The following is a 62,827-nucleotide window of genomic DNA, read 5'->3' as shown; positions in this document are numbered from 1 at the left end:
ATGTTCCTTTTCTTTTCAAAAAAATTCATGATTTGTAAAATACCCTATCTTTTCTTAAGAAAGATCATTGATGAACGTTTTCTTTCATTACCTAAGTAGTTGAGCAATTCATTCCAAGGAAACGAAGAATTTAAAAAATGATCCTGTCTTTGAAAACTATTCCCAAATTTGCAAAATTGTTCGTATTTCAAATTTTGCTTGGAGTTTCTGAAAATGTCTCCATTTAAAAAAATTATTCACATATGCAAAAAATAATTCACTTTCCATAAGTAAAAGTTGGAGTTTCAAAAAATATTCCCATTTTTAAAAATGTTCCTGTTTTTTAAAACTTGGTCACTTTCAAATTTCAAAAAAGCTCCCATTTTTCAGAAGTTATTGACAGATTCAAAAATGTTCAAGATATCCAAAAAATGTTACATTTTCAAAAACGATCTGTGTTTTCCTAAAAAATGTTCACAAATATGAAAATGTTCACGTTTCAAAAAGTCACCACGTGCCCAAGCCACACTAGGCAAGACTCAAGCTGACTCATGTTCAATATGGTTAGTCTCTTCCCCAGTTTTACACTGCTAGCTAAATCTCCACTTGATCAAAGCTTACTAGAGTAGTTAAGTTTCTTTGATTTTCTCAAAAAATAAAGTGAAGTTCTTTTATTTTACTATTCAATAATATATGCATGGCTTCTAATTTGAAATTTTGAAGGCATGCTAACCATATTACTCCAACTTAAAAGCAAATACGTAGTAACTGGTAAATGATGTGAATGGGCAAGGGCGTGTCGTGAGAAAAGAATCTAAGGAACAGAGCCAAACAAAATTGTTAAGAGAGCCCAAACATGAGTTTAGTTTGTTATGTTATACTAGTTCGGCTAAACCACATATTCATCCACAAAAAAAACTACATATCCAAACAAGGCCTAAGAGACGAGTGTACCGAGAGGGGGAGGTGAAATAAGGAAAAAAGAAGGGGACACGATTTAGACTAGTAAGTACATCACACCAATTATTTTGGAAAAAATCAAATGAGTCTAGCACGTCATTAAAATTGGAACAGGGTAGTAACTGTTTCACGTAATTAGTTCAAATTAATCCTAATGTAATTAAATGATTATTCATGTACTTTCTTGGAGTAGTATGTGGCAAGGAGTTGACTCTACTTTGCGTTAGAAGTTTCATTTTGCTACTACTATACAGAGGAAGGTGGCTTGGCCAACTTTGTAGACCCTAACATGTTGTTGTGTCGTCTTTGTCCACTAGACAGCGCCACTGGTTTTCCGTCAGAAAAAACTAACAAAAGTGGATTTTGAAAGAATAAAGTTATGTGCATCTATCCTATATCTCTTTAAGAAGTTTCCTATGTTCCTCACGGGCGGGACACACGACACTTACAAAGTGGAAAGCATGTCTTTCTATGTCTTCAAATTTGTCTTGCGCAGCAGGGTCCTTTTTAATTCATTCTCTTCCTTTTGGTCGTTGTTTCTTCATTGGGAAATTCGTGGGGCACTTTGGCAGTCCTACATTTGCATCAAGATTCGAAAATAAATGCATGTGTTAGGGTTTAATTACTGTACGGGTCCATGCATGCAGTCTCTTCAGTCCCCCTCCCATGTTTTTTCATTTCACCTTCAAATTCAAATTATTATATCTTTTAAATTAAAATTAAAATTTATGTTTCTTTTGCATATCTTTGTTTCTTGCATCCAACACTTTCGAACAAGGTTACTCTTGAAAACATTTTAACAACTTTTAAAATTTACAAAGGTCAAATATTAAAACTTGATAGTCTTAATATTAAGGTGTTACCAAGTTTTACCAAATTCCATTTGCTTTTAGGTTTAGGGTTTAGTATTTAAATCTCGATGAATTTATCCTCCATTTTTAATCAAGTTTTAATGGTTGAGACTTGACGAGGTTTTCAAAACTTGTCAAAATGTATTCAAGAGTGGCCTTATTTCAAAGCTCTCGTCGCAAGGAACACGAATATGTAACAAAAGAGAAACTGGACTTTCGGTCCAAAAGGTAGAACAAAAAAAATGTTGGCAGGAAAGTTGCCAAATTCATTTATTAAAAAGGGTATTACAAGAACACCACTGAAGTAGGAATGCATCGCATAAAAGCGAGTGCCAAAAAAGAAAGAATGAAAATGGGTTGCTCGGTTTATTGAGGAAAACCGAGAGAAAACCTAAACAGTGCCTATCTAGACAAGGCCTAAAGCACCACAATAAATACAAACACCAAAGGCCAATACCCCATAGTACACCTGCCAGGCACTCGGACGCCATCGTCGCCACTGGAGTGCACATCGAAAACTGTTGTATTAGTCTGGGTGTCCACAAGCATAACTGTGAACATCGACGACATCAGAGAGGAATGATATGTCCCATAGAACAAACCTACGCCGCTTTGATCCCACGAGGTTGACTAACATAACTTGCTTGGCACTCCTTGTATGTAGAGGGTGCTCCTACTACCTATCATAGTCATCCAAGCGATCTGTCCTAACAGATACACAAAGAACAACTCCACTCTCACCAAATCGCTCCCCACTCCTTATCAGCCACAACACTCACAAGACATGACTCCAAAGCAATGCTTCCAAAAAAGTAATGACGCCACAAGCGTCACCATTACACGCGTCTTTCACTGGGAGACAAGAACTCAAGGATGGGAGAGATACCAGATCCCCTGTATGATGCCTTTAACAAGCACGATCACACCCCAAAGGCATCATTTGCCACCAGCCTCGACTGAAGTCGAGCAAAAGTTTTGTTCGGAGGATCGAGCACCTATGTCGGGGACGGTGCCACGAACACACCACTACCATACTGGAGCCAGCAGGCGCCACGTGTTGCGCCGCATAGATCTACATGGACCACCACCGGCGGTGCAAGCCTAGGAGCAACCCAAGGCTTTGACCATACCGGCACCATCATAGGCTACCATCCCATCGTGGAATCACCAGAGAGCCTGTATACATCCTAGTCGCCTACTGAACCTCCACCGGACCTCCGGACGCTAGAGCACCAAATCTAGTCGGAAACCAAGCCAAATCCAGCCAGGCAGGAGGCCACCATCTAGCCCCTTCCGCGAAAGATTGCAACCTCACCAACACTGAACACTGCGGCCCTAGCCCTGCCAGGTCACAACACCCCGTCACGACTACATGCTTTACCAAGCCATAACATGACACCCAACATGGACAGGGAGCACCATCCACTATCGCTGTGAGCAGACGACCTCAGCTGTCATGGCTACTTTGCTAAGCCATAGCGGCACGCCCAACATGGCCAGGGAGCTCCATCCACTATCGCCGCGAGCGGATGAGCTCAGGCGTCCCGCCCTAGCAGCTCCAGCCGATCGCAACCGCACCCAATCATCCCCAACTGCCTTCGACAGATGGGCCCGCCGCCATTGCGGCCAAGTCCGACAACAGTGCGACAAGAGAGTGGAAGTGGGGAAGCTTTTTTGGATCTAGGTTAACGCACGGAACCACCCTAGGGAGTGGCACGTGAACGGCTATCCTATGGCAAAGCTAGATTGAAATTTGAAAGTCATAGAAAAACATGATAGAAGGGGTGGATATTAAGCCATCAACACATGCAGGCGACCAACCCACTTTTTGAATCACCGTGGCTTGAAACAAAATTACTGTGTACAATGGTTGCGGTCCACGTGAACCCAAGTGATCGATGGATCTATATCTTGTCGTCTAGAAATTGGGCACCACCCATCATTTGTGTAGCAATTTTCGGCTTAAAGGGAAGGTATAGTAATGATATGAATAACCCAGTATCGAATATTGCTAAAAATATCAGCCGTTATTTCAAATGTGCATCCAGTGATATAATTTTTGCGGCATATAACTCACATTTTGCTGATGAAACTAATGATCAAAGTTAGACATAAAAAATTAAAATGGCCTTGTATAAAAAACGAAGGGAGTACTATGGTATGAAAACGTCTTACTATATGTTTGTCTGTTCCGCAAGTGCCCTTCTACACCCGAGCTCAAATGAGCTCGGTATGAACAGTAACTCGAAGAACATTATTTTTTTAAAAAATATGATTTTTTATGGCAAACTTTGACAAGTGTTCTGAGAAATTGAATTTTTTTATCATGAAATCACATTTGTGGAAGTCGTGGCAAAAAAAGTCAGTGCTCCGAAATACTTTCGTGATTTTTTTGCCAGAACTTCCATAAATGTGATTTTATGATGAAACTTTGCAAAAACTTGTAACATTTGTCAATAGATATTTATAATATTTTCAAAATATTTTTCGATTTTACTATTCACCCGAGTTTAAATGAGGTCAGGTGCAAAAACTTCATGTCTGTTCGTGCTTTATAGGATGGAATTGTCAGAAAAGTAGTTGTGTTTATCGGTTGCGACATACGGCTAGGCTAAACTAGGGACGCGGAGTTTTGGCTCCCGGGCTCATCTGCACCCACGCTTAGAAAAAAATTCAAAAAAAAATACTAAAAAAATTCAAAAAATTCCAATTTTTTTTTGTGGTGGTAGATAATTTGAAGCGTGAGGTGCGTCCCAAAATTCAACTTATTTGGACATTTGAGTAGCTCTCGGCAAAAAAGACAAATCGGATCAAAACAGTGCGTGAACAGTACACATTTTTACAGACCCTGATCTTTTGGTCGGTTTTTTTGGTTCTAAATGTAATGAAAATCCGGCATGTTTGCACGAATCTCGACCGGTTTATATGAAAATCCGGCGTGCTTGCATGAATTTCGTCCAGTTAGTTGAAAAATTGTTTGAAATGTATACGGACAGCGTTGGATGACCGTCCCCGCATCCGTATCCATAGACTAGTCCCCCTGTCCGCCGATGGATGCGGGAGAAAATTTACAGGTCGCCATTGGAGATGCCCTTAGCTCTTCCCTCAGCAAGCCAGGAAAGTGTGGAGGAAAGTATGAGTTCTCTGTTATTATTTTCCCCCGACGAAGGAGCTTCCTAGTTTAGCGATAATTCATCCTGGAGCCCAGGCTCATCTGCTCCCGCTCAGAAAAAATTCAAAACAAATACTAGAAAAATTCAAAAAATTCCAATTTTTTTGTGTGGTGGTAGATAATTTGAAGCGTGAGGTGCGCCCCAAAATTCAACTTATTTGGACATCTGAGTAGCTCTCGGCAAAAAAGACAAATCTCGTCAAAACAGTGCGTGAACAGTACACATTTTTACAGACCCTGATTTTGTCTTTTTTTCCGAGAGCTGCTCAGATGCTCAAATGAGTTGAATTTTGGGGCGCCCCTTACGCGTCAAACTATCTACCACCACAAAAAAATTTGGAATTTTTTGAATTTTTCTAGTATTTTTTTTTGAATTTTTTGCTGAGCGGGAGCAGATGAGCCCGGGCTCCAGGATGAATTATCGCTAAACTAGGAAGCTCCTTCGTCGGGGGAAAATAATAACAGAGAACTCATACTTTCGTCCACACTTTCCTGGCTTGCTGAGGGAAGAGCTAAGGGCATCTCCAATGGCGACCTGTAAATTTTCTCCCGCATCCATCGGCGGACAGGGGGACTAGTCTATGGATATGGATGCGGGGACGGTCATCCAACGCTGTCCGTATACATTTCAAACAATTTTTCAACTATCTGGACGAAATTCATGCAAACATGCCGGATTTTCATATAAACCGATCGAGATTCATGCAAACATGCCGGATTTTCATTACATTTAGAACCAAAAAATCCTACGGCGGCGGCCGGCCGGTGTCCACTTCCTTTCTATTCCGCATCGGCGACCACGTCCTTCATTTGCCGTCTCCATGAACGGCGATGGTAAGACCCGTGAAGTGAAAGTGCGGTCTCCGACGAGCAAGAGTGGAACACGGAAGACGGACCGACCTACATGGGACACAAGGCCTTGCCTCCTCCCGTGCCCTACTCATCCTCGGAAGAGTTCGCGACCTCTCCGTCGCCGGTGGACGTGAGGTCCGCGATGGAAATGGCGATGCCGGCACTGTCGCCGCCCAACGGGCCGCCCGATAGTTCATCGGCAGTGTGTAGGAGGCGTAACTGGCATTGTTCTCCTCCACGATTGCCTGCAACTGCCTCCACGAAGACCGCTTCCTGGCGAGCGGCGGCTTGAGCATGGATGGCCTCGTAGATTGCATGCTGCTCCGCGACGAAGTTGGGCTTCACTGCAGCCATGGCTGTCATGACATCCTTGCTCGCATGCTCACCGTCGATTTGGCGCTCGGCCAGCCGATGCTGCTCTAGGAGGAACCGGTCGTACCACCGTTCCTCCTGCGCCTGTTGGAACACCGACATAGGCGCCAACGCAGGCTGCTCCTCTGCCATGGCGGCGTTGTAGTGTGACTGCACCTTCTCCATGGTGAAGCCGGCATGCATAGGCACGCACTCCGGTGCGGTGTCATCGGAGCCCGTCTCCATCATGGGGTCATCCTCGTCGTCGGAGACCTTGGACGAGCTGGCCGGCATGCCGACCTTGATCCGTCTAGCATGGCGACTCTGCCAGGCGGCCGTACGGGTGGCCACCTCGTGCTTCATCTCTGTCAAAAGGCTCTCCAGAGCGTTGCCGCCTGCTGTCATGGCGGATGTGGTGCAAGGGAGGAGGATGTGGAGCGGCTTGTGTTGTGGTGTGGAGTAAGTCGGTTGTGGCTTCCTTTAAATAGTAGATTCCTGTGAGGCCAGGCGTCTGGGTGCGTCAATGCGTGACACTGAAGTGAGTTTCTCTGTCGGTGAGCCTGCTTAATGGTGGCATATGGACGGATGGGGCATTGAATGGGTGAGGTAGATATTCGTGCCATCCCGTTCAGTAACGCATCTCCGGTATTGAACAGGTGCAGACACCGGGGACGGGTCGCGTGCGGCGCCCGCGGACACCGCTTCAATGCCGGTGTTAGTTAGTGGTCGCATCTGCTCCATAGCCGGCTCAATTGGGAGCGGCCACTCTACAGCGGCATGAATGCGGATAGCTGGCGTCGGGCGGGAATGCACGTAGGCAAAGGAGGACAGTTTTGGGTGGGCCAAGGTGGTCAGATGCAGGCGTAGCTGCTATCCGGACGCCTGCAAAGCCCCACATGCTTGTCTCCGGTTTATGGGAGAAAGTGCGTTCGGACTGCCTTGCAGACCGATGTAGGACTGCATTGGATTATATAACATGTCTGGACCATGCAGTCCGAACGATTGCGAGTGGTTTGAGGGTCAGCATTGGAAATGCCCTAAGGGCATCTCCAAAGTGGACCTTGAAACCTCCCGCGAGCATCCAGATGATAACCCACAAGTATATATAGGGGATCGCAACAGTTTTTTAGGGTAGAGTATTCAACCCAAATTTATTGATTCGACACAAGGGAGACAAAGAATATTCTCAAGTATTAGAAGCTGAGTTGTCAATTCAACCACACCTGAAAAACTTAATATCTCCAGCTAAATATTTAGTGGAAAAGTAGTATGGAAGTAACGGTAACAGTGGCAAAAGTATCAGTAGCAATTTTGTAGCAATCGTAACAGTAGCAATGGAAAAGTAACAAAGCAAAGATCAATATGAAACGAGCTCGTAGGCAATGGATCAATGATGGATAATTATGCTAGATGGCATTCATCATGCAACAGTTATAACATAGGGTGACACAGAACTATCTCCAATTCATCAATATAACGTAGGCATGTATTCCGAATATAGTCATTTGCTTATGGAAAAGAACTTGCATGACATCTTTTGTCCTACCCTCCTGTGGCAGCGGGTCCTATTGGAAACTAAGGGATATTAAGGCCTCCTTTTAATAGAGAACCGGACCAAAGCATTAGCACTTAGTGAATACATGAACTCCTCAAACTACGATCATCACCGGGTAGTGTCCTGACTATTGTCACTATGGGATTGCCGGGTGATGACCCACAAGTGTAGGGGATCTATCATAGTCCTTTCGATAAGTAAGAGTGTCGAACCCAACAAGGAGCAGAAGAAAATGATAAGCGGTTTTCAGTAAGGTTTTCTCTACAAGCACTGAAATTATAGGTAAAAGATAGTTTTGTGATAAGATAAATTGTAACGAGTAACAAGCAATAAAAGTAAATAAGGTGCAGCAAGGTGGCCCAATCCTTTTTGTAGCAAAGGTCAATCCTGGACAATTTCTTATAATGAGAAAAGCGCTCCCGAGGATACATGGGAATTATCGTCAAGCTAGTTTCATCACGCTCATATGATTCGCGTTCGGTACTTTGATAATTTGATATGTGGGTGGACTGGTGCTTGGGTACTGCCCTTACTTGGACAAGCATCCCACTTATGAATTACCCCTATTGCAAGCATCCTAAACTACAACAAAAGTATTAAGGTAAACCTAACCATAGCATGAAACATATGGATCCAAATCAGCCCCTTACGAAGCAACGCATAAACTAGGGTTTAAGCTTCTGTCACTCTAGCAACCCATCATCTACTTATTACTTCCCAATGCCTTCCTCTAGGCCCAAATAATGGTGAAGTGTCATGTAGTCGACGTTCACATAACACCACTAGAGGAAAGACAACATACATCTCATCAAAATATCGAACGAATACCAAATTCACATGACTACTAATAGCAAGACTTCACCCATGTCCTCAGGAACAAACGTAACTACTCACAAAGCATATTCATGTTCATAATCAGAGGTGTAATAATATGCATTAAGGATCTGAACATATGATCTTCCACCAAGTAAACCAATAAGCATCAACTACAAGGAGTATCAACACTACTAGCAAACCATAGGTACCAATTTGTGGTTTTGGATACAAGATTGGATACAAGAGATGAACTAGGGTTTGAGAGGAGATTGTGCTGGTGAAGATGTTGATGGAGATTGACCCCCTCCCGATGAGAGGATCATTGGTGATGACGATGGTGATGATTTCCCCCTCCCGGAGGGAAGTTTCCCCGGCAAAACAGCTCTGCTGGAGCTCTAGATTGGTTCCGCCAAGGTTCTGCCTCGTGGCGGTGGAGTTTCATCCCGTAAGCTTGCCCACGATTTTTTCCACGGTGAAAGCCTTCATATAGCAGAAGATGGACACCGGAGGGCCACCAGGGGGCCCCGGAGACAGGGGGCGCGCCCAGTAGGGGTGGGCGCGCCCCCACCCTCCTGGCCAAGGTGTGGGCCCCCTGAGGTGTTTCTTCCGCTCAATAATTCTTATTAAATCCAAAATTAAGTTTCGTGGAGTTTCAGGTGTTTTGGAGCAGTGCAGAATAGGTTTCCAATGTTTGCTCCTTTTCCAGCCAGAATTCTAGCTGCCGGCATTCCCCCTCTTCATGGTAAACCTTATAAAATAAGAGAGAATAGCCATAAGTATTGATATATAATGTGTAATAACAGCCCATAATGCAATAAATATTGATATAAAAGAATGATGCAAAATGGGCGTATCAACTCCCCCAAGCTTAGACCTCGCTTGTCCTCAAGCGGAAGCCGAAATCGAAAAATATGTCCACATGTTTAGAGATAGAGGTGTCGATAAAAATAAAATACGGACATGAGGGCATCATGATTATTCTTATAACAACAACATAAATAGATTTTGTCATATGATTTCTTATGCTCAAGTAACAATTAATTCACAATGTCAAGTATGGTTCAGAAACTTCATTGAAAGCTAACAAACTATAATCTCAGTCATTGAAGCAATTGCAATTTATCGTAACATCACAAAGAGTCAAGAATAGAGCTTTTCAGCAAGTCCATATAGTCAACTATCATATAGTCTTCTACAATTGCTAACACTCACGCAATACTTGTGGTTATAGAGTTTCAGTCGGACACTGAGAAAGATAGGGGCTTATTGTGTTGCCTCCCAACGCATTCACCTTTAGGTGATGTCAACAATAATAGTCCATGCTAACGAACATCCAATTGGATATATATATCATGATCTTTCAAACACGAGGAGCTTGCCAAAGGATAAAATGAAAAAGGGAAAGGTGAAGATCACCTTGACTCAAGCATAAAGTAAAAACATAAAGTAAAAGATAGGCCCTTCGCAGAGGGAAGCAGAGGTTGTCATGCGCTTTCAGGGTTGGATACACAAAATTTTAGTACGAAAGAACGTCACTTTATATTGCCACTTGTGTATGGACCTTTATTATGCAGTCCGTCGCTTTTATTGCTTCCATAACAAGATCGTATAAAGCTTATTTTCTCCGCACTAATAAGTCATGCATATTTAGAGAGCAATTTTTATTGCTTGCACTGATGACAACTTACTTGAAGGATCTTACTCAATCCATAGGTAGATATGGTGGACTCTCATGGCAAAACTGGGTTTAAGGATAATTGGAAGCACAAGTAGTATCTCTACTTAGTGCTAGGAATTTGGCTAGCATGAGGGGGAAAGGCAAGCTCAACATGTTTTGGAAGGTCAATGACAATATACTTTAACTGAGATGTGAGAAAACATAAACCATTACGTTGTCTTCCTTGTCCAACGTCGACTCTTTTAGCATGTCATACTTAATGAGTTCTCACAATAATAAAAGATGTCCAAGATAGTATATTTATATGTGAAACCTCTCTTTCCTTATTACTTCCTATTAATTGCAATGATGAACAAAACTATGTTTATCAACTCTCAACAACTTTTATGCCTCATACTTTCTATGTGTGAAGTTATTACTATCCATAAGATCAATATGAACTCTTTTATTCTTTTTATTCTTTCTATTTTTCTCAAGATCATAGAAAGATAGCAAAGCCCTTGACTCAACACTAATCTTTATTATAGATAACTCACGGACTCGATTACATAAAGAGATCACAAAGCAAAACTCAAAACTACTTGATATCAAAACTTCAATCTACTAGATCAAGATACTACTAAAAGGATCGAACTAAATAAAACAGTAAAGATAGGAGTGTGATGGTGATACGATACCGGGGCACCTCCCCCAAGCTTGGCAGTTGCCAAGGGGAGTGCCCATACCCATGTAATTATGTCTCCTTCTTCACGGTGGGTGTTATGATCTTCTTGGAAATGATGCCCCTCAGGATACGATTCTCCTCCTCAAGCTTATTGACTTGTTGCTTGAGGCCCATAATTTCTTTGCAGAGCTTGCCGGTAACGGCTAAAGGTCCCTTTACCCAAGGATTCTGCATAGCTTCTGGAGAACAAGTGACGCTCTTTTTCATATTTTCATAAGAAAGGAATCTAAAGTTGGAAGGGATGACCGAATTTGGAATAGCCAAGCTATGTAGTTCCCCCATCATGAATTCTGCTTGGAGACGAGAGGTGACTTCTTGATCTTTCTCCATGGCATCTATCCTTTTCAAGTCGGCCTCCATCTCATCCTCCGTTGATGGTCCAAAGTGATAAGCATACCTTTTTGCTCCTGGACCTAGTGTCGGGTGAGATACCCGACTCTCCCCGTCTGACTCTTGAGAAGACATCTTGCTCTAAATCTACAACAGGGACAACTTGAAACAAAAACAGAGGATATTTGCGTGATACGGTGGTCAAAACCTTCGGGAGTTTATATAATGAATTTTTACCGACCAAAATACGTAACGTGCAAGAAAACAGAGTCTGGGAGGCACATGAGGTGTCCATGAGACAGGAGCGCGCGCCCAGTAAGGGTGGGTGCGCCCTCCACTCTCGTGGAGGCCTCGTGTCCTTCCCAGACTACTTATTTCTTCCTAAAATTCTTAAATATTCCAAAACTGATAACAATTGCCTTTAGAATTGTTTTGGAGTCAGTTTACTTACCGTACCACATACCTATTCCTTTTCGGAGTCTGGAACATTCTGGAAAGTGTCCCATATATACCACATACCCATACAGTCTCAATGATATTAGTTTCAACATTGATAGGATTACCTGAGATATAATGTTTGATTCTTTGACCATTCACCACCCTCGGACTTGTGCCTTCGAAGTTGTTGATTTTTATGGCACCAGAACGATAGACCTCCTCGATAACGTAAGGACCTTCCCATTTAGAGAGAAGTTCTCCTGCAAAAAAAAATCTTAAACGAGAGTTGAATAATAACACATAATCACCTACGTTAAACTCACGCTTTTGTATCCTTTTGTCATGCCAACGTTTGACTTTTTCTTTGAATAGCTTGGCATTTTCATAGGCTTGGGTTCTCCATTCATCAAGTGAGCTAATATCAAACAACCTATTTTCACCGGCAAGTTTGAAGTCATAGTTGAGCTCTTTAATAGCCCAATATGCTTTATGTTCAAGTTCTAGAGGTAAATGACAAGATTTTCCATAAACCATCTTATATGGAGACATACCCATAGGATTTTTATATGCAGTTCTATAGGCCCATAGTGCATCATCAAGTTTCTTGGACCAATTCTTTCTAGATCTATTAACAGTCTTTTACAAAATTAATATGAGCTCTCTATTGCTCAACTCTACTTGACCACTAGACTGTGGGTGATAAGGAGGTGCGATTCTATGATTAACATCATACTTAGCAAGCATCTTACGGAAAGCACCATGAATAAAATGTGAACCACCATCAGTCATAAGATATCTAGGGACTCCAAACCTCGGAAAAATAACTTCTTTAAGCATTTTAATAGAAGTGTTATGATCAACACTACTAGTTGGAATAGCTTCTACCCACTTAGTAACGTAATCAATAGAAACTAAAATGTGTGTATATCCATTAGAGGCAGGAAAAGGTCCCATATAATCAAAGCCCCAAACATCAAACGGTTCAACAACAAGAGAATAATTCATAGGCATTTCTTGACGTCTACTAATATTACCAATTCTTTGACATTCATCACAAGACAAAACAAACTTACGGGCATCTTTGAAGAGAGTAGGCCAATAAAAACCTGATTGTAATACCTTATGTGCAGTTCTGTCTCCAGCGTGGTGTCCTCCATATGATTCAGAGTGACACTTGCGTAGGATCTGTTCCTGTTCATGCTCAGGTACACAACGTCTAATAAAATCATCTACTCCTTTATAAAGGTGTGGGTCATCCCAGAAGTTATGTCTTAAATCATAAAAGAACTTTTCCTTTTGCTGGTATGTGAAACTAAGTGGTATAAATTTAGCAACAACGTAATTAGCATAATCAGCATAACAAGGAGCATTACGAGAAGCACTAATGACTGCTAATTGTTCATCAGGAAAACTATCATCAATAGGCAGTGGGTCATCAAGAACATTCTCTAACCTAGACAAGTTGTCTGCAACGGGGTTCTCAGCTCCCTTTCTATCAATAATATGCAAATCAAATTCTTGGAGCAAGAGAACCCATCTAATGAGTCTAGGCTTAGCATCTTTCTTTTCCATAAGATATTTAATAGGAGCATGATCAATGTGAATAGTAACTTTGGAATCAACAATATAAGGTCTAAACTTATCACATGCAAACACAACTGCTAAGAATTCTTTTTCAGTAGTAGCATAATTTCTCTGGGCAGTATCAAGAGTCTTACTAGCATACTGGATAACATTCAATTTCTTATCAACTCTTTGCCCTAGAACAACACCTACAGCATAATCACTAGCATCACACATAATTTCAAAAGGTAAATTCCAATTAGGTGGCTGAACAATAGGTGCAGTGATCAAAGCTTTCTTAAGTATTTCAAATGCTTCTACACAATCATCATCAAAGACAAAAGGAATATCTTTTTGCAATAAATTAGTCAGAGGCCTAGAGATTTTAGAAAAGTCCTTAATGAACCTCCTGTAAAAACCGGCATGACCAAGGAAACTTCTTATACCTTTTATGTCCTTGGGACATGGCATCTTTTCAATAGCATCAACTTCAGCTTTATCAACTTCAATACCTCTCTCGGATATCTTGTGCCCCAAGACAATGCCTTATTAACCATAAAGTGGCACTTTTCCCAATTCAAGACAACACTAGTGTCTTCGCATCTCTGCAAAACTCGATCAAGGTTGCTCAAGTAATCATCAAAGGAGGATCCATAAACGGAGAAGTCATCCATGAATACCTCACAAATCTTTTCACAGAAGTCAGAGAATATAGCCATCATGCATCTTTGAAAGTTAGCAGGTGCATTACATAAACCAAAAGGCATACGTCTATAAGCAAAAGTACCGAAAGGGCAAGTAAAATTAGTTTTTGATTGATCTTCCACTGACACAGGTATTTGAGAGAAACCAGAATAACCATCTAGAAAGCAAAAATATATATGTTTGGATAATCTTTCTAGCATTTGATCAATAAAAGGTAAAGGGTAATGATCTTTCTTAGTAGCTTTATTTAATTTACGGAAATCAATTACCATCCTATAACATGTAATAATTCTTTGCGGAATCAATTCATCTTTATCATTAGGAACAACAGTAATACATCCCTTTTTAGGGACACAATGGACAGGGCTTACCCATTCACTATCTGCAACGGGATAAATTATACCTGCCTCAAGGAGCTTTAGTATCTCCTTTCTTACCACTTCTTTCATCTTAGGATTTAATCTTCGTTGATGATCTCTGACTGGTTTGGCATCTTTTTCCAAACTAATTTTGTGTTGGCATAGAGTGGGAGTAATGCCCTTAAGATCATCCAGAGTATATCCAATAGCAGCACGGTGCTTCTTCAGAGTTTTCAATAATCTTTCCTCTTCCTGCTCTGAAAGGTTAGTACTAATAATAACAGGATATATCTTCTTTTCATCAACAAAAGCATATTTAAGATTATTAGGTAATGGTTTAAGCTTAAACACGGAATCACCCTTGGGTGGAGGAGGATCCCCTAGAATTTCAACGGGAAGGTTATGTTTCAGAATAGGTTCCTATTTAAGGAATACTTCATCTATTTCCTTTCTTTCTTTCATAAACATATCATTTTCATGGTCTAGCAAATATTGTTCTAACGGATCAGTAGGAGGTACGACAATAGAAGCAAGACCAATTATTTCATCTTTACTATCTATCACGAGGTTGTCTACAAAATTTAGCAAAATTAAACTCATGAGTCATATCATCCAAGCCAATCGTAACAACATCCTTTTTGCAATCAATCTTAGCTTTAACAGTGTTCAAGAAGGGTCTACCAAATATAATGGGACAAAAGTTATCTTGTGGGGAACAAAGAACAAGAAAATCAGCAGGGTATTTAACTTTCCCACACAAGACTTCAACATCTCTAACAATCCCAATTGGTGAAATAGTATCTCTATTGGCAAGTTTGATAGTAACATCAATACCTTCCAATTCAACGGGTGCAATATCATGCATAATTTATTTATATAAATCATAGGGTATTGCACTAGCACTAGCACCCATATCACATAAACCATGATAACAATGATCTCCTATTTTAACAGAAATAACAGGCATGCCTACAACGGGTCTATGTATCTTAGCATCTGGTTTTGCAATATTAGCAGCTTCATCACAGAAATAAATAACATGCCCATCTATATCATCATCCAAGAGATCTTTAACCATATCAATACTAGGTTCAACTTTAATTTGCTCAGGAGGTGTATAAGTTCTAGTATTACTCTTATGAACAACAATTGAAGTTTTAGCATGATCCTTTATCCTAACAGGAAAAGGTGGTTTCTCAACATAAGTAGTAGGAACAATAGGATCACTATAAGTAATAGTCTTTTCTTCAACTATAATAGGTGCAACTACTTTTACTTCAACGGGAGGATTATATTTAAACCCCTTCTCCTTAGGGAGATCAACATGAGTAGCAAAAGATTCATAGAAAGAAGCTACTATCTCAGAGTCAAGTCCATATTTAGCGCTAAATCCACGAAAAGCATCGGTATCCATAAAAGATTTAACACAATCAAACTTAGGTGTCAAACCTGACTCCTTACCATCGTCGGAACCCCAATCTTCAGATTTGCGTTTAATTCTTTCCAATAAGTCCCATTTGAATTCAATAGTCTTCAGCATATAAGAACCAGCACAGGAAGTATCAAGTATGGTGCGATCATTGAGAGAAAGCCGAGCATAAATTTTTTGAATAATCATTTCTCTGGAGAGCTCATGATTGGGGCATGAATATAACATTGAATTAAGCCTCCCCCAAGCTTGAGTGATGCTTTCTCCTTCGCGAGGCCAGAAATTATATATGTAATTACGATCACGATGAACAAGATGCATATGATAGAACTTCTGGTGAAATTCCAACTTCAATCGTTTATAATTCCAGGATCCCGTATCATCACATAGCCTATACCATGTCAATGCATCTCCCTTCAAAGATAAAGGGAAGACCTTCCTTTTGACAACATCATCGGGAATACCTGCAAGCTTAAATAATCCACAAACTTCATCCACAAAGATAAGGTGTAAATCGGGATGCAATGTTCCATCTCCTGCAAATGGATTAGCTAGCAGTTTCTCTATCATACCCGAAGGAATTTCAAAGTGAACATTTTCAGTAGGTTCAGTAGGTTGAGGAGCAACTCTTTGCTCTACTGGTCGGGGGGAAGATGCCCCAAACAAGCCCCTCAAAGGATTAGTTTCCATAGTGACAAGTAACAGAAAATTTCAGCACACTATATAAATGTTTCCTTACCAAGTTCCACTCACCAAAAGCGCTACACTCCCCGACAACGACGCCAGAAAAGAGTCTTGATGACCCACAAGTGTAGGGGATCTATCGTAGTCCTTTCGATAAATAAGAGTGTCGAACCCAACAAGGAGCAGAAGGAAATGATAAGCGGTTTTTAGTAAGATTTTCTCTGCAAGCACTGAAATTGTAGGTAATAGATAGTTTTGTGATAAGATAAATTGTAACGAGTAACAAGCAATAAAAGTAAATAAGGTGCAGCAAGGTGGCCCAATCCTTTTTGTAGAAAAGGACAAGCCCGGACAATTTCTTATAATGAGAAAAGCGCTCCTGAGGACACATGGGAATTATCGTCAAGCTAGTTTCATCACGCTCATATGATTCGTGTTCGGTACTTTGATAATTTGATATGTGGGTGGACCGGTGCTTGGGTACTGCCCTTACTTGGACAAGCATCCCACTTATGATTAACCCCTATTGCAAGCATCCTCAACTATAACAAAAGTATTAAGGTAAACCTAACCATAGCATGAAACATATGGATCCAAATCAGCCCCTTACGAAGCAACGCATAAACTAGGGTTTAAGCTTCTGTCACTCTAGCAACCCATCATCTACTTATTACTTCCCAATGCCTTCCTCTAGGCCCAAATAATGGTGAAGTGTCATGTAGTCGATGTTCACATAACACCACTAGAGGAAAGACAACATACATCTCATCAAAATATCGAACGAATACCAAATTCACATGACTACTAATAGCAAGACTTCACCCATGTCCTCAGGAACAAACATAACTACTCACAAAGCATATTCATTTCATAATCAGAGGTGTAATAATATGCATTAAGGATCTGAACATATGATCTTCCACCAAGTAAACCAATAAGCATCAACTACAAGGAGTAATCAACACTACTAGCAACCCACAAGTACCAATTTGTGGTTTTGGATACAAGATTGGATACAAGAGATGAACTAGGGTTTGAGAGGAGATGGTGCTGGTGAAGATGTTGATGGAGATTGACCCCCTCCCGATGAGAGGATCGTTGGTGATGACGATGGTGATGATTTCCCCCTCCCGGAGGGAAGTTTCCCCGGCAGAACAGCTCTGCCGGAGCTCTAGATTGGTTCCGCCTCGTGGCGGCGGAGTTTCATCCCGTAAGCTTGCCCACGATTTTTTCCAGGGTGAAAGCCTTCATATAGCAGAAGATGGACACCGGAGGGCCACCAGGGGCCCAGGAGACAGGGGGCCCGCCCAGTAGGGGTGGGCGCGCCCCCCACCCTCCTGGCCAAGGTGTGGGCCCCCTGAGGTGTTTCTTCCGCTCAATAATTCTTATTAAATCCAAAAATAAGTTTCGTGGCGTTTCTGGTCTTTTGGAGCAGTGCAGAATAGGTTTCCAATGTTTGCTCCTTTTCCAGCCAGAATTCTAGCTGCCGGCATTCCCCCTCTTCATGGTAAACCTTATAAAATAAGAGAGAATAACCATAAGTATTGATATATAATGTGTAATAACAGCCGATAATGCAATAAATATTGATATAAAAGCATGATGCAAAATGGACGTATCACCGGGTCATAACACGTAGCAGCACTACAAAAAAATACACTTATGTGATGATACGTGTTTGTCACAGTAGGTTGCGTTTTCTGTCATGCATGTACATCCATGACGATTTTATGACAGAATCAAGACAGTCATACCTGTGCTGTTGTAGAAGTGTTCCATGACATTACCAAAATTATCATCACGGAAGTGTCCACTTCCATGACGATAAATCGCGCGTCACGGAAGTGCTTTCATCAAGGGTGACCGACACGTGGCATCCACCATAACGGAACGCCGTTAAGCTATCGGGTTGGGTTTTGGATCCGATAACCCGTTAACAGCCCCAACCAATGGGGATTTTCCACGTGTAAAATCATCATTGGCTGGAGGAAACACGTGTCGGCTCATCGCTGGGACAAATGCCATCCACTCATTGGACAGAAGGCGCCTATGATACGTCGACATGTGGCACGGCCCAACAGAGGCCCATTCCTGTGAAAAGACCGACCCGTTTGACTTGGTCAAAAGGTGGCAGGCCGGCCCATGGAAATCCTGTTAACGACATGTTCGCATACAGCCCATTTACAGCCCGCTAACCCAAGGCCCGTTACGCCCTATTCGAATTAGGCCCAGTAGAGTCATCTGGGCCATCCAATATGATTCGAGCCTGTTTTCACTTCTGGCCCATGTATGGCCCATGACGTCTTTCGGCCCATATGAGGCCCTACATAACTCTTGGCCTATTAACGGCCCGTGGTGAAACTCGACCGTAATGAACACTGTATCACTTTACACCCATTAACGACCAATGGTGAAACTGGCCCGTAAAGAACAGTGTATCACTTTATACCCATTAACGGCCCGTTATTCCGTTGGGCCATTTCCAGCCCATGTTATCTTTCGGCCTTCTCAGAGCCCATTTATTCTTGGGCCCATTTCCAGCATTTGTTTACTTACGACCCGATACTGTCATTTTCTGCTTGTGGGCCAAATTCAGCCCGTGGTTACAGTCCGCCCGTTTGTGGTCCGTTAATACTTTGGGCCGTTTTCATAGCGTCATCAAATACGACCTATTAATGATGGCTCGTTATGGTCGGCCCATGAACGGACGATTCCAACTCTAGCCCGTTTACGGCCATAATGCGGTTTGTTTGGCCCATGTTTGGCCAATCGATCATACGACCCGTATAAGGCCCATTGATGATACGGCCCATAGAAGGCTCATTGTTTCTACGGCCCGTAGAAGGCCCACTGTTTCTACGACCCGTAGAAGGCCCACTGCTTCTATGGCCCGTAGAAGGCCCACTGCTTATACGGCCTGTAGAAGGCCCACTGTTTCTACGGCTCGTAGAAGGCCCAGTATCACTACAGTAAATATTAGCCCATGGTTATTGTGGCCTAGTTTTAAAAAATAGGTTATTGCAGCCACTAGCAAACCATAGAAAAAGAACTGCACTGACTACAAGCAAACAAATAAACAAGACAACAAGGAAATAAATAAGCAAGCAACTTACACTAGGCTATCACGGCTATTACACATATTACATCCACTCGGCATCAAAGTTTGCCACCAGTGCAAATATAGGGAACACAACAGCATATAAACCCCGCAGCAAAATAAGTCCAGAACTGAAACCACTTCAGAAGAGCTCAAGAAACAATATCCTGGGTACCCATAATGCTGGCAAGATGCTTAGAAAGCTTATTAACTTTCTCTTGTTTGGCGCTTAAGTCCTCCAGCGCTTGCTGTTGCACGAGAAAGTATGCATCTAAATTCTGCAAGGACTTCCTCAGTCCTTTGGCTTCCTGTCACATAACATCTGATCGATGTCTTTCAACTTGAAGTTGAGACTCAAGAAGCCGAACTGATTCAGGCAAAGAGTTCGAAGAGCTGGTGCCAGCAGTGGTAGCCAGTAACTCAAACACTACATCATGACAAGACTTTGGGGTTGTCTCAGTGTCTTCAATATAGTTTTTATCAGCTTTCTTGGAGACCAACAGTGATGTCTCACTATCTTGAACCTTATCTGCATTACTTCCTTTACCATTGCATAATAGGGTACTCTTCTCCAATATTTTATCCGTGTTCTAAAAGAGAAACAAACAAACACATCTCAGGTTTACAATGTAGTATATGAAACTCATTTTGGTAAACTAGTTCAGTAGTAAGGTGGACAGGATAACAGCATGAAACAAACATATATCTATGTAGTATGGTCACTGTATGGTCTATATCATTCTAGTTTATGTTGCCAAATCAAGATAGATACAGTTCGAATCATATCTATTTAAGACAAAGCAACATAGACAAAATGTAAGTGTGGGAAACTACACAGCAATAACAACACTTGTAATGTGCATGGCATGAGAACATAACTGTTTATTCAATTGAAACTAAAATCAACATAGAGCAAGTTACAACAGCAAACAGCCAAACACGTTGAAGAAACAGGTTTAAAACATACCTGTTGCACCATTGGAGTTTCAATTGCATCCTTCAAATTTGAAATTAGTTGGTATCAGTAAATACAGTGATGCAAGAGCAAAGTAGTATGAACCATAGCTACGGAACCTGACCTGAGAACAATTCTTCTTCTACTTTAAGCGTTGACTTCGGGTTCGAAGTGGTGGTCCTCGTGATTTGGGCACTGCAGTTGCCTTACTAACTGCTCGTGTTTGGGTGCTCTGTGGTGGAGACAGTGCTGTGTCAACGGGAACTGGGTGTCTATCTGCTGGGGTTGGGGTTAGAAGGGGTGTAGCTGATTCTCTGTCCAACTGGGTAGGGGTACAATCTGCATGAGTGTGGGTTATGTGTGGTGGGGCTTGTTCTTGGGCAAGTACAACCGTGGTTCTATCTGCATCGACAGGTAGCATGATCTTTTCTGAAGACCGTGTTTTTATTCCCACAGATACTGCCATCACTCCCTCCAATTGAACTGGCTGATAAACAAGAAAAGTAACTGAATGTACAGACATTGTAAGATAGATAGGTGCAATGGATAGTAGGGAAGAAAACAGGGCATGAAATAATTCACATTTATGTTGTCTAAGCAAACAGAATAGCAGGACATAATTTCACATATATGATGGCTAATTAAACAGGATAGCATGACACAATTTCACATGTATGATGGCTAACTAAACAGGATAGAATGACATACTTTAAAATATGATGACTATGTAAACAGGATGACATGATATAACTATACGATGTGTCTATTAAAGTGGTTGGCATGCCATAAATCACAAACATGCCGTCGATGGAAACATGATGGCATGATATAATTCATGGATAGAATGGCATAATTTAAAATATGATGACTATGTAAACAGGATGAGATGATATAACTATATTATGTCTTTAGAAAATGGGTTGGCATGCCATAATTCAGATACATGCTGTCTATGTAAACATCATGGCATGACATAATTCAAATATATGATTTATATACTAAGGAAGTGAGCAGAGGGCAATCGCATATATGATGTGTCAACTAAGGAGATGGCATTCAATATTGTGTATATGATGTAAAAACTAAGCATTGTAATACAACATATGCATTATATGAGTAATATAACCCTGCCAAGTTTGAGCATACACCTCAGGGGGATAATAGGACTGGTCATCTACCTCTAAATCCTCCTCTGAAGAGCTATCTGTAACCAGCAAGATATCTGCTTCAGCAGGTAGCATTGTCTGCTCTAGAGACCTTGTTTTCACTCCAGATTTCTCCATCACCAATTCAAATGGCTGATGCACATGAAGAGCAGTTGAATATACAAACATTGTTGACAAAAGCAATGAGAAATACAAAAAAAGGACGGCATGATATAATTCACATATATGACGCTTTCCTAAACAGCATGACATTGCATAATTCACATACATAATGCCTTGCAACAAGATAACATTGCATAATTCACATATATAATGTCTTGCAACAAGATGACATTGCATAATTCACATATATGGTAATTAGACACTAAACAGGTGGCATTCACACAAAGCATGTCTAAACTAAGCAAATGACATAGCAATGAAAGATACCATACGCACGATATGAGCAACATAACCCTGCCAAGTTAGGGCATGCACCTCTGGGGGAAATATGACTGGTCATCTGTCTCTGAATCCTCCTCTGAGGAGCTATCGGTAACCAGCAAGACATGCGTTTCATCAGATAGCATTGTCTGCTCTGAAGACCTTGTTTCCACTCCAGATTTTTCCATGACCGTGCCGAATGGCTGATGCACAGGAAGAGTAATTGAATGTACTAAAATTGTTGACAAATTTAACACATAATAAAAAAATGATGGCATGATATAATTCACATATAAGATGACTGGCTAATCAGGGTGGCATTGCAAAATTCACATATATGATGCCTAGCTAGGCAAGATGGCATTGCATGATTCACATATACGATAAAGAAACTAAACATATGGCATTGACACAAAGCATGTCTAAACTAAGCAGATGACATCTTTAATGTATACAGTAAGCAATGCAAGGCATCATATGCATGATATTACCAACATCAGCATGCCAAGTTAGAGCAAGACCTCATGGGGTAAATAGGAGTGGCCTTCTCCTTCTGAATCCCCCTCAGAACAGTTATCTTCCTCTTAATTACGATCCGAAATGGGTGGAGTGGGGCTGCCTTTGCACCCACCATGGAACGACGTCTGCATGAAATTTTATTGCCACGCAAGGCTCGTCTCTTTTGGTCTACATGATCAGTTCCATTGTGTACAATAACTGGCATGCATAGGAATAAAACATAGTGAGATTATGTAAGGAGTGCATGCACAAATCCAGAGTGATGGTAGCAAACTGTGGATAGACCCAAAACCAATGATAGCAGGCAGATAATAGCTTTAGTTAAAAAATACAGATAATGGCTCCTTTAATGTTTGTTTGCACCCAACATGAAACTCGTAGTAGACACCGGAGATTAACCAGATAGTAGACAGATAGTACTGATTGCTGCCCCAATATGTACCCCACAACCATTTAAAAACTCAAGTTTCAGGATTAGTTTGGACCTGACTCGGAGTCTAATAGGTGAACACGACGACAATGTAGCATGCCATCATATTAAGCGATGCATAACGTAAGCAGACACGGAAGAGTGCAACCTCTCTTGCGGACCCGTGTAGTCCTCAAGGTCATCTGCTCAGTTGATGATGGTAATGTAGTTGTTGTGGCTGCCAGTGGCGGGGAAGAAGATCTGAGGCGGTGAAAGACATTCTGGAGAGCAGTTCCCTACTGTGGTGAACCCTTCCGTTGTTGGAGCAGCTGAGCTGGGGTGGAACACAGCGCCACAGGAGCCGGACAAACCACACAAGGTTTTCTTTGACACATATCTGTAACAGAAGTAATTGAGTAAGGGCTTGTTTGAATTTGAGGATTCTAACAATGCAGGGATAGGAAATAGACAGGAATAGGATAGGAATGCACGTGCAAAGCAGAGAATTAAAAAAAAAACAGGATTTCTGCCAATCTGGGTGTTTGATTCACAACAATTGGAAGATCACATGATGCAAAAAAGCATGGTGAGATTAAGTCAAACCACAAGAAAATGTACGGTTATAATGCTATTATGCTACTATCTCTTAGTCTTGTGCTTGATGAATAGGAATATGAAAAGGAGGAGAAGTGGAAATTAGAATTCCTACGGTTTTTCTTTCAAGGAGACACTAAAGGAACAAATCCTACAGTTTTTCTTTGCTCCATTCCTTTGCACCAAATTCATGAAAAGTAGTACCATAGGAAACTTTCCAATTCCTATGTTTTTCATTCACTTTTCCTTTCAAGCACTAGCGATTCTAGTAGCCAGGCTTGAGCAAGGAAAATCCTACACTAAAAAAATGTTTTTGTGCTACTTCTATTACTTTGGACCCAAGCCACTGCCATACTAGCTCAACTCCCAGGCCCATCGAGAAATGCACAGCTCAAACGCGCAAAGATAAATAATGATGGCGTTCAAGAGAGTCCATCACGGATAGCTAAGTTGCCTGGTACCTCACTGCTTGTCATATAGTAGGATAAAATAATCATATTTCCCGTTACTATGAGTGCTCAGTGAACAATATATATAACATGTAGAGTAAAAAAGAGATGCAACAAGTGTACAACCTCTTTGGCGAAGCCATGTCGATCTCAACGTGATTGGGTTGGCCGGTGAGGATGCTCCGACTGACTTGGCTGTCGGAGGAGGGGAAGAAGATCTTAGGCGTCTGGAGATGGAGCCCGAGGTACTGCTCCGCTATGATGGAGGGTTTCGTCGTTGGAGTAGCTCTGGTGAGTTGTACGACGCCGAGGCTGAAGCAGGACAAGAGAGACAATGAACAACGTTAACCTGAGTGGAATTCTAATAGCATCTCCAATACATGATGTAATATACATAACCACAAAGTGCTAGATGTAAAACACATCAGCCACTCAACTCTGAACTTAACTGTCGAAACTGAACTTAACTATCAAAACTGAACTTAACTGTCGAAACTGAACTTAACTGTCGAAACTGAATTTTGCTGTCGAAACTGAATTTTGCTGTTGAAACTGAACGCACTAGCAAGGTGAGGCTACACGTTGGTCGACTGACTTTTTCATCTCTGGTCAGTCGATTTTGCAGCTGTTGGATACGAAATCAAGGGCCTGCGGTTCATCTTCAACCTCCACCCCCCTGAGCCGCCAGCCACCACCGGCCAAACAGTAGCCCCCTACCGCCCGCTAACAGCGGTGCGCCGCCTCGCCCGCCCCGAAAACACTCCCCACCGCCTGTCCACCGCCGCCCCGGCCATCCCTCTAGCCCCCCTGTGCCGAGCTTTTTCTCCGGCGATCCCCACGCCACCGCCCCGCCAACGCCCCGCCACCGCCGGCAACCACCGCCCCCATCCTGAACCCTAAGCTAGATAGTGGGGTACCTCTTCGACGAGCCCCCCTCCCTGCTGCGGCTGGTTCTTCCTTCACCCCGGCGAGCCCCCCCTGAAAATCGACTGACCCAAAAGTCGATTCAGTCGACTAAAGTGTAGCTAAATCGGAGCAGCATCGCAAGCAAGAGCAAGAGCAAGAGCAGCAGCGCGAGCAAGAGCAATAGCAAGAGCAGACCAGGCAGAGGACCGAGAGCAAGAGCAGAGCAGCAGTGCGAGCGATAGCTAAAGCAACAACATCTCCTACTGATGTGGACATTGCCGCCAAGGGAGCGACGCCATGGAGGAAGTGGCCGGCGATGCCGCCGTGGATGGAGCCGCGCCGTGTCGGCTTGGGACCGAGCGCCGGCAGCACCGTGAGATCGAATCAAGAAGAAAATGCAACGATTAGTGTACAGCCTCTTTGGTGGCGCCGATTAGGCCGCAGCTTCATCCGAGAAAACGGTGATGATGATGCTCTTCTGGTGGTGCAGGTGAAGACGGTGATGTGGGAATGGAGGTGGCGCAAAAGACGAGGGGAACGTCGGGGCAGCTCCTTAGAGGTCGAGGACAGGGTGGCTGAACCGGCGGGACCACAAGATCGATGACGGATCCTCATCCGGTACGGTGGATGAGGTACGTCGAGGTGTTGCTGTGGACAACATCGTCGGGGAAGAGGCTCCGGCTGGGTGGCGGACGAAGTAGGGTGTGGGGTTTCATCACGGGTTTTCGCGGCCTCGGTGTACGAATGGGTGGGCGGATGGGATGGCAGTGGGGAAGCATGGCTTAGAGACGCGCTTGTCCAAAATGTGGGGGTAAGTTACGAAAGTACCCCCACCAATTTGAGGCGGTACTTTCGGTTCAGGGGTACCATGGGCATTTCGCGTGTCGGGATTTCACAGGAGGTGGGAGTTTTCACACGCGTTGTAATTTCGGAATAGCAAGGCGCGGGTTGAGATGGAGGGAGTTTTTGGAGCACAACGAGACAAAGATATATCTTAAATATTTCGGGCTAACAAGGCGCGGGTTGAAGAGGCGGGAGTTTCGCAGCACGATAGATAGAGACGGTAGCTTGAATTTTTGGCATAACAAGGCACGGCTTGAAATTTCCGAAGAACAAGCTTGACGTGTACCCAAAAAAAAGACAATTTGCACCTCAACACACACAACACACACACAAACACCATTTAGACTAGAGTAAGGTACACGTGCATTGCACGCATGGGATTTGGCAACCAAATTATGAATAAATACCACATTATAGCATGCAAGCTTTGAGTCATATATGCATGATGTAGATGTTCGTTTAATTCTTATAGTTCATTTCATTCAAAATCATCTAGTTTTTATAAGAAAGCTAATCTATTTTAAGATTCATGGAATTGTGCGCTGTAAGACATAAAGTAAAAACAAATAATGGCAAATCATGTAGAAAAGCATTTGGGCAATTCTGATACGGAAGATTCTAGAACAAATAAGAAGTGCTTGTGTTTTGATGTTTGTGCATTATGCTTAAGTTCAACCATGTAGTCTTTTAGATTATACATGTGGCAAAATCTGGTGGAATCTAGATGATATCCAACGGCCAGTAGTGCTCAAATTTGCCATCTTTGGACCATCAGATTCGCCTCATCCAACGACCATCTACAAAGTTAAATTTACCCACACACAATATAAAAAAATATAAAATATTATATTTATATATATAGGGTATAGATATAGATATGTGATGCGAAAGCCGCCCATCATCTCCAATTAGAATAGTGTGTCCATGCATGGATGCGACGTGGCCAAATGATGTCTGCCATCGGTATCTCAAATTCAAATCAGTCTGACCTTGTTCAATGTGTATACATTACAACATGCTCGTTTCCAAACCACACCGCGCATATCTGTCAGGACCCCGACTCGATGTCACATCGATCTAGCTGGTAACACCCCATATCACTTTGCGGCCTCACGCACGGTATCCCCACGGGTGTCGTCTTACCTTTTCCCGGGACCGTTTGCGCCTTTTGGCTCGCGTATATGAAAGTGTCGCTAGCATCCATATGATAAAGAGCCCGGGCTGACATGACTAGTCGTAAACCCAAAGTGGCACAGACTTACAGGGACAGGCATCCATGACCCAGCTTCGAACGTGTCGGTCATCAGCAAGTGGGTCCGGGCTGTAGCACTGGGCTAGCAGGACTCCGGTAAACCGGGCTGTAGCGGGCTAACAGGACTCCGGTACTCAAAGCGTGACATTTCCCCGAAGGGACAGACACAGGAACGAAGAAGGACACATGCCGGCCAGCCTAAGTGTTCCAGAGCAGTAGCAAGCTACCATGGCTCAGCGGTAACACTAGGAGACATTTCCCGGTAAGAGAGGCTATTAAGATAAACAACTAGATAGTCAGATCCCACACATACCAAGCATTTCAATCATACACACAATATGCTCGATATGTGCAAATACAACGAAGCATCACAACATGACTCTATGACACAAGTACTTTATTTAAGGCTCAGTGAGCCATACATAACATACACATAAAGGTACGGGTCTCACGACCCAACATACAAGTCATACAATCATACAAGCCAGCAGCGGAAGTAACTTGTCTGAGTACAGACAACTAGTAAAATAAAAGAGGCTTGGAAAGCCTCTGGCTATACTATGTGGTCCTTCACAAGCTCAGGGTCACCACCTGGGTCTTTAGCCTACTCGTTGATGTCAACGTCTACATAGAACCCATCAGAAGGGGTTGCAGCGTCTTCTGTAAAAATGTAGATTATAGCAACATGAGTACAAAGGTACTCAGCAAGACTTACATCAGATCCTACATATATGCATAGTATCAAGAAGGGTTGGTGGAGTTATTGCAGCAAGCCAGCTTTGACTCTTGGCTAGGCTATCCTACGATACTTCAACTTGAAATAGTTTTGCGCACACGAGTCCACTATTCACCACTTCAATACACTACCGAGGATCCACCTCCGTCCTCCTACGGAGGAGCCACCCTCGGCACTCACACTTATCTTGAGGCTTTTAGTAGTTTCCATTTACTTGTCTATGAACTGTATAGGCAACCAAGTAGTCCTTTACCGCGGACGCGGCTATTCGAATAGATCATGTTAACCCTGCAGGGGGTACTTCTTCATACACGCTCTCACCACTTACCGTCGTTTACACGACATGTACTCGGCAACCTTCAAGCGGAAGCCCAACGTGGGTGTCGGCCACGACCTACCTAATCACCTAAGCCTCCAGTCCAGGTTTATCGCCTATTCAGGTTCCATCCGCAGGGAGTCCGGCCGAGGTTTCCCATACGGCCCCGAACGATGTGGACAGGGTTCCCGAGATACCTAACGGGTATTCGGTACACCCGGCCACGTACCTACCGCATCACAGCCCACCCCTACGGTCAGCGCTGTCCACGGCCTCCAGTAGGCTACAAACACCAGAAACTACTTGCAACTCCTGGACGGAGAACTAGGGTGAATAAGAAGTCGAGAGGGTCCATTGGTTTCGGGCCCAATGCATGGTAGTAGCTGATTCTTAAATCACACATACAGATCTCAGTGCTTAAAGTCGGCTTCAATGAAACAACCCACCATGTACTCCTACATAGCCTCTCATCGATACCTTTACCAAATCGTGTTCACCACACCACTCTCATTACCGACATAATCATTTCACTCTAGCCCATCACCCAGATGAACCAGACCTGACACGACTCTAAGCATAGCAGGCATAGCAAGGTAGGAACAACACATACATATGGCTCAATCAACTCCTACACATGCTAGTGGGTTTCATCTAGTTACTGTGGCAATGACAGGTCATGCAGAGGAAATGGGTTCAACTACCGTAGCACACAGCAGTTTGAATCGCGTTGTCTTAATGCAGTAAAAGAGAGCAGGAGCGAGAACATGGGATTGTATCGATATGATCAAATGGTTGGTTGCTTGCCTGATGGTTCGATGCACGGATACGGTTCTTTGTTAGGGTAGTCACGGTACTCCTCGGGGACAGATCCTGTCGTAAAGGATAACGATACACAGGCATCACCAAACAATGTGCAACAATATGATGCATGCATGAAACATGGCAATATGAGTGTGTTGGGCTAATGCAACTAAAGCCAGAAGGGTTTGAACAAATTTGAGTCAAAGATTCAAATTTCAATTTCAAATATGGCCTTTTAAAGTGCTTTTCCTTGTTCTGATTAAAACATCCATTTAACTTGTTGGATCATGCATGAAAATAGTACAGATGGATAGATTGGATTTTTCTGATCATTTTTCATATATAATTTGTCCAATTTGGAGTTACAGAATAAAAGTTATGAATTTTTGAAGTTTAATTAATATTCTGGAATTTCCTGATTTAATTTAATCCAGAAATATCATTTACTGCGTCAGCCTGACGTCACAGTGACATCAGCAGGTCAACAGGGCTGGCTCGGGTCAAACCTGACGTGTGGGGTCCACACGTCAGTGACACAGGGGCTAATCCCGTGTTGACCCGGGCTGGTTAGCTTTGACTAAGCCCTGGGGCCCACTTGTCAGCGTCAGTAGGTGGTGGTTTAGTGGCTAATTAACTAGGCCATGTCAGCTCGCCGGAGTTCTGGCCGGCGGCGACCATCAGTGCGGCGGCGATAGTGGTTTTGGTCGTTTCGGCCACCAAATGAACCGCGGAGGCCACCGGAGTGAAGCTGAGGACGACCCGCGGCTCTTGGCGGAGTCCGTTGGGGTCGGGGTGGCCGGAGTCGACGGCGGCGAGCTCGGCTGCGGCGGCCGGGGTTCGGTCGTGCACGGGAACGGTGTTGCAGGGTGTTAGGGGGGGTGTTAGAGCGTGCTACGTGCTCCTAGTGAGATGTGGAGCACGATGGCGTGCTCGGTTGGGCGCTACGGCGATCATGGCCACGACGGCGACATCGCCGGCGGCGTGAAGCTTTCGGCCGCGGTGGGGCTAGGGCCTAGGGGTCGGGAGAGAGCAGGGGAGAAGGGGGAAACGGTGGCGTAGCTCACCGCGGTTGCAGTGGGCGTCGAAGCGGGCTCGGGGACGCGTCGGAGACGACGAATTTGACGGCGACGGTGGTCGGAGTCCGAAGAGGGGAACGGCGACGTGGCGGTGATGCAGGGCTTCCGGGGACCCGTGGAGCGGTGGGGAGGAAGAAGGAGTCGAGGCGGAGCTTCTGAGCTGGTCGGGGAAGCGAGGGGTGGTCGGAGACGGTGGCTAAGGCGAACGGCGGCGACGGTGAGCTTCGGCCGCGAGAGAGAGAGAGTGAGGGAGAGCCGGGGGAGAGTGAATGGGGTGTCGGCGAGGTCGGGGCGACGACCAGAAGACGATCCACGCGGCGCAACGGCGACCAGGGCGATGCAGAGAGGCTGGGTGGTGCGTGGCGAGCTCGGGCGCGCCATGCTCACCTCCCTGCCTGCTCTGGCGAGGGGAAGCAGCTGGCTGGCACGAGCCAGCACAGTGCTGGGCCGGCTGGGCTGGGCCGCACAGGTAAGTCTTCCCCTTTCTTTTCTGTTTTCTGTTTTTATTTCATATAACTGCAACTTTGTTGAATTAAATAAAATACCTAGGCAACTCCAAAAATCACCAAACTACTCCTGGTCCATAGTTGGATTATTTCCAACATGAAACATTTTAGTTTGGAGATATTTGAGCATTTAAATATTTTATATAATTTTAAATGCCCAAATTCAAATAGTGATGATTTAATTCAAAACCCTAGGATGGCCTAGGAAAATGTGCACCACTTTTGGCAGAGGTTCTGAACCAAGGCAAAAATGATGGGCATTTTAGAAGGGCATTTCAGGTTCATTGAAAAATTATTTTAGTAAACCCTAGTTGGTTTCAGAGGGGACTGGGGGTTCTGTCATCCCCATTTCAAGTTTCTGATGAATGAGTAAACATGATGCAACACTCTAATGCATAACTAGCTAGGGTGTGACAACTCACCCCCACTCAAAAGAATCTCGTCCCGAGATTTGGGTTCCTCCGGGAAGAAGGCGGGATATTCAAGTCGAAGACGATCCTCCCTTTCCCAGGTTGCTTCATCTTCAGAATGGTGCGACCATTGAACCTTGAGAAACTTGATATTATGACGTCGCGTGGTACGTTCGGCTTGATCGAGGATACGGATGGGGTACTCTCGATAGGTAAGATTATCTTGGAGATCAAGCGTTTCGTGGTCCACTTCACGGATAGGATCCGAGAAGCAACGCCTGAGTTGAGAAATGTGGAAGACATCGTGAACTCTGGAGAGGTGCGGAGGTAGTTCCAATTGGTAGGCAACTTCTCCTCGTTTGGCAAGAATGCGAAAAGGTCCAATGTAACGAGGAGCCAATTTGCCTTTGATACCGAAACGATGGGTTCCCTTCAGAGGGGTGACCCGAAGATAAGCCTTCTCGTCAACCTCGAAAGTCATAGCCTTATGTTTTCGGTCATATTGACTCTTTTGACGAGATTGGGCTGTTTTCAACTTTTCACGAACGATACGAACTTGTTCTTCTGCTTCCTGAATCATATCCGGGCCAAAGAATTGTCTTTCCCCGGTCTCTGACCAGTTAAGGGGTGTTCGACATCGCCGTCCATAGAGGACTTCAAAAGGGGCTTTACCCAAGCTGGATTGATAGCTGTTGTTGTAAGCGAATTCGGCAAATGGAAGGCACTTCTCCCAGTCCATTCCGAACGAGATAACAGAGGCTCGAAGCATGTCTTCTAGAATCTGATTGACGCATTCCACTTGACCACTTGACTGAGGGTGGAAAGCGGTGCTAAAGGAGAGATGGGTTCCCATAGCATTTTGGAAACTTTCCCAAAATCGAGAGGTGAAAAGACTTCCTCGATCCGAATTGATTTCCAAAGGAACACCATGAAGAGACACTATTCGGGAGATGTATAAGTCTGCCAGCTGACTAGCGGTTATACTCTCACGAACAGGTAAGAAATGAGCTACTTTGGAAAGACGATCGACCACAACGAAAATAGCATTATTCCCTCTTTTGGTCCTGGGAAAACCGGTAATGAAATCCATACCAATTTTATCCCATTTCCATTCAGGAATAGCTAATGGTTGAAGGGTGCCAGCAGGCCGTTGATGCTCTGCTTTTACACGACGACAGACGTCGCAATTAGCAATATACTGAGCGATTTCTCTCTTCATCCTAGTCCACCAGAACCTCTGGCGTAGGTCCTGATACATTTTTGTGCTACCGGGGTGAATGGTGAGAGGAGATTCATGAGCTTCCTTAAGGATTAATCGCCTTAGGTTGCGCACTTTGGGAACTACTAACCGATTCCCGAAGTATACGACTCCTTGATCATTAACGGAGAAACAATTCACAATTCCTTTCTGAATGTTTCTCTTGATGCGGGAGATTCCCGGATCTACCTTCTGTGCGTTGATAATTTGATCCGTAAGGGTAGGTTTTGCCACCAAGGTGGAGAGAAAACCTTGAGGTACAATGTGAAGGTTAAGCTTCCGAAATTCCTCATGGAGAAGCGGTTGACTTTGTTGTAACATCAGGTTGTTACAATAAGATTTACGACTTAGCGCATCAGCCATGACGTTGGCTTTCCCTGGGGTATAGGTTATCCCTAAGTCGAAGTCTGTGATCAATTCAACCCAACGTCTCTGCCTGAGATTCAAATCCGGTTGGGTGAAAATATACTTCAGACTTTGGTGATCAGTGAATATTTCGCAACGATTACCGAGGAGATAATGTCGCCAGGTCTTAAGTGCATAGACTACGGCTGCAAGCTCTAGGTCATGAGTGGGATAATTCTCCTCATGTGGGTGCAATTTCCGTGAAGCGTAAGCAATTACGTGTCGATCTTGCATGAGAATGCAACCTAGTCCTTGTCGCGAGGCGTCGCAGTAGATAACAAAGTCCTTGGAGAAGTCTGGCGGTACCAGTACGGGAGCAGAGGTCAGGCGTCTTTTCAGTTCCTGAAAGCTGTGCTCACATTGTGGAGTCCATTCGAACTTCTTATCTTTCTTGAGGAGTTCAGTTAGAGGTTTAGCAACCTTGGAGAAGTTCTCGACAAAGCGACGGCAATAGCTCGCTAAGCCTAGAAAACTCCGAACTTGCTTGACTGATTCGGGCGGAGTCCAATCAAGGACGGCTTGAACTCGCTCAGGGTTAACAGCAATACCTTTACCAGATATTACATGACCCAGATAGGTCACTTCTGACAACCAGAATTCACATTTAGAGAATTTGGCATAAAGGCGATGCTCTCGAAGTTTCTTCAACACTAGCTTTAGATGTTCGGCATGTTCTTCCTCGTTCTTGGAGTAGATGAGTATATCATCGAGATAAACCACGACGAATTTATCCAAATACTCCATGAAGATTGAGTTCATTAACCGAGAAAAGGTGGCTGGAGCGTTGGTTAATCCGAAGGACATAACGGTGTACTCGTATTGGCCATAGCGAGTAACAAAGGCCGTTTTAGGAATGTCCCCGTTTTCTGATTTTGATTTGATGGTAGCCCAACCTCAAATCCATCTTGGAGAAGACTGAGGATCCAGCGAGCTGATCATACAGGTCGTTGATCCTGGGAAGTGGATATTTGTTCTTGATTGTGACCAAATTGACAGGTCGGTAATCTACAACCATCCGGTCCGTACCATCCTTTTTCTTAACGAATAGGACGGGGCAAGCCCACGGAGATGAACTAGGGCGGATGAAACCCTTTTTCAAGGATTCATCGAGTTGTTTCTTAAGCTCGGCTAGTTCTAGGGGTGCCATCTTATAGGGTCTTCTAGCAATCGGAACGGTTCCTGGAATGAGATCTATTACGAACTCAACATCCCTGTCAGGTGGAACACCTGGCAATTCCTCTGGAAAGACATCCGGGAAGTCACGGACTACCGGAACGTCCTCAAGGTCTGGCAAAGGGCTGGCGTTAAGAGAATATAATTGTCGCTTGGCTATTCGGGTCAAGACATTGACTATCTTCCTCGAAGGATGGGTGAGTTGAACAGTCCTAGAGAAGCAATCAATTTTGGCTTGATGAGCTGACATCCAGTCCATACCCAAAATGATATTAATATCCGAAGATTTAAGGGCTATCAAGGATGCAAGGAAAACAAGTCTGTCGACTTGGATCTCATTTCCATAACTTACCCTAGAGGTCTGCCATCTAGACCCAGGGGTAGAGATTTCCATAGTGGATGGCAAGTCACAGAATGCAACGTTATGCAAACAGGCATAACTTTCAGATATAAAGGAATGAGAGGCTCCTGTATCGAAAAGAACGGATGCCGGGTGGCAATTAACAAGAAGCGTACCGAGAACGACGTTGGGGTCCTCTTGAGCTTCTTCGGCAGAGATACAGTTGACATGGCCACGTGAAGCGGTGACCGGTTTGGCATGGAACACCTTCCCTGTCGGCTTGCCACGGCCAACAGCTTTAGCAGATTGATTGGGGTTGGTCTGGGGACACTCGCGCATATAATGACCAGATTCCCCACACTTGAAACAAGTCACGGAACTGGTACGTGGAGGAGCATTATTGGATGGACCCCCATAGGGCTTGGCCGGTGCAGACTGTTGAACAGGGCGAGGCGCCTGGAAAGATGGCCTCGGTGTGAACCTGGGTGGCAGGGCGGTATTGGGTACCCACACGCGGCGTTTCTGAGGACCAGCACCGGATGAGGAACCCATATCACGTCCATGCTTGCGTGTTGCATCATAATCAGTCTGACCAGTTTCAGCACTGATGGCTTTGTTGACAAGTTTCGAAAAAGATGTGCACTCATGCAGACGGAGGTCGCGGCGAAGCTCAGGGCTAAGGCCCTTTCGGAACCTTGCTTGCTTCTTGGCGTCAGTAGAAACTTCCTCAGTTGCATATCGTGCGAGATTACCAGACTCTCTGCTATAGGCATCCACAGAAAGTCGGCCTTGGGTGAAACTGCAAAATTCTTCACGTTTACGGTCCATGAGACCCTCCGGAATGTGATGTTCACGGAAACAGACGATCTCGCGGAGCTTGTGGACCATAGGGGCTAGGATGAGGCCTTGGACCAACAAACGGTGGCCTGCGGGGACCGCGAGGTGGGGTGATGCCTCCTACATCACGCCAAACCATCACGTCCGGCAGAGCAGATCTCACAGGATAGAGATCGCGCATATCCGAATATCCAGCTTGCACCGTCGGTGCGAACCGAGTCAAAGTGGCCCAGTGGTCAGCACGGGTATTGAAGAGCTCTAACCTTAAGGCCCGATTTTCACGGTCCTTATCCTCGAGCATCTCAGCAGTGGTGCGAGTCCGTGAATCCTCCTGAGTGGAGTCAGCATAAATAGCTTGGAGATATCCTTGTGCTCCCGGAAGTGATCCTGGCATATACCGGAAGTCAGAGTCCCGAAATAAACCAGATCTGACTCGCATAATGGTCATCATAGAGTAGGCGGCATCCTGCACAGCCATCTCGATAGTAACCCCGAGTCCATAGGAGCAGTGAAGAGGCTCAGTGGATCCAGGATAAGATGGAAATATCCTGACAGTGCAGAGATACTGGCTTTGATTAAAATCTCGGAATTGCTCTTCGACCGTGTACTCAGGATACCAGCGGTATCCAGCCTCAGTCATTACCCTGACCAACTTAGCAGTATGGCCGGGTACATCTAGGCATCGAGTTAGGCGAACCACTTGATTGAGGTCGCGAGTGGCCATCTGAAAGCATAATCATAACGCAAGGCATTAGAATTTCTAGCAAAATTTCGGCAGCATAACAGCTGTAAATGCTCAAAAAGGATATTGAGACATTTGACAAAGGATTTCGTACACACCCAACATCATCATATCAAAGTTCTGGAACCATTCTAACAACATAATGTGGTAGTAGAACTGAACTAGGCTTGTAACCATCAAACTTATAAGGTACTACTGATTAGTAACACGTGATCCTGATAGAGAGAGTAGATCCTAATTCCTTAACCCCCGGTGGAAGAATGGACTGACTCAGATCAGAAAGTCATAAGGTATAAGGAGTAAAAAGAGCCTTACGTTCCAACCCACAAACAATTCCCCTACATATAACTAAAGAATTTCTAGACTCAACATCGACCAGTTTGGCTTGGAGAACCTACAGGCAGTCCTGCTCTGATGCCAACGCTGTCAGGACCCCGACTCGATGTCACATCGATCTAGCTGGTAACACCTCATATCACTTTGCGGCCTCACGCACGGTATCCCCACGGGTGTCATCTTACCTTTTCCCGGGACCGTTTGCGCCTTTTGGCTCGCGTATATGAAAGTGTCGCTAGCATCCATATGATAAAGAGCCCGGGCTGACATGACTAGTCGTAAACCCAAAGTGGCATAGACTTACAGGGACAGGCATCCATGACCCAGCTTCGAACGTGTCGGTCATCAGCAAGTGGGTCCGGGCTGTAGCACTGGGCTAGCAGGACTCCGGTAAACCGGGCTGTAGCGGGCTAACAGGACTCCGGTACTCAAAGCGTGACATTTCCCCGAAGGGACAGACACAGGAACGAAGAAGGACACATGCCGACCAGCCTAAGTGTTCCAGAGCAGTAGCAAGCTACCATGGCTCAGCGGTAACACTAGGAGACATTTCCCGGTAAGAGAGGCTACTAAAGATAAACAACTAGATAGTCAGATCCCACACATACCAAGCATTTCAATCATACACACAATATGCTCGATATGTGCAAATACAACGAAACATCACAACATGACTCTATGACACAAGTACTTTATTTAAGGCTCAGTGAGCCATACATAACATACACACAAAGGTACGGGTCTCACGACCCAACATACAAGTCATACAATCATACAAGCCAGCAGCGGAAGTAACTTGTCTGAGTACAGACAACTAGTAAAATAAAAGAGGCTTGGAAAGCCTCTGGCTATACTATGTGGTCCTTCACAAGCTCAGGGTCACCACCTGGGTCTTTAGCCTACTCGTTGATGTCAACGTCTACATAGAACCCATCAGAAGGGGTTGCAGCGTCTTCTGTAAAAATGTAGATTATAGCAACATGAGTACAAAGGTACTCAGCAAGACTTACATCAGATCCTACATATATGCATAGTATCAAGAAGGGTTGGTGGAGTTATTGCAGCAAGCCAGCTTTGACTCTTGGCTAGGCTATCCTACGATACTTCAACTTGAAATAGTTTTGCGCACACGAGTCCACTATTCACCACTTCAATACACTACCGAGGATCCACCTCCGTCCTCCTACGGAGGAGCCACCCTCGGCACTCACACTTATCTTGAGGCTTTTAGTAGTTTCCATTTACTTGTCTATGAACTGTATAGGCAACCAAGTAGTCCTTTACCGCGGACGCGGCTATTCGAATAGATCATGTTAACCCTGCAGGGGGTACTTCTTCATACACGCTCTCACCACTTACCGTCGTTTACACGACATGTACTCGGCAACCTTCAAGCGGAAGCCCAACGTGGGTGTCGGCCACGACCTACCTAATCACCTAAGCCTCCAGTCCAGGTTTATCGCCTATTCAGGTTCCATCCGCAGGGAGTCCGGCCGAGGTTTCCCATACGGCCCCGAACGATGTGAACAGGGTTCCCGAGATACCTAACGGGTATTCGGTACACCCGGCCACGTACCTACCGCATCACAGCCCACCCCTACGGTCAGCGCTGTCCACGGCCTCCAGTAGGCTACAAACACCAGAAACTACTTGCAACTCCTGGACGGAGAACTAGGGTGAATAAGAAGTCGAGAGGGTCCATTGGTCTCGGTCCCAATGCATGGTAGTAGCTGATTCTTAAATCACACATACAGATCTCAGTGCTTAAGGTCGGCTTCAATGAAACAACCCACCATGTACTCCTACATGGCCTCTCATCGATACCTTTACCAAATCGTGTTCACCACACCACTCTCATTACCGACATAATCATTTCACTCTAGCCCATCACCCAGATGAACCAGACCTGACACGACTCTAAGCATAGCAGGCATAGCAAGGTAGGAACAACACATACATATGGCTCAATCAACTCCTACACATGCTAGTGGGTTTCATCTAGTTACTGTGGCAATGACAGGTCATGCAGAGGAAATGGGTTCAACTACCGTAGCACACAGCAGTTTGAATCGCGTTGTCTTAATGCAGTAAAAGAGAGCAGGAGCGAGAACATGGGATTGTATCGATATGATCAAATGGTTGGTTGCTTGCCTGATGGTTCGATGCACGGATACAGTTCTTCGTTAGGGTAGTCACGGTACTCCTCGGTGACAGATCCTGTCGTAAAGGATAACGATACACAGGCATCACCAAACAATGTGCAACAATATGATGCATGCATGAAACATGGCAATATGAGTGTGTTGGGCTAATGCAACTAAAGCCAGAAGGGTTTGAACAAATTTGAATCAAAGATTCAAATTTCAATTTCAAATATGGCCTTTTAAAGTGCTTTTCCTTGTTCTGATTAAAACATCCATTTAACTTGTTGGATCATGCATGAAAATAGTACAGATGGATAGATTGGATTTTTCTGATCATTTTTCATATATAATTTGTCCAATTTGGAGTTACAGAATAAAAGTTATGAATTTTTGAAGTTTAATTAATATTCTGGAATTTCCTGATTTAATTTAAATCCAGAAATATCATTTACTGCATCAGCCTGACGTCACAGTGACATCAGCAGGTCAACAAGGCTGGCTCGGGTCAAACCTGACGTGTGGGGTCCACACGTCAGTGACACAGGGGCTAATCCCGTGTTGACCCGGGCTGGTTAGCTTTGACTAAGCCCTGGGGCCCACTTGTCAGCGTCAGTAGGTGGTGGTTTAGTGGCTAATTAACTAGGCCATGTCAGCTCGCCGGAGTTCTGGCCGGCGGCGACCATCAGTGCGGCGGCGATAGTGGTTTTGGTCGTTTCGGCCACCAAATGAACCGCGGAGGCCACCGGAATGAAGCTGAGGACGACCCGCGGCTCTTGGCGGAGTCCGTTGGGGTCGGGGTGGCCGGAGTCGACGGCGGCGAGCTCGGCTGCGGCGGCCGGGGTTCGGTCGTGCACGGGAACGGTGTTGCAGGGTGTTAGGGGGGGTGTTAGAGCGTGCTACGTGCTCCTAGTGAGATGTGGAGCACGATGGCGTGCTCGGTTGGGCGCTACGGCGATCATGGCCACGACGGCGACATCGCCGGCGGCGTGAAGCTTTCGGCCGCGGTGGGGCTAGGGCCTAGGGGTCGGGAGAGAGCAGGGGAGAAGGGGGAAACGGTGGCGTAGCTCACCGCGGTTGCAGTGGGCGTCGAAGCGGGCTCGGGGACGCGTCGGAGACGACGAATTTGACGGCGACGGTGGTCGGAGTCCGAAGAGGGGAACGGCGACGTGGCGGCGATGCAGGGCTTCCGGGGACCCGTGGAGCGGTGGGGAGGAAGAAGGAGTCGAGGCGGAGCTTCTGAGCTGGTCGGGGAAGCGAGGGGTGGTCGGAGACGGTGGCTAAGGCGAACGGCGGCGACGGTGAGCTTCGGCCGCGAGAGAGAGAGAGTGAGGGAGAGCCGGGGGAGAGTGAATGGGGTGTCGGCGAGGTCGGGGCGACGACCAGAAGACGATCCACGCGGCGCAACGGCGACCAGGGCGATGCAGAGAGGCTGGGTGGTGCGTGGCGAGCTCGGGCGCGCCATGCTCACCTCCCTGCCTGCTCTGGCGAGGGGAAGCAGCTGGCTGGCACGGGCCAGCACAGTGCTGGGCCGGCTGGGCTGGGCCGCACAGGTAAGTCTTCCCCTTTCTTTTCTGTTTTCTGTTTTTATTTCATATAACTGCAACTTTGTTGAATTAAATAAAATACCTAGGCAACTCCAAAATCACCAAACTACTCCTGGTCCATAGTTGGATTATTTCCAACATGAAACATTTTAGTTTGGAGATATTTGAGCATTTAAATATTTTATATAATTTTAAATGCCCAAATTCAAATAGTGATGATTTAATTCAAAACTCTAGGATGGCCTAGGAAAATGTGCACCACTTTTGGCAGAGGTTCTGAACCAAGGCAAAAATGATGGGCATTTTAGAAGGGCATTTCAGGTTCATTGAAAAATTATTTTAGTAAACCCTAGTTGGTTTCAGAGGGGACTGGGGGTTCTGTCATCCCCATTTCAAGTTTCTGATGAATGAGTAAACATGATGCAACACTCTAATGCATAACTAGCTAGGGTGTGACAATATCTCCGTTATATTCATGCATGCATGGGTTTAAAACATCAGGATCTCTTATTCAAAATATTTGAATTCAACTTTACATTGATTGTGACCTCACCTATTATTTTACACCCTCACAATAGTCTTCTCTTTATAATTGTACCACTAACTTTCTCTCATGCATGCATGCACACACACTACCAGTCGGCATTATCCATCGCACACATGCAATCTTTTTTTTCAGGTCGGTCTCCCATGAAGGCACACACCTACACCCCCTCTCCATCATATCGGGCATTCTTTATCTCTCACGCGTGCATGCGCAACGATCGATGTACCTCTATGTATGTGTGTATATAGCTAGGTCTTTCATAGTTTTCCACACAAACTGATCAATCGATATATCCAATGAGGTCTCACCCTCTTTCCCACGTCCACATCAATCAATCTATACCTCTCTATATAGGATTAACATATATAGCTAATACACCCACATTAAATATATATCCAACGTCCCCCTCTCATCATCCATGCCTTCCGCTTCATCTCTCATACACGTGCACAATGGCGAAGACAGGGGGCAGTAAGGGCCCTGCCCCCCTAACATCACTATATATCGAGGCTAATATGAATGTGATCATTAGACAATTGCTGCTAAAATGGTTTAAGTTCATGAATTGACCCTCCTTGTAAAGGATTAGCAATGCTTGGCCCCCTAGCTCATTTATTTTTCATGGCTCCGCCACTGCGTGCAATAACGCACGTGTTTGGCCCCTCTCTCTAAATATCAATCTCGCACTTGTGCCTTCCTTCATAGTCTCCCTCTACTCGGCCCCTCGCACCATCTTCTAGCCCCCACCGGATTTTGCCACATGTACAATCTAGCAGACTCCATGGTTGAACTTAAGCATAATGCACAAACCTCAAAACAACAGTGGTTCTCTTTTGTTCTAGAATCTTCCGTATCATAACTACCCAAACTTTTTTTCTAGTTGAATTACCGTTATTTGTTTTTACTTTATGCTTTACAATGCACAATTCCATGAATCATAAAATAGATTAAGGGCTTCTTTGATTCAAAGGATTCTCAAAGGAATTTTGGAGGATTCTAATCATTAGGAATTTTTCCTATCTTGGTTGTTTGATTCGTAGGATTGTAAACCATAGGAATTTTTCCATATGATTCATTTGCACTAGATTTCATAGGAAACATCCCATCCACTCAAACCTCTTTGAAATAATTCTGCGTTTTTTCTATGCACAATCAAACACTCGTACAATCCTGTAGGATTCAAGACGACATTCCACTATAATCCCATGTTTTTCCTATTCCCGCGTTCTTAGCTTTTTTATAAAAACTAATTGATTTTGAATGAGATGAACTATAAGAATTAAACGAAGGGCTACATCAGGCATATATGACTCAGAGCTTACATGCTATAGTGTGGTATTTATTCATAATTTGGTTGCAAAATCTGATGCGTGCAATGCACGTGTACCTTACTAGTACTTCAAGTATGTGCAAAACACGTAAATTAGAATACCAATGGCAGCTACACAGTGTCTCTCTTACAGTTCATGAAGCCACGTGGCACATGTGGAGGCGTTGTCGCGACCTCCTTGTGTGGATTGATCATAGTGACGTGCTGCTGGTTCTAGAAGAATGTACTCGTCCTCCCTAAGCCATACCGACGGTACATGCACGAAGCGAAGATGTGCACCCACACCACGCACGCACTCATTCCCTCGCACGCACACGTGGGTACACGGGCAGACGCAATTTTGTACCAAGATCCACCCCATGTGATAATTTGACACGTGTAAAGTTGTTCACTTCATTGATGGTCAATTAATACAGCGCATGCAAATTGAGTGGACGTGAGGGCGGAAGAAAGACATTATTACTCCATTGTGCGCATGCAAGTAGTTAAATCATGGGTTGCTAGTAGTACTTCCATTGGCCTCCTTCGTATTTTGTGCCAATTTTTGATAGTAACATAATATTTACGCATTTGAGCAGTGTAGTACTTGAAATTTATGTTCCCCTAAACTCATCGGGAGCTATTTCAAGCCTCGAAACCAAAACCATCAATTAATCTTTACCTTGTTCCCATCACATTCGAAAGCCTGCTCACACCTACTAGTACGTACCAAACCTGAACATGTTCCCACTATGCAGGTATTAGTACTAGTGCTAGTACTTAGGTTATAAAAAGGGGAACTACCTAACCGAAAATTACTCTACCTTTCCTCCTCATAAGTGCTTCTTCTTCGTCCGTTGTTGCCATGGCCGGTGAGCAGAGCTCTAGGTCAAGAACTACTCGTAACAAGGGAGCGGCAACCAAGGCTGCGGAAAAAAAAGAGGGCTCGCCGCCACGCAGAGACCTCGAAAGATCTCTCACGGGAGTGCCCTAGCCGCGGAGGCGAACATGCTGAGACGGCGAAGCTGGAGTCGTTATCCCTCGACGACATGCCCGATCAGCTCAAGAAGCACCTCAATAAGCAGAAGGAGTGCATCCAAGGCTTGATGGAGTTGCTGAAGGAGAGCCTCGACGACATGCCTGCTGAGCTCAATCAGCAGGGGGAGTTGACCGCAGGCTTGGTGATGCTGCTAAAGAAGAGCATTGCCTCGGAGAAGAAGGCGACCGACGAAATCCTGCGACTTCAGGAGGACAAGGCGAAGCTCTGCCATGAGATTGACCTGTTGAAGGAGAAGAACGCCGGCTGGAAGAAGATGCATGAGAATAGTAGTTCCTCGATGAAGATGCTGCAGGCCCTCGTCATGGAACAGAAGGAGGAGTTGGCGAAGCTCCACATCGAGCACCCGACTGCTGTCAAGGTACGTAATGCGGCCGTGGAACAGATGATGAAGGCTCGCGTCGAGAAATCCCGCGTCATGGACAGAATGAAGAAGATGGCGGAGGAGACACACAAGGAAATGGAGGTCGTGGAGGCGATGAAGAAGCAGTTACGACTCCGCGGCGAATTAGATCATTTGGGGTGATAATCTTCCTTCTTATTTTGCTCTTGTGTTTCATCTTTTGCTTCGGGTGTTTCGCCACATGTGTCACGTTCTCTGCGAGGCATGAATAGAACAATGGTTTTTTAGGGAATGAATAGAACAATGCTAACAAGAGATGACTAGCAAATTAGATCATTTTTATCGCCATATGGCATTGGGCTGCCGTGTTTCGTGCTCCTCTGTCGCAGTACTACTCCAGTGGAAAACTTGAGTATACCGCACGGTTCTTTGCTCCTCCTTGATCAGGTCGTCGGCGCATTTATACGAGCAGTCAAATCACAAGGCCCTGCCTTCCAGCAGTAATGAGCCGTCAAATCACAAAGGTCCTCGCCTCTCGTGAAACCCACCAAGCTAGACTGCCCCGCCCTCTAGCCTTTTAAAAAATGTATACTTTTGTACAGCAGTAGTATCGATGGATTGCGCCATGGAGCAAAACTTGAAATTAAAAAAAGGTGGTACATATAGAGAGCGCTCGTCGCCAAATTATGCATATAGTACTATTAAAAAGGCTAATCACAATAATGGTGTCTAGCACAACCCACCCCTCAAATAAAACTAAGCACCCTGGAATTCTTTGATAAAACTAAGCACACTGAAATTCTTTGACAACTAAACTGCTGGCTATATGATGTTGGCCATATATATTGTACGTATGTAATGTGAAGAAACGAGTGGTAGTACTATACCAATTAAAGATGAAATGTAAGAAATACTAGTATGTACGTACTGAAGAGTTAAAGTAACAAGAAGAAACATAACATAGTTCTGCTAGGGGCTCAGCACAACACACCTCTCAAATTAAATTAAGCACACCTGAAATTAAACTTTGCAACTATTCCAGTAGACATTGCATTAGAACCACCATGAGCAACGACACTGCCACCTTACTCGGAGTCCTCTTCCACGTCCTCGACTTCGTCCTTGTCCCTCTTCTTCTTGGCCGATACTTCTTTGCTTGAACCGCACACTTGGCTGTTGCTCTTCATCCAACCCTTGTAGATATTGAAGCAAAGGTAGCCATCCATTGCAGCATAGTGGATGTGGTGTATATCTAGTACATTCCGCTGCCATGCATGACGATGAAACGTGTATGGAGGTTTCTCCAGTTTACCGTATGAAGGATGAACCATGGCTCCTGCCAGGGTCAGCATTGAAGGCTGACAAGAGGACACCAGCCGATTCTTCTGGAGGTCGAAGGTGTTGCCTACAACGAGGCCTATCCGAAGCAGGACTTCTTTGTCATTACCAAAGTCTACAGTAACAAATTTGACTAGGTTGCTCTCGAGGAAGTTCTTAAAATCCTGGCACTCATCGTCAGCATGGCATATGTGGTAGACCAAGCATAAGTCATGCACGCATACCTGGATCACGGCGGGCTTCTTCCTCTCTTCGTCCTTTAGATCCTTCTCTTGTCCCAGGACTGTGGTGTACTCAACATCTAGCCCAGCGACCCACTCATCATCTGAGTCTTCGAACATGCGTCTGAAGCGAGAAAGGCATCCTTTCACCGTCGCGGAAGAACAGGTGTAGATGACGTCGAACTCATCGCCGGTGATGGTTCTAACCTTGTACTCACCGCCGATCGTGGAGATTTGGGACGCCATGGATTTGGGAGGAGGGTTAGGATTAGTGGAACTTCCATAATGTGAATGGACGGGACGACTAGGAGCGAACCGCCGTAGTATTGAAGGACGTGCGGAGAAGAGTAGGAGCGAACTGCCAGTGTGCGAACGGCAGGGTAGTGGCTTTCCATTCTCCCATGACACGGGCTTCTGAGAGCCCCTGGATCTGAGATCGAACGGTTGCATGGCGTGATTCTAGACCTATGGGTGAATATCCTATCCTGGAGGGTTATTCTGCAATTTTTCAGCAACTTAGCATCCGACCGTTTGATCTCAGATCCAAGGGCTGCCAGCAGCCCGTATCATGGTTGCGCCTACCACGACCATCACGTCGCTCGCGCGGTCGCGCCCTTGGAGATTTAACACGATGCGTTAGGCTATCTGATGTTGGCATGTCATACATAGTCATCACTCAGTCACTCATAGTATAACAAGGTTAGCTATAAGGTTGGCTATAAGTGTATTTTTTTACTCCTCTCTATCTCTTTCTTCGTACTCCCTCCGTCCCATAATATAAGAACGTTTTTGACACTAGGACAAAGAGAGTACTAGTATTTATTGCATTTGCCAAGGAGTGACCTCTTCCAATGAAATGGTGTTGCTAAGTTTGCTTCATTTAATTAGCTATAGACTCAAAATTGTCTTTTCACCTAGGTACACGCACTTAGCACCGTTTCTTCCTTGGGTCACCAAACTAGTCTCTCTCTTCTTGATTAACTTGCCACATCAGACTTTATGCCTATGTGGCAAGCTTAGCACCTGTAGGAGAAAGTAAAAGTAAGTACAATAGTGCGCTTTACATGGCATTTTTGCATATGTAGAGGAAAGAGAGGCAAGGAAAAAGTGGAGAAGTGGGCTCTCATGCAAGAGCCATCCTCTACTACATGGTGGAGCATTGGGAGAGGCACCTGTATGGAGGTGGTCAGGAATCGGGAGACTCACGCCGGTCGTAGCACCGCAGTTAAAATGATAATGGCAAGTCAAATCACGAGGCCCCACCTGTCCAGTAGTAACTCGCTGTCAAATCACACAACCCTACATTTGCAGCAGCCTACTCCCTCGTCTTCTCGCGTCTCTGTCAAACCGACTAGGCGGAACTGCCCCGCCGCCTACCGCGCAGGAAAAGCCCCACCCTCGACTTATACAATATACTAATTTTGTATCCATGGATTGCGCCCGCACCATGGAGCAAAGTGTCTAGAAAATGGCGGTACACATGTACGGAGTATGCAGCACGCCCGTCGCGTTCGCGTCGCACCCCAGACGGTTGGTCAGTCTGGCACGCTGCTCTCCGAATGGAACGCGCGTCATATTGTGTTTGCACACACATGTGGGACGACAATTGAGAGCCGACCATAGGCACACTCCCCGGCCCCACAAGTCGGGTGACTTAATAGAAGAGGGAGACGAGCGATAGTACTAGAGAAGTGTTGTACTACGTTGGTGCCTGGACGATCCCTGCAAGACACGGAAGATCAGTTCGTCCATGCATGTGACCAGACTCCAGCAGACACACTTGGATTGGCTATCTTCTACATATCGTGCAGGCTGTGTTGTACATGGCTGTAGTTGTGGTGAGAAATCTAAAAAAAGGTTTCTTGTCATCTTGCAAAATTAGGTGTCATGTGCTTCAGATCACTGCGAGGGTTAAACGTCAACAACTGAGTTGGGCTAGTCATTGTGGGCACATGCACGAACAGTGACTACTCGGCTGCCATCTAGGTCAAGTCGGCTATGTTAATTAGGACATCTATTGATGGACCCCTTTTCTACGAGTTTATCTTTAATTTGAGCTTTGTTCCTCATCTAGTTTGTCCGTCGGGATTCATGTTGTCTCCTTTGGGCAGTGAGGTTATGATTTCTTGTCATGTGGCATTTTTTTGTGTTATATGTTATAATCCGGGACTTCAGATAAAAATGACGACAACTACGCCTCCGGGCCACGTGCATGAAGACTTCTCGACAGTCATTGATGAGGTCAAGCCGGCTCCGGTAGACAAAAGAAAACTAGCACTACTCCACTATATAGGCAGGAGCCTCCACGCTTGCTTGCTAGTGTTGCTCTCTTCACACTGTCACGGCCTCTCCAGATCTAAACACGACAGCGGTACCCACACACTCTCTCTCTGCACACCGTTGGTGACAGATCCAGCCGGATCCTCTCTGTCAGGAAGGTGAGAAGGTGCAACATTCACGTGGTCTTCCTCGGCGACGGCTCTTACCCACTGCTGGGCGCGTGCCGATCAGCCTGCCTTGCCGTTCTCTCCCAAGCATCGCTGGTGAGGGACACTACTAGAAATACCACTACTAATGGCGCACCTAATATGGCCATTAATGGCGCATCACTGGTGCGCCACTGATAGCACGCCATTAGTAATTTTTACTAATGGCGCACCAGCTGGTGCGCCATTAGTATCTGGTATACTAATGGCGCACCACCTGGTGCGCCATTAGTATATGCGAGGGTGCGCCATTAGTATGCCTCCCAGTTGGCATGTATACCCAGGTGCTTTGGCATACTAATGGCGCACCACCTCTGGATGCGCCATTAGTAACCGCAGCATACTAATGGCGCACTACCCGGTGATGCGCCATTAGTATGCACTGTCATACTAATGGCGCACTGTCATGTGATGCGCCATTAGTATGAATATTAGGTTTTTTTTTATTTTTTTATTTTCTGTTTTTTGCACAGGTTACAAAATGTATAATTTGACAAAATATAGACATCACACATCAACAATAGATTCATCAAATACAATAGAAGATTAGTCTTTGAATACAATTCATCATATTAGTCTCCGAATACAATTCATCATATTAGTCTCCGAATTAAAAAGACCGAACAAAGATAGAACATTATATTACAAGTCTCGAGACCGCGAGTAGCGAGTTTGTCTTCGCATTACAAGTCGATATCGATCATCTAAACTACCATCACATAGAAGAGAGCTGCGGTCATCACGATGAGCATCATCACGATGAAACTCGTCTTCATCCGGTTCCTCCAACGCTCCCTCCCCTCTCCCGCTAGATAGCGGGCGTATCTAGATTCGGCCTCGGCCCTAGTGGTGTACCCTTTGTAACTGTTACCGCTGAATCGGTGAACCTGTCTCCGACACTCCTCCCAGTCATCGTAGACCCCGGGAACCTTACCCTTGTACACGACATACGTCGGCATCACTATGCACTAGCCAAACGAAACGTTAGTACCAATTCACAGACAATACATAAGCAATATATAATTATGCAACAGAACGATCGGAAGAGAAAAGCAAGACATTAATAGCATCGATTACATCTAAGTTGAACGACTCTCAAAACCAAAGAGACATACTACAAGTTCATTAAAGTTTAATTACAACATGAGCCAATCGATGTTTCAGTCATGAAAGAACGGGCGTTGTCATCCTGCATTTGTAGCATTGTGTCGATGTCACTGTTGGACGGTTGATTTCTGAGGTAGAACTGCCCCGAGGTACGAAGGACATCTTGATGGATGATTTCCGCAAACTCCGACTGGATGCGAAAGAATTCTTGTCGGAGGTCCGCGTCCTGGATTGCCGACACGCTCGCGGCCCAATCTTGGAGTTTACTCGGTAGCAGAAGTTGATGATGGTCCCGTACGATCGCCCGCATGTGATGGATGGCGTAGTAGGCACCCTTCTGACCGCCAGGCGGCTGCTTGACGCAGCAGAACGTCGTATTGTGGGAGAACACGTGCTTGCCGTACTTACGAATAGGCCTGGTGAAGGTGCCTCCAGATTGGGCGTAGCCGGGGAGAACATCATCAAGAACCTTCTTGACATTTGTGTAGTCTACGTTCGACTGACGGTCCGGGTCGAAATACGTGGCCATGGAATATTTGGGGCTTAGGAGGATGAGCGTGCAACGTGTGTCACTGTAGAAAACACGGAATGTTAAAAGAAAAACGATCGAAAAGTAAGAATTCATATGTTACGGGCCGGTTGAGGGGAGGACTTACTCGGGAAAGTAAGGCACGAGGAAGTTATCCTTATCTTGGTTTGCCAGAATGACGCCTTCGAGGTAAGAACTCGCGACTTGCCGGTCCCCAGCGCTGCCCAAGATCTTGGCACGCATGTAGAAGGGGTCGACTATCACGATGTCCGGGGTCTTGTCGCGAATGATCCGCATCTCCATACTCAGCGAAAATAGCCGAACGAAGGTGTAGTGCAGCGGATGAAGGTTAAACATAGCAAAGATGTCATCAAACCGCAGGACGATCGTACCCCCGATGTCGCCATCCACAAAGCCCTTGCCCTCTGGCACCTTGGCCACGAAAACCGGGTATGCCACATCCTTCTCTCTGAGACGCCGCTTCTCCAAAGAAAGAACACTGTCGTGCAGACTCCGCATAGCACTGGTTGCAGCATTGAGCATATTTGGTGGTAGCATCGCCCTACCCGCCACATGCACCCTCCTCGAGATATCCTGCGGTGAAGGTGGCCCGTCCTGAGCACGGATCGTACTCGGTGCCGGCTGGCTCGCACCCTTCTTAGTCTTTCTTTTGCGTGCCTTCTTCTTCTCCTGTAATGGGACCGAGTTCTGCTCACAGACCGCCTTCTTGAGTGTGTTGGGGCTGATAATATTTCGCACCTCGCCTATCTGAGGCTCGGTGAAGTCGGCAGCTGGAGGCGTCTCCTGAGAGCTGAACGCTAGACGGCGCCTGTTGCAACTTGGCTTCTCCGCGGTACGAGCTAGATCGCACACGTCTTTTGTTGGGTTTGGTTCTTGAGAAGGAGGCCCCATGAAGTCGCCATCGTACCCATGCTCGGCAAAGTACTGATCGACGTTGCCAAATGTATCATCGTCGTCATCGTCGTCGTTCTGATCCTGTGCCATATGCATGTTTGGATCCAGTGGCATAGGGATGTTCGGCACCGTTACGGCGGTCTTGCCATGGGGCCGACTTGGCGCCGGCACGACTGGCGGTGTTGTCTTTGGGGTGGTGTCCCCCGCCCCCAAACGAATCTGGCTCTTTGGCCAAAGCAGGGGCCAGCTCAGGCAGGCGCTGAGGGTCATCACGTCATCATCGTCGGCCCCGACGGGTCGAATCGGAGGTAACAAGTCGTCGCAGCCTGGCAGCACCCGAACCAGTTGAACCCTAAACAAGTTGGGTGGCATCTGGGTACCGTGGAACAAGGGGTTGCCCGGTTGAACGATTTTGCCCTTGGCGACATCGACCAACTCGTTGTTCACGAAGTGGAGGAGAGTGCACGGAACGTCGGCGGCGCCCTGCGAAAACATGTAGGGCGTCAGGGATGCCCAGTCAAAGGCAAGGAGATGAAGTCCTCGGCCGAGAGAGGCTTAATTAGTTACCGTGATGATGGCGTCGAGCTCGGCTAATGTCGAGGCACCGCCAACGGCGGGCGTGCAGTTGACGGAGCGGCCGCTTGCTGAAGAGGTGCCAGCCGGCGTACACCCGGGTGCATTAAGCTCCCGTGCCGGCGTCGGAGACACCAATGCCGCCTCCGCCGGAGGCACCAATGGCCCCGCCATCGCATTATGAGAGTTGCTGGCCGTGAAGCTAGGAATCGGGGGCGGCCCCTGTTGGCCGCCCGCAATCCACGCACTCAACCCCGAGATCAAGGTAGGCACAAGGGCGGTGATCGTCGCTCCGAGTCGTTGTTCCACTTGCTCTTGGACAATCTCCGGAATCCGCGCCACCTGTGCCTTGAGTTCTTGAACCTCTCGCGCCTGGCTTTCCGAGCTGGTCTTTTTCTCCTTCCGCACACCAGCGGTATAGTATGACCCCCATTTTGTCGACAAGCCTTTGCCGGCCACACGACCAGCTGACGTCGGCTTACTGAGCTTATCCTTGTTCTTCATTATATTCAACCCCCTATTTAGAGTGGTGTCCCAAGGGTTGCTCTGAGTCGACCCCGCGCTACTGCTTTCAGTCGCCTGCGGAAGGAATGTGAACCATTTAGAAATTCGGCTTCATTAATTAGAATGCAACCATATGGAGCTAATTACGCGGGGGTGTATTCCTTACCAGAACAAGCTCAAGCCGCCTGGTCTTCGGATCCGTGGTAAGCTCCTTTGTTTTCGGGTCCTTCTTGTATCGGGCCCTGACAAAGTTCCTGGTCTGCTTGTCACCGTATTTATCGAAGAGGGGCGGTAGGCCTTGCTCGGCACGGCCCGCCTCCTCCTTGTCCCATATAGGCTCCGCCACTCTGTAACCGCCGGGACCGAGTGTGTGTTCCCCTATGTTCAGCTCCCGCATTTGTTTCCCCCCACTCACTTGATTGGGAGCTTGCGGTGCTCGAGCAATTGATCTTGAAGTCGTTGTAGTCATCTTCGGTGATCGAAGGATTTTTCTCCTTGATCTTCTCATAACTCTCACCTTTCTCGATCATTCTCTTCACATTGCTTTTCCAAGTAGACAGGGCCTTGCTCATCTTCGTGAGGGCAGCATTGTTCACTTTATTCCCTTTGAGGCTTGTGTTTTCGAATTCAGCGGGGAACTTGTATCGTTCGTGCAGCTTCGTGAAGAGGAGGTGGCGCAAATTCCCCCGGTCAGGATGCCTCAGGTTCTCGGTGTTGATCGAGACGGTGCTCCGGACAATGCACCCGAGCTGAAGCGAGTACCCCTTGACTATTCGTTCGGGCGCCGTTGGATTCCCGTTGGAGTCCACTTCAGTAACTTCCTCCTTGAGGGTGCGGAGCACGATCGGGCGCCGGTCCTTCCGTTGCCTCTTCGACTGGCTGCTATCTGTGCGTGCGCCGCCATCATCAGTGGTGGCATCCTCGGCGGCACCATCAGTGGTGGCATCAGTGTGGTCATCCTCGGCGGCACCATCCGTGGTCTCAGGATCGGTGGGGAAGGCGGCGGCCTCATACAAGTGAGGTTGTTCCTCCATCTCCTGGGACAGCTCCCAGAATGCCTTGCCGCCTGAACCCCCGGCCTCATTGTTGTGGGCCATGTTTCTCTCTAAATAGAAACAAAGTTTGGTCAAAAAGTTGGTTATTGTCAAGGAACAAGATCATGGTCTCATCATTTAGGGTTTGTCGACACCGAGGCATCCTAAAATCTAAGCTTTTATCATTGAGGGTTTTTCGACGCCAAGGCACCCTAAAAGCCTAACTTTTCATCATTTCGGTTTTTATCGACACCGAGGCACCCTAAAAGCCATGCATTAGTCACAAGTACGCCGGGGCACTTGATCCTACTTAATTAACTACTAAGATACCCCGGCCCATGCATTAGTCACAAGTACCCCATATGTCCTATTTTTAGCAAAGTCATGCTAAAATTCACGGAAAATTTCAGCATGACCTTTGCTGAAAATAGGACATATGGAGTACCCGAATTTGCTGGAACGGAAGTTAATCGACATTCCAGCAAACTCAAGGGCCTCTCAGGTGGACAAGGCAAAAAAGGCCTCCATCACAACATGGAAAATACATTGGCATGTGGACTGGAATGTGGCTTCATTTAACAACAACAGTTTCACACAGAAAACAGAGCTGAATTCATTGAGATATTTGCATTGCTAGCTACATTTCAGTGCCAAATTTCACCAATTTAAGCAAAACTACCGTTTAGCTAGCTACAGTTCAGTGCCATATTTCACTGGATTAAAATAAGCACATACACATAACTGACAGCACACATACACATCACTGATTTAACGAAATTTGCACACAACTCAGTAGCACTTCATCATCATATAAAGTATATTAGCAGCAGTACAAATAAAGAGACATGATCAAAGTACTTCATAATAAACCCAAGCAACTTCATAATAAATCACTAGTCCTACTTATTGATGGTTTCTAAATCATTTATTTGATCGATAACAAATAGCCTTGTCCTGCACAAAATCTTTGTCCTCAGCTGTAAACTGAACTATTGTCAGGTCATGTTGTCAGGTCATGTTGAAAGTAAAATAGGACCTTGCTGTGTTTGGGACCAAATTGTTATTTGGCTATTCTAGCTGGCTTTTTTTAGTGAATTGTAACTTGTGTGAAGCTGAAACAAAGTTAACTTACATGCTCCTATATGCTCAGCTGAATTATTATAACATGTCTATCCAGTTTGCAGTTATTCTTACAATGTTATCTTGGCATATTTTGCAGAAAGGTACCAAGAGGGTGCAATTTGTCAGGAACTTGATTAGGGAGGTTGCTGGATTCGCTCCCTATGAGAAACGTATCACTGAGCTTCTTAAGGTTGGAAAGGACAAGCGTGCACTCAAGGTCGCCAAGAGAAAGCTTGGTACTCACAAGAGAGCAAAGAAGAAGAGAGAGGAGATGTCAAGTGTCCTTAGGAAGATGAGGTGTGTAACCACTCTGACTCACCATTTATATTATGAACATTATTTTTCTGACCATGTTCATTAGGTTTTGCTTGATTGAATTACAGATGGTTGTATGATTATAAGAGTCACACCTGTGTGCGGGATGGTCTCAAGTCAAGTTAACAATATCTGCCAAAACCTAATACAAATGAATCATATGAATAAAAATGATTGATGCAGAATCCAAAATGGCAACTGGCATACATTGCTAGCAAAGTACTATTTCAATTGATCAGGGTTTTGAGTTGGCTCTGTGGCAAAACAATGTTAAGCACGCTTTATAAGCACGCTTTCAGCACTAATTTAAGTTGTTGCCAACTTTTGCAGAACTTAAACTTGGCTTGCTGACTAAATAATACTACCTCCGATCTATAATAAGTGTCGCAGTTTTGAACTAACCCCGGTTCAAAACTGCAATACTTATTTTGGATCGGAGGGAATACTACGTTAAGTTGCCTTCTGCTATTTGATCTCACAACTTTTTCTTCCAAGTACTGAATTTGACTTGTATCATTTGTAAGAATTGTGGACTCTTCATTCCAGCCCCAAATATCTACTGTGTATCATATTTTTTGCTTATGTCACACATTATCTTTATTGGTTAAGCTAACGAACTCTCCCTTGTGTGCAGAAAAATAGTGCCCATCAGGACCAAAACAATTAAAGCCAGTCAAAAGGATTAGTAGAAATCGAGGCCCTCGCCTGACATGCATCTAGTCGAGGGCATTGGTCGCACGCTCAATTGAAATAGTACTTTGCTAGCAATGTATGTCAAGTTAACAATCGAAGTGCATACAGAAAACACAGAATTAATGCAGAATCCAAAATGCAAAGTGTTCTTTAGGTTTTTCTTTTTTCTGACCATGTTCATGTCTTCTACTTTCAGGCAAAAATAGTTGCAATTCTGTTTTGCTGCAACAGTTGGTATATAAATGACTAAAATGTTCTCACGTGATATGCAGGTCTGCTGGTGGTGGTGGTGCTGGTGACAAGAAGAAATAGAGATGGGGCTCACGGGGGATGCGAGGGGGAGAGGGGGAGAGGAGGAGGGGGAGCTCACGGGGGCGACGAGGTCCGGGTGGTGGTGTGGGTGCTCCGGCGACGGTGGTGTGGACGGGGCGGCGTCCGGGCCACCGGCGACGAGGGCGGCGGGGCGATGGCGAGTCGGCCTGGCCACCGGAGTCGGCCGGGCGAGGTCAACGGCGAGCGCCCCCTCTTCCTCCTCCTTCTCCGTGGGGAAAGCGGCGGGGTGGCGGCGTCGGGAGAGGAGAGGGCGGCGTCGCGGCGTCTCACGGCGTCGGGGCGGCGTCGCGGCGTCGGGGCGGCGTCGAGGCGGCGGGGCAGCGGCGTCGGGAGAGGAGAGGAGAGGGGAAGGGGATCGAGGGAGAGGGCGAGAAGGGGATCGAGGGCCGGGGAGGAAAAATATGGATGGGGGCACAATACTAATGGCGCACCACCCCCCGGTGCGCCATAAGTATATCCACACTAATGGCGCACCTCACCCTGGTGCGCCATTAGTATTTTTTTTTGATTTCTGCTCGAGCCAACAGGTTATCTCCCACCTGACCTGATCCACACCAAGTCCCCTCTACTAGCTCGACTGGTCAGCAGACAGTTCTCACACCAGGAGGTCTTGGGTACGATTCCCAGGCTCCACAATTTTTTTATGCATTTAAAATGCTGTTTTATACTTATTTATGTTTAAATATGTTCAAACTTGTTTAAATCATAACAGTACTATTTTTTTTATAAGACAGTAATACTTTTTTTAAAAATATCATCAAACAGTAATGCCGGTGGAGCGGGGAAGGGTGCGCGGGGTCCGGGGGGTCGGCGGCGGCGGTTGAGTAGGGGAGGGGTGCGGGGGTCAGCGGCGGCGGTTGAGTAGGGGAATCAAGGGTGCGGGGGGTCGGCGGCGGCGGCCGGTGGACTGGGGGGTGCTCGGCGGCGAGGGGGACCGGATCTGGCGAGGTGGGATAGCGATCGAGATGGAGGGAGATCGAGATCGAGTGTCCATGAAATTTAAAAATATTCATGATAGTTCAAAAAGTGCCCATGAAATACAATCGAGAAATGAAGGCTACGGTTTAAATATAATCGATCTTAGCTAGCTATCTGTTCACAATCTTCTTGCCCTTCTTTTTCGCAAATGGAGTTCTTCTGTGGAACGGACGTCCTTTAGGTAGGGTGGTCCTGCTTCTTCTTGTGGTGTATGCTGCTACTTCATCATCGTCGTCATGTTCGATCCTCGGGTCGCCGTACTTGTCGAAGTCTTGCTCATTGGCTACTCCATCCATTCCGATGATCTTCCTTTTGCCTCTCCTCACGACAACACGACTGGGCTTTGGCGGGTCGGTAATGAAGAAGCATTGGTCCACTTGGGAAGTCAGTACCCATGGCTCATTTTTCGCGGTGACGTTTGCGCCCACGGTCTTGGATTTGGCTTCGGGTATAACCATGGTGGTGAAATACCGGTCTTCTTTTATGACGTTCTTGGCCCATCTGACACGGAACATCGGGACCTTCTCTCCAGCGTAGCTCAGCTCCCAGATCTCCTCGATCCTTCCGTAGTATCTGTCCTTGTCGTTACCGGTGTAGGATTCCATCGTTACCCCGGAGTTCTGATAACCATCGCTCTTCATGTCCTTGGCCTCGGTGTAGAATGTGTAGCCGTTGATATCGTACGCCTCATAGGTCATCAGGTTGTGCTCGGCGCCCTGTGACAAGGCGAATATGAGTTGTTCTTCCGCGGAAGAATCCTCATGTAAAGGGTACGACAGAAGCTTATGCTTGAACCAACGCGTGAAACATGAGTTGTGCTCTTTGAGTATATCTCCGTCCGTCCTCTGTTGGCCTAGGTCATTGTACGTCTTTTTAATAAAGGTTTTGTGCTCTACCAACCAAGGATCGACCACGTCTATGTGTTGTAGCGCGACTAGGTTTGCTCTTTCAAAGTCGGCGAGTCGACCCTCGAAGTCGACATGCATTTCGCGGCGACCCTCACGGTGACCCCATCCAGCGAGCCTGCCGAGGTGCCTGTTGACGGGCAGACCAACGGGGTTCTCGATGCCTAGATAATTCGTGCAGTAGGAGATGCACTCTTCGGTCAGAAAGCCCCTGGCTATGCTTCCTTCTGGACGTGACATGTTGCGAACGTATCCTTTGATGACACCATTCATCCTTTCGAACGGCATCATGCTGTGCAGGAACGTCGGCCCGAGTTGGATGATATCCTCCACTATATGGACCAGCAGATGCACCATAACATCGAAGAATGCGGGCGGGAAGTACATCTCAAGCTCGCATAGGATCACCACGATCTCTTCCTGTAGCCTTCTGAGTTGCCTCATGCCAATCGACTTCCGAGAGATGACGTCGAAGAAGTTGCATAGGCCAAATAGCATTTCACGAACGTGCGCGTCCATGATCCCACGGATTGCAACTGGAAGTATCTGCGTCATCAGCACATGACAGTCGTGAGACTTCATCCCGCTGAACTTCTGCTTCGCTGGGTCTAGGTATCTACTTATCTTCCCCGCGTAACCGTAAGGAAGTTTTACTCCTAGGAGGCAGGTGAAAAACTGCTCGATCTCCTCCTGACTTAGAGTGAAGCACGCGGGAGGGTAGTCATTTCCGGTTTTCTTGGCCTTTTTGCCTTTGCGACGACTTTCTGTGTCCTGCTTCCCCTCATCATCATCATCATCATCATCATCATCATCATCATCATCATCATCATATATAGCGTGAAGCTCCTGCCTGATGCCCATTGATTTCAAGTCTGCCCTTGCTTTCGGCCCATCTTTGGTCCTCTCTGGCATGTTGAGCAGGGTACCAAGCAGACTCTCGCACACGTTCTTCGTGATATGCATGACATCAAGGCTGTGAGGCACACGGTGGATCTTCCAGTACGGCAAGTCCCAGAAAACAGACCTCGTTTTCCATACCTTCAGCAGCGGCTCTGGCGCCTTTCGCTTCTTTCCCGGCTCTGGCGCCTTTTGCTTCTTTCCCGGCAGTGGGCAGTCTTTCCAATTTTTCAACAGCTTGTCTATTTCCTCGCCGCTCCTCGTCCACGGGAGTTTTCGGGGTTCGGTTTCACCATCGAACAGATCCTTGCGTTTCCTCCACGGGTCATCGTCGCGAAGCCACCTTCGATGTCCCATGAACACGGTTTTCGAAGACCCGGGATCTCTATCTAGCTGGCGATACATTGTCTCATCCATGCACCTTACGCATCCAGAAAATCCGTGGACTACCTGCCCCGCAAGATATCCGTAACCGAGATAGTCGTGCACCGTCGTGAGCAGTGCGGCTCTCATAGGGAAATATTCTTTCTCTGCGGCGTCCCACGTATTGGCTGGTGTTTTCCACAGCGTGTCAAGCTCCTCTTTCAGCAGCCCCAGATACAGATTGATGTCGTTCCCTGGTTGTTTCGGCCCTTCAATTAGCATACTCATGTGAATGTACTTCCTCTTCATGCACAACCAGGGGGGAAGGTTGTACATCCACACAAACACAGGCCAGGTGCTATGTGTGCTTCTCTGGCTGCCAAACGGATTGACTCCATCGGTGCTCGCGCCCAGCATGATGTTCCTTGGATCGTTCCCAAATTCTGGGTATTCGAAGTTCAATGCTTGCCACTGGCTCGCATCCTTAGGGTGACTCAGCATCTTGTCTTTTTTATCTATCTCCGGATCATTTGCGTCATCTTCTCGCTTCTTCTCCTCCCTATCCGCGTGCCAACGCAGGAGCTTTGCTACCTTAGGATCCGCGAAATACCGCTGCAGACGAGGAGTGATCGGAAAGTACCACCCCACTTTTCGAGGAGCTTTCTTCCTCTTCTTGTATCGAGTGACACCGCACACCGGACATATTGTAGACTCCGCGTGCTCGTCCCGATAAATGATGCAATTGTTCATGCACACATGGTATTTCACGTGCGGTAAATCCAGAGGACACACGATTTTCTTCGCCTCCTCCAAACTGGTCGGGCACTTGTTCCCCTTGGGAAGACGTTCGTGCCAGAATGACATGTTCTCGTCGAAGCATGCGTCGGTCATTTTGTGTTTTACCTTCATCTCCAGGGCCATGAGCGTTACTTTCAGGCGGGTATCCTCGGGCCTGCATCCTTCATACAATGGAGTAACCGCGTCTAACTCAAGTTGATCCATCTTGGCTTTCTCTCGGGCGGCAGCTCTTGCGTTATCCGTCTGCTTGAGAAGCAGCTCTTGAATATGAGGGTCCTGCACCCAGCCCATCGATGGTCCAGCGTCGTCTGCTCCGCCGGCATCATCATCTTCATGATCATGCCCGTCGCCTGCTCCGGCATCTTCCTCATCATCATGTCCTGCATCTTCTACATGATGACTGTGTACAGCATCACAGTCGTGATCATCTCCTGGGGATTCTTCGTCTTCTCGCCCGCCCGTGCCGCGGTGGTTGTCTTGCTGCCCTTCCTCATTTCTTGCCCGGCCCGCATGGACGACTTCGTAGTCATCTTCATCACCTTGCCACCGATAGCCATCCATGAAACCACGCAACAGCAGGTGGTCCCGCACCTGCCCGGAATCCGGGTCCGCAATAAGGCTCTTCAGCTTGCATCTTCGACACGGACATCTTATCTCCGTCTCGTTCTTTTGAAGCATCTCGGCCTTCGCGGACCTCAAAAACCTATTCACGATGCCTTCGGTCATCGTGCGGACCATGGTCGCCTGCGGGGTAGAGCAAAACGATATTTTAGAACCAAACAAAAATTTGGCATGACCTTCCCTAAAAATAGGACCAAAAAGAATGCTTAATGCCAAAATTCTCGCCGAAACAGAAATGAATCAACATTCCGGCAAAATATTGGAAACTATCGCATATCAAATACCGGTACACCTCCAAACACAAACACATATGCAACACCACAAACATATGCAACACCACGAACATACATAGATCTAGCTAGGCCGTAAAAAGTGCATGTGCACATTGTTGTAAGGAGAACAACCTAAATATAGCTTCCCCCCTTACTTACCTATTAAAACAAGGTAATTTAACCACTTAATTTGAATGAATCTATGGTGGAAATGAGGTGAAAAAGAGGAGGCACCCGAGACAAGGAGGAGGTGGAGAGAATGAAGTGGGGAGAAAGTGAGTGTGTGGGTAGGAGAGGCTGTCCCAAATATCTTGTTGCTGCCCACTTACTAATGGCGCACCTCTTGCATGGTGCTCCATTAGTACTTACAAGTACTAATGGCGCACTTGGGCAGGATGCGCCATTAGTATGTTTGGATAGGCGCACTAGTTCAAAAAAAAATCCTATACTAATGGCGCACCCACTGCCTGGTGCGCCATTAGTAGTTACAACTACTAATGGCGCACTTGGGCAGGATGCGCCATTAGTATGTTTGGATAGGCGCACTAGTTCAAAAAAAAATTTTCTATACTAATGGCGCACCTGCTGCCTAGTGCGCCATTAGTAGTTACAACTACTAATGGCGCACTTTGCCGGGATGCGCCATTAGTATGTTTGGATAGGCGCACTAGTTAAAAAAAAATTTGATACTAATGGCGCACCCGTAGCATGGTGCGCCATTAGTTGTTTAAACTCTAATGGCGCATCAGATTGTGGTGCGCCATTAGTATATACTAATGGCGCACCATCTTTCTGGTGCGCCATTAGTGTCAATCCCATCTATAGCCATTTTCCTAGTAGTGGGAGGGCCTCCGACCCCTTCTTCCTCGCTGCCGTAGTGTGGGCAGATCCGGCCTCCCACCGCCCACCTAGCGAAATCCCGGCGGCCATCAGGTATAACTTCCTTAGAGACTGGCCTTGCTCTACTTCCCAAGCTCCTGACGTTGCTGCATTTGTATCTTTTACTATTTCTCAGGACCCCTCGTAGATAGGATCGATCGACTGTTCGAAGACCACCTATTTTTTTACGTTTAAGAGGTAAAACTACTTCATGCACTTGAGTCTAGTACTACTTGGTTCAAACAAGGAAGAAAGGGGGTGGGGGTGGGGGAGGATTTGTTACCTGAATCTAGGACTTGGTCGAAAGAGGAAATAATGGGGGCGAAAAGTTGCAGAGACTGGCTATCCAATTGGTCTCTAGGTCTAATAGGGAAATAAAGGGAAACGCAGTACAAACTCAATATAAACCCGATCTATTGGTTGAAAAAGGAAAGAAAGTGGGGACTGGGGGACAAGTCAACAGAGTAAGTCCAACACTAGATTTGCTAGCCTCACACAATATAAGGTGGCTATACCGAACAAAAATGGGACCAACCCAGATATCATGTTCTGATGTTTGTTGCCCCGAGCCACTCTTATGTAATGCCACTGGTAAAATGTAGCAGTCGCACTGTTAAAAGTAAGGACACGTTAAACCAATGTTGTTTTTAATGTAATGCCTCCAGTAATATGAATAAATGGCACTTCTTTACATGTCCTGCTAAAATTTCCCATTAAGATAAGTTGGTTCTTTTCGTTAGAAATGCAACTGTCCTGGTCCGCCTACTCTCCCATGCCCAAAGTAATGTCATATTTAACGGTTGTCATAGTTAATCCTAATGCCCACACTAATATCTAGCAATGCCACTGCTTTAGAAACTGCTACTGTCCTTGTAGGATTGCCATTCAGATAAGGAACATGCTTCTTTTCATTTGATGCATGTTTCATCACTTGTTAGTCACCCTCCTTTCCACCTTTTTTGTGCAAACAGAGATATACATTTCACGCTCGATCTTAGTTGAACTGCACAAATGATATCCAAATTATAGTTGAGCATTCCAGGAGCTTCACAACGAACCTTGATGTTGCTCAATTTTATTGCAACTAATGAAGAAGAAGCTCTGTGGGTTTCGTTTTCTGATGGAAATGGAACAGGGGTTGGAGCCCTTCTCTTAAAAAATTTGAAGAAGAAGCTGCTAGCTCACGGGACATTGCTTCATTTTAGGTGAACTGCACCAAAAGGTCCCATGAATTGAATCATCCATGTTGGTGACTGAAAGAGCCAGCTTCAGCATCCCAGTCTAAGCACCCCCGGCCTCCATCCTTGCGATGCATGGTACACCTCGTTTGCCACCTGCTAGACCCTAGTGTCACTGATAAAATGAAGTAATAATACAGTTAAAATAGAGCGAGTGTCATCTCTATCATTTAATTTCCAATGTAGATAAAGAAAGTGCTTCTCTTTGTTAATGTATGTTTCATCAACTAGTCCCATTGTTAATGTTTAAGCATTCCTGCAAACTGGGGTGCTTAATTTTAGTTGATATGTACAAAAATAGAGATTTGAATGTCTCAAGGCGCCTCCTTGTACTACCGCTGTACACTGATGTTCATCACTGGCAGAAGGTGTATCTGGGAGACTTGGGATGATGTCCAGTATGAGGCGTACCATATGAGGCGTCACAGGGCCCATCTTGCCCTCACAGCATGGCATACTATGATACTATCGCAATATTTTCTTCTATTTATTTTGTGTGTTTCATCAACTAGTGCCACTATAATGTAATCATGTTTTTTCATTATCTATGCAAACAGGGTTATTCAGCTGCATTTTAGTGGAACTGCACAAATGTACGTATGGAACCGGCATATATGCAGAGTGCAAGGTGTGCCAAGTAAAAATTACCGACACCAACCATGCTGCATGCATGCATTGGCATCCATCACCACCAGTGGGATGTGTGGCGCTCTCTGTGGACGGATCTTTCTCGGCAGCAAATCCTCTAACCAAATACTAGTAGCTTATATTGGCAGTTTTCTAGGGAGTACTCTTTTCTGAAAGAAGCACCAATCTATTTTTCTTTGTTTGTACACTGTGTCACAACTTTGACCCAAAGGTCCAGAGCTATTTTAGGGTGATTGGCATAGTACTCGGAGACTGATTGTAAGCATGATTTTCATTAGCTGTCACACTGATTGTAAGCATGAGCAGGTGGAAGATTAGGTTAGTGCGAAGCTTACCTTAAACCCTACCACCGCCATTGAAACGAGGCGTGCATAGAGGGAACCGTGGAGAACGGCGGGGAAGTGACGTCACGCCATCCGGCCTCCTCTTGCGGTGGGATAACGAATACTCCTGTGGCTCCGGCTGGCTCTGCACCCTCACGAACGGCACACCATACTTGATCGATCCGTTATCCTCTGGGTGATTGACCTTCGACCTGTACGCCCACCACCTCCGCCTGACTGTCGCCTCGGGCGAATCTGTCTGCTCCATCGCCCAGAGGAGATACTCGATGAACTCGGAGGACTGCGGTGTGACTGCCGCCGAGGAGTACATGTACATCGCCGCCCTCATCGCCGCCATCTCGCTCTTTCGCATACATTGCCACATGGCCCGCATCGTCCTCGAAATCTACCACTCATTGTCAAACCAACTAAGGATCTCCTTCAACCTGGCTAACTTTGCCTGGTCGCCGCTGGCGATCTGCCTGATTCGCTGTTGCATCCTCTCCATAGATGTCCTTCTGAGTGGTCTGGTGCTAGCTTTGGAAGATGGGAGGAGAGACAGTGGTCTTGCAATAGAGAAGAGGGAGAGGCGAGATGGTGGTTTTGGAATGGAGATGATGGAGAGGAGAGGAGGTGGTTTTGCAATGGAGAATATCAGAAGAGGGAGAGGCGAGATGGTGGTTTTGGAATGGAGATGGTGGAGAGGAGAGGAGGTGGCTTTGCAATGGAGAAGATCAGAAGAGGGTGAGGCGAGACAGTGGTTTTGGAATGGAGATGATGGAGAGGAGAGGAGGTG

The 62,827-nt window shown here is 45.8% G+C and overlaps 1 protein-coding gene across 1 annotated transcript; it reads left to right on the top strand.

Annotated features, from left to right (window-relative positions):
* Positions 1 to 6,688: 6,688 nt before the first annotated feature.
* Positions 6,689 to 54,095, top strand: LOC119292589 (60S ribosomal protein L36-2-like). The gene is made up of 4 exons (XM_037571377.1): positions 6,689 to 6,719; positions 6,822 to 6,883; positions 52,866 to 53,065; positions 54,049 to 54,095. Exons 1-4 carry the CDS (start codon positions 6,689 to 6,691, stop codon positions 54,086 to 54,088), a joined length of 333 nt encoding a protein of 110 aa, XP_037427274.1. The 3' UTR covers positions 54,089 to 54,095.
* The last annotated feature ends 8,732 nt before the right edge of the window (positions 54,096 to 62,827 follow it).

This window comes from Triticum dicoccoides, chromosome 4B, assembly GCF_002162155.2.
Source record: "Triticum dicoccoides isolate Atlit2015 ecotype Zavitan chromosome 4B, WEW_v2.0, whole genome shotgun sequence".
Taxonomy (NCBI): domain Eukaryota; kingdom Viridiplantae; phylum Streptophyta; class Magnoliopsida; order Poales; family Poaceae; genus Triticum; species Triticum dicoccoides.
This window is presented reverse-complemented; position numbering and strand designations above follow the sequence as displayed.

Coding starts and splice junctions, on each gene's coding strand:
- LOC119292589 (XM_037571377.1), top strand. CDS start 6,689: ATGCGTGACACTGAAGTGAGTTTCTCTGTCG. Junction 6,884..52,865: donor CCGCTTCAATGCCGGTGTTA/GTTAGTGGTCGC, acceptor CATATTTTGCAG/AAAGGTACCAAGAGGGTGCA. Junction 53,066..54,048: donor AGTGTCCTTAGGAAGATGAG/GTGTGTAACCAC, acceptor CGTGATATGCAG/GTCTGCTGGTGGTGGTGGTG.